The sequence below is a fragment of the Suricata suricatta genome, chromosome 1, assembly GCF_006229205.1.
Source record: "Suricata suricatta isolate VVHF042 chromosome 1, meerkat_22Aug2017_6uvM2_HiC, whole genome shotgun sequence".
NCBI lineage: Eukaryota > Metazoa > Chordata > Mammalia > Carnivora > Herpestidae > Suricata > Suricata suricatta.
Genome location: NC_043700.1, coordinates 9,868,133 through 9,930,845, shown reverse-complemented (window position 1 = coordinate 9,930,845; position 62,713 = coordinate 9,868,133). Strand labels below are relative to the sequence as shown.

Below are 62,713 nucleotides of genomic sequence, written 5' to 3'. Positions count from 1 at the left end.
TTTGTGGTTTTCAGGTATCTGGAGATTTCTGTCCCCAGAAAAATTGACAAGACTTTGTAGTTTTCAATTCCATCTTGAAGAAGTGCTTTTTCCAGCTTTGCAAAGTTTGTGTAACTAGGCTGTGTCCTTTTCCAGAGGGTCCGCCTAGAAAAGACCACATGGTTCTTTTTGAAGCATTCATAATGATGACCTTGGGGGTCTTAAAAAAAGATGGATGCCACAAATGGGCCCAAACTATCCAATACAGTGAAGCAAAGACAGAAGCACTTCCTGTTGAATTATTCTGAAATTATGCAATCTTTTTTCCCCACAAAATATTTATACCCAAATATACTAAGAATGTCCTAGTTTTAAAAGGCCACTGACCATCAACATGCCAGACAAGAATAGTATCTATTGTGTTGTGTGGGCTTTTCAGGGATTTCTTTAATCACTATTTTCTCATGACTCTGATTAGAAGATATCACGCCTGTGGGAAGAATACATTTTGGTCTCATCAGTTGAGGCATTGATGCCACTGGATGTTCACATAGAAAGCCATGAATCATAAAGTCATTTGGATTTGACCCTTCGTACACATAATTAGATGTGATATACACCACCACATGTCTTCCATCTGATCTCAAAGTGAGAAGACTTTTCTTCCAGGTAAAGTTCTACTTAGAAGAGAAATGATTCATGGCTTTGAACATATCGATTGCTTTTCTTTTTTAATTTTTTAGAGCGAGTGGGGGAGGGACAGTGAGAGACTCTTAAAGAAGCTGCATGTTCGGTGCAGAGACCACTGGCTCCATCTCACAACTCCGCGATCATGAATCATGAGCTGAGACAAAATCAAGAGTCGAATGCTGATGACTGAGCCACGCAGGCGCCCCTCAACTGCCTTTCTCATTTCTGAAAGAGCATCGCAAAATAGAAATTCCTCTAGGATACTCAAAATGTCCTTAGCTGGAGGCTTATAAGTTGGGTTACTGAGAAGTTCCAATACTTTTGTGCAGCTACATGCTGAGAGGAGCTAGCACAGCTGAGCAATCTACCAAGATCTACTTCAACATCTAAAGCAAGATCATTCAGAAGATGACATCATCTGGTAGAGATGTGGTTCCATGTCCTCCTTCTGCTTGAATAGCAAAGGCATCCCCAAGAAACATCAATTTACCATGTTCTCTCCAATCTCAAGTGACTTCTTTCAATTTAGCATCCAACCACCTACTATGAAGGGTGCTTCACAGGAAAGCTTTTAGCGGAAAGTCTAACCTTTGCAAATAGGGCCATTTTCTTCTGGAAATGTTGCACATCTTCTTATGGCTTCGCCGGCTTCACGTATGGCACTCAAGTAGCACTGTGGCTTGTTGTTTTAAATAAATACAGAAAGGAGTAAAAGTGGTTTCTGGTGCTTATGTCTATAATATTTTCCAAGACATATGCTGTGTTCAGTATACACAACTACTTATGCCATGATCATGCACCTAATCAAAATGTACATTTTTTCAAATTTTATTAAGTGTACATTTATAGATATTATGACAAAAATTATGACTGTTCTGGCAATTATAAACTGTATCAAAGTTTATCCTACAGTTTTGGAGTGAAATGAAATATTGACTCTATTATGTATATACTTTAAAATCAGTTTTCAGAGGAACCAGAGAAGAAACTGGACAGAGAAAACAAATAGCTGCCAGTTCATGGACCCTGGGAACCACATGCCTAGACTCCACAAGAATATTTAAAGTTGGGTTTATTACTCAGTAATAGCTGAGTAATAATTATGTCCACTTGGCCAAGTCACTTAACTTTCCCAAACCAGTTTCCTCAAATATAGAATAATCGTGATTATGGCTATCTCATTTTTATAAAAATGAAAGGACCTAATATCCAAAGTGCTTGGTTAGTATCTGGCATACAGGTACACTTAAAAAAAAAAAAACATTTTTCTCTTTCTTTCCTTATGCACCATCTTACATTTTCCTCTGCATTTCTGTTATTGGAAGGCAAGTCTATAAAATGTGGTATAGCTCAGAGTTTGAGTATTTTACGTGCTGAGATACTTTCTGCAGTCATGTGGTCACAACCCCGTTAATAGCCTTGTGTTTAGTGACAACTTTCATCCATCTGGCAGATTTATCACTGGTCCATGATCTTCCATTCCATGTTTGATCATCAACTTCTGTTTACTCATTCAATCCTCGAAAAGTATTTTTTTTTTTTCCTTTGGCTTTTACTGGTCAGTTCTCAATTCTTCATGCTTTGGGTGAAGCTATGATACATTCCAGACTTCAGACTCAGTATTCAGGGCCCTGGGTTCTAGTCCCTGGCCTCTTTCTATTCACAGCTCGATCTAAGCCTTTCTCAGGAAAAGCATCAAATGATGTTCTAGTAAGTACAAACATTTCTATAGGATCCAATTATTGAGAGCATAGGGCTTCTTTTATCTTGTTCCCAAACTTTTTCAATATTTTACTGTACAATTTAAAAAATTTCAAAACCCTATCACTAAGAGTGTGAATTATCCCATAAGTATTTATTCTGCCTTTTGTTTTATTCCACCAGTTTATTTCTAATGAATGCCAACTTTCATCTACTCATCAGAATTGATCCATGTTTACCACTGTATCTGTCCAAATAGCTGGATTCAAACTGGAAAGAAAAAAGAATTGTATCTGCTAGTCTATGGAAAAGGAGCACCAGTATGTTCTCTCTTGCATCACATCTCTCTTTGCTGCCAAGATTTCAGTGGCTACTGCCCATCTCCTTGGTTCCATCCACTCCTAATTTTGGGCAAACACCCTCCTTCCTGTAACAGGAGACATGTGACTAACTCAACACCTCTTTAGTTGCTATGTACTTTGCTTTATGAAAACTGCACAAATAAGATTAATAACAGGAACTGAAAATAAGGGGGAAGTGAGACCAAAAGCACACACTGGTGGGATGAGTTCTATGTGTTGGTGCTATCAGGGCACCAGCAATGCTGTGAGATGGAAGATGAAGCATTAGGATTGAACAAATCCAAGTTTCTTTCTTTTCTAATATTTATTTACTTATTGAGAGAGAGAGAGAGAGAGAGAGAGAGCGAGCGAGCGAGCGCGCACAAGCAGAGGAGGGGAAGAGAGAGGGAAGGAGATGGACAATGCCAAGCAAGCTCTGTGCTATCAGTGCAGACCCCAACACAGGGCTCGATCTCTCAAACCCTGAGATCATGACCTCAGCCCAAAACAAGAGTCAGACACTCAGCTGAGTGAGCCACCCAGGTGCGCCAAACAAATCCAAATTTCACTGAACAAGCAATTCCCAACCTCTGAGTTCCACACATTCAAGAACAAAGGATCCTATGAAATTCAGATACATAGGGATGCTGTGGTGTTCTACCCTAACACCTTTTCCCTCCACCTTCCAGAAATGAAGCTTGCATTTCTCCAGATGCGGGGACAGTGGGACAGTTGTGCCACACTGTTGTCCCTTCTGGTGACTGTCCACTGCTGAAGAGATTTGCTGGTCTAAGATGACATTCCCTTTTCAGTGGTCATCTGTGTTCCACGGAGGGATGCTGTGGAGTATAAAGATCCAGCTACCATGATTTAACTAGGGACAATTTTGTAAGCCATCCTAGATCTACAACCCCCTAAGGGATCAATGGAGGCTTTTGCTGTGACTGAACTAAAGCCACCCTATCCAATCCTGCTTTCTTCCCCCCCCCCCCCCCCCCCCCCCCCCCCCCCCCCCCCCCGCCGAGGAGTTGATCCTAAGAGCACTCTTCAATAAACTTCCAACACACAAATCTCCATCCCAGAGTCTGTTTTGCAGGGAACCTGACCTGCAACAGTGTGTGCATGACATTTTATAGAAGTCAAATAAAATATTTTGGCATTGTTGTATCATATGAAGGTTTTCTGGTGTTTCCTGGGCTTATATTGGATAAATGAACAGCCAGGTTTACTCTGATGCCAAAAAAATCACAATCAAAGTACATGGTAGAAAATTAAAGTAAGACGTGAATAAAGAGATAATATTTCATTATTCTTCTGTTTACAGGTCCCTAATAGGAGATAGACAATATATCAAAATTAGATAATAAGTTAATGATGTGATTCCACAGAACCAAGCAACATTTCATTCTTGGAAATTGTGTGATACTCTCTGTTTCATGAAAAGACAATTACATTTGAAGAGAGGATAAAATCAAGTGATAAAAGGAAAGTCGTAGACATAAAAGAAACAGACTTTTAGGGCTCTTCAAGGGTACTTTTGAGTCAATAGCACACTGTTGTGATGGGTCCTCTTACCAGAAGCTCAACAAATATTTACTCCACTAGAAGAAAGCAGGGCCTCTTATCTGTGTCATTCTAACCTTGGCTAGAATTCTGGTTTTACTTTTTTTATTTGGATTTTGGGAAAACACTCTTTTGTTTAACAAGATACTATTTTCTGCTGTGCATGATTGCCAGTGGACCCTTGGACAAATACAGACTTATGTCTGGATGCTTATTCCAGCAATCTAAGCTCTGGTGAGCGTGAGCAATCAGAACGTGTGACTGTCACCCTCCTGGCCAAAGGTCCTGCTGCAGAGAGAAGGGTCCTGGCAGTGTGGGTTTCAGTGCTGATTTGCCATGATCTCCTGTAAGATCATAAACTAGGACTAAGAACACCTCCATCCCCATTACACCCAATTAAGGTTCCTATTTGATGAAGTACAATTTGTATAATAAATAGAGAGACTGTAAATTAGAGCAAAATAGGTAATCATTAAAAATCAGATGCAATAAGAAAGTCAAGTATGTGAGGGAAATTATCTTAAGGAAAAATGAACTGATATTTCAAGTTTTTAAAAAGCCAATTACACTGGACACAAAATACCTTGATGAATTTAACATTTCTTCTGGGTTGGATATATTTTTATAAGGAATAAAAATCCCATGCCTGGAAATATGTTCAAGTGATACTTCAATTTTGATTCACGATAGACATCAGTATGCTTTAAGAAGCATATGGAAAAAGTAACTCTACTTCAAAGAGAAGAAATCTAAGTCTAATTTGCACTTGAGAGGAGGCGCATGAAGGACTTCAGTCAATATAGAGGAGCTCATTGTATTTTTGTGTTAAGTATTTGATATACTCTCTTGGCAGTACAGTCACATACTTAATTTGCATGAAGAGTTTTTCTTAAAATGTCAGAAGTGAGATATGACAATAAGTAGTCTCTTTGATTACCATGTTCAAAATTTTGCTTGACCTTAAATGAAGATATGCAATAATAACTCGCTTCAAAAAGGTGAATTTGGTCTTTATAAATTGAAACAAAAACTCCATCCCTACAGTCAAGATCAGAGTGTCTTACCTTGTACATATAGATACAGTGCTAAAATATATATTTTGCCATGTTTGAGCCGTTTTCTGACTGCCATTACTGAGATTCATTATTCAAAGTAGATTATCACCTTTTTAAAAATGGCTTTGCACTTGAATGAATTCATGAGCTATCTTTTCTAAATAAGATAAAATGTAACAGACAATCTTCTGGTAGTAATACAATTTAAATAATAATATTTACTTTAGAGAAGCCATTACATATGAAGCTTTCTTAGAAGTGTAACAAAATGCCATATGCCTATTGACACATATATGCATATGTGTGTTTTGTGTGTGTATATATATTCATATATACATACATATATATATGATACTGTACTATAAATATTGACAGCCCCTATGGTTTTGAGTGGAGGAGGTCATTATATTGAAAGATTTTGCTCATATTTAGATACTTGATAAGAATTCCTGGGGCACCTGGGCTGCTCAGTTGGTTAAGCATCTGATTTCAGCTCAGATCATGATCTCACAGCTGGTGAGTTCGAGCTCCACATTGGGCTCTGTGATGACAGCTCAGAGTCTGAAGCCAGCTACAGGTTCTTTGTCTCTCTCCCTCTCTCTCTGCCTGTCCCCTGCCAACATGCACTCTCTCTCTCTCTCAAAAAAAGAAAAACATAAAAAATTAAAAAACAATTTCTCAGAGCACTGTCATACCACATAATATATGTTGGTAATATGGAAAGTAATCCTCACTATTATAGAATGTCTAGTGACTCAATTTTAATATTCTTATACCCAGAAAATATAAATATAAACCAATCTGGAGATGGGTAAATATATTCAATCTGATTTTCAATTTGTTTGGCAACTGTAAATACATATTTATGTTTCGTTATTCATAGCTGGAGTCCTATCCTTGAATTCAAGCCCTATCACCTCGAGTTTCCTATCTGCCCCATCAGTTTAAGAGAATTGGCAATTTACCTGTTAGTTATTATCTAGTCACATCAAAAAGACCGTTTTCTGGTCACCTGTATTTGGGACACAGTCACTGACTATTCCTGGGAGCAGCTGAAGAAGTGAGGAGAGGGGAAGAAAATGCTGATCATCACTCCCCCGAATTCTGTCTCTATTGACTGAGCTCTGAATTGAATCCATTGCAAGTATTAGCAAGAAGAGCCACAGAGCCCTAGGAAAGAACTACGTACAAGTGTCATTCTTTGTTTCCAGTTGTTATTGGGATCAGCCTTCGCAGCTGAATCATAAAGTCTATCTCCCTTGCCATTCATTCTGCCTCAAGTAAAAAATGATGTGTTTCCTTGAGTCTCTCTAGTTTTCTTAATGGTAGGTTAATTAAGTTCAGTGATTCTTTAGCTCATTAAAAATGACTTTAAGTCCCACTGGGAATGCAGTAACTCTTTAAAAACAGTGAAGAAAGTAAAAATACTATTTTAATTAATAGGAAGGCAGATGTTATTTAATCTATGGGTATGTGCTCTCTTCTTTCCACCTCAACAATATCATTACCCGAATTAACCGCTGTGTAGCATCCTCCTTCTCCTGAGGTAATTTGTTATCTGTTTCCTCCTTGTGAAATTACTACTCTTTTGAGGTAATTTCTTATCTACTTCCTTCTCATGAAATTACTACTCACTTCTTTTTTCCCCAAATACCACTTTCTTTGCTTAATTTTTCATCCATGCAGTACTGTCACCTCAAATTTTGCTATCTCTGTACATCTCTATTTAAAGCATGAGCAGAGGAAGTGTAGGGTAAAAAGAAGAATATGGATAAGATTAGAATTAGAGGTGTACAGTGTCACAAGCAAAAAGGGAAAGATAAGTTAAGAAGCATGGAAAGGCACAGAGCTGTTGAACAAGACCAGAGTTAGTGCCGGGGAGCAGTAAGCCTCTGATTTCCCACTTTAGCGATAAATAGAATAGTGACACTTCTATCAGTTTTAAGTCACAGATTCCATAAAAGACTCCTATGAAGAAAGGTCCTCTTCAATTAAAACAAAAGTTTATAAAACAATCACATAGTAAAAGCACACTGTAAAAGTAGTCGTTAAACGGGAGCTGCTATACTGCGCCCATTTCATTAACTTGCTATTTAATTTTGTGCTTCAACCGTATAATGAGGAGCTTCAAACAGACTAGCCTTTATTTGTTTTAAAGTTTATGTATTTTGAGAGAGCGAACGAGCAGGGGAGGGGCAAAGAGAGAGGGAGGGAGAGAATCCAAAGCAGTCTCTACGTAGTCAGTCCAAGAGCCTGATGCAGGTCTTGATCTCACAAACCGTGAGAGAGTAACCTCAACAGAAATGAAAAGCCAGATGCTTAACTAACTGAGCAACCCAAGTGCCCCTAGACTAGCTTTTAAAGGTCTTCCATTCATAATTCAATTTTGATGACATGAAGTGAGCCCTACTATATGAACTTTGGTGATAGTCTCTCTGGATAAACATCTCCGTTTTAAAATGTTACCGGCCATGTAACCGGGGGAACTACTTCACCTTTCTGTGTCTCAGTTTCCTCATCAGTAAAATGCTCATGATAAAAGGACCCAACTTACAGACTTATTGTGAAAGTTAAGTGAATACAGAAAAAGATCTGGAATATTCCGACACAGATGTATAAATATTTGCTGTTAATCATAGCCATGTGATTTTAAAATTCATTATCAATTGAAAAGCAGCATAAACTCCAGGATCAAGGATATGGCAGCACAAGGGGTTTGTTACTAGGACTGTAAATCCCACCCCACTGTAGATCATTGTGAAAACCTCCTATCTAAACTGGATGATAGAACTTCAGAGTTGGAAGGAATCTAGCGAATCTAGTATGAATTGGGTCAGTCAGATTGCCTACAATAATCCCGACATACAGGTGCACGTTTGAGAAAGGAACAGTGAGAATTAAAATTTCCTAAGGACTTGAATGAAATACGTTTGCAAATAGTTCCTGAACTAACTAAACCATGAAAGGGGAAATCATGCACTAGTTCTGCTTTTCCTCCAGTCATTCTTCTTAAGCCTACAGCACTGGCTTTCTTGTCTCTGGTGTAGAAGAAAATATGAGACAGGAGGTAAAGCTTCCGGTCACTCTCAATCACAGCCTCAGAAATTTACAACCTCACACGATGTAGTGAAATATGAATCACTACTCCAATTAAAAGTCTCCTATCCCTCCAAGCTCACTAACAAATCAGTGCTCAGAAATCTGCAACAGAACAAGTTATAATTTCCTCCTCCTTTGTTGTTCCACCTCAGTCCACATCCTCCATCCAAGGTCCGGGCAGCATAATTTGGGGCAAGATTATCAACATGTATGCTTGAACATTGCCTACCAGGCCTGTTTGGTTGAAATCCAAATACTGACCCCTCCTTCCCTGAGATGCTCTCTTGATTCTTCAGAGGTGCCTCCTTGTGTAATAAAGAATTCGGCTCGCACCTGTCCCAGGTTCCTGGGAGGTAACCTCACAATCTCTGGAATTCTCCCCACTGTCTTTCCCTGTGATTAGAAGTTTTCCAGTGACTCATGGCCCCACAGATCACAATTGAGAGTTTATGCTAATGAGGTGACCCATAGGTGAGCCCCCGGATAGTTTATGCAAAGAAAATGATTTAGGCTAAAGGCTAGCCATGCAAAGAAAGACCAACTACGTGATAAGAGGGTGGGGGCTATGCGCCAGGTAAGACCAGCTCAACCTCTGGGGAGGGAAGGAGGGCTGGGAGACTTAGTTTAACCACAAAGCCTATAACTCAGTCAGTCATAATTCTACAAGGCAGCCTCAATAAAACTTTGACACTTAAGTCTGAGTGAGCTTCCTTGTTTGGCCATAGTCTTCTTGAGTATTATTCTACTTCAAGGCATTCCCAAGCATGACAGAAGCTTTACGTTTGGAACCCTCCCAGACCTCACCTTACGAGTCTCTCTGACTGATTTCCATTTGTATCCTTTTGCTATATTAAAACTGTCATCATAGGGTGCTTTCCTGAGTCCTTTAAGCCACTCCAACAAAGTATTAATCCTGAGGGTGGTCACGCAGCCCCAGATTTGTAGCCTGTTAGAAGCAACAGTGGTCCTGGACCTCTGAATTTGTAGCTGGTGTCTGAAGCGTGGTGAGTCTCATAAAGGGGTGTGGCCCGGACTTGTGAAATTTGGCAAACTCCTCTGTAGCCACCCCCTATTGTCATCGTTCCTGGTATAAATCATGGGTGCCTAGGGACCCTGCAGAGTCACCGTCCTTTGGGAGTCAGTGTTTGACTTTCCCACCTGTCTTTTTACAACATTAATTCTGGACTCCCCAAGATACCATTTCCAGCCTCCAAGCCCTTGAAATGAGGCCGCCACTACTTGAGTCCACTTCCTTCCTCTATGCGCGCCAGGTAAGCTCCAGTCAGAATTTCACTTTAACCTTTTTCATGGGAGACACATCCACTCTCTGCATCTTCTGAACTTAGGGGTCTTATGTCAAGTTCCACCAGTTTCATGAAATGCTAGTCTGACAAAGAGCATTCCTTTCCACCAGGTGTGACAGCAAGCGATATGCCCAGAACTCTGATAATTATTTCTACGAAAATAATTATACATCCATATTTTTTCTAATTTTGCAATATATTGGCCAATGGGTTTGATGGGCTTGGGTCTCGAGAGTGCCTTAAGCAGCAATCTAGCACAGTTCTTGAGGAAATGAGAATACCTAGCCCCTGGCATTCTTAGATTCTGGATCAGCAAATAGGGAGACAAAACTGTTTCATTTCATTTCCGGATGCACATGTGTACAGGTCCAACTGTGAGAAATAAAAGAGGACCTGAAATTTGTTGCATGTCTGTAGATGTTTTACAAAGTATTGTAGCACACTCTAATTTTGTGTGATGTTCAGAGTTGTTACCTAAGTACAAAAACATCTTGTGGTCTCATAACCTCGTGAAGTTCCGGCTTAGACCGGTCCATATTGTCAGGACCTCGCAGATTCTTTAGTATACAATTAAGTTGAAAATTTCTAGCAGTGTTTGAAATTCTAAGTGTTCTAAAATTACTGGACTATGAAGACTTTTTAAAACTGTTTTCAGATGGGACAGTTCCATGTATACCTGACTGAAAAACACAGATTAACATCTCTTTATTTTCATCTTTTTTTTTTTTTTTTTACAAGATTTTTTGATCATGCCAGTTTTGTTTATTTGAGTTTCTCAATGCTTCAACTGACTGAAAATATCAATTCTGCCCATTCTTACCTATTTTGTTTGGTCCATTTCCCATTTGAAATATTTTGAGTGACACTTTTTTTTTCTTAAATAAATAACAGGTATTATAATATTTAGGTGGGCTATGGCCAGTACAGGTTACTGTGATATTATCAAGTCTTTAGTTCTATATAGTTTTATTACATGTATAATTTATTTTAATAACAAATTATTTAATTATAATTTTAAAACTACTATTTTTTAAGTGGGGGTAATCCCTTTACCTGACTACACTCATTCCTCTTACAGCCTCTGTTGACATATAGTACTTCTGTCAAGAGCATGGATTTGGCAACTGTTTTATACGCATGAAAAAGGCAGAGTCACACTCATTTTTAGATGAAAAAAAGTCAAGGAAAAAAAAGTAAAGGACAAAATTTTAGGTGTCCAAGCCCAATTAACACATCCTGCCTGGGCGAGTCGTATGGTATTTCATCAGTCTAGCTTTTCATGTTAAGCACATTTACATCTCTTGAGATCTAAAAGAACTGTATTTTTTTACATCACAATTTTAAAGGTGATAGTAATTGCCAAATTCACATTTTCTGGATCAAGGAACAAATGAGAAACTCTTTTACCTCAAAATACATTGACCACTTACTAAATGCAAATGACAAATGGTCCTTTTGAAAATCAAAATAAGCAGTTGTCCACATCTCTAATTCAAGTTTATGCTCTAAATAACTAAGTAGAGGGAGAATGTAAACCTAAGTCTTCACAGGCTGCTTAACGTATCATTTTCCTGTTCAAATATAGATGCAGATGAACAGCATTACTTTTAAGGCCCTGGGGCTTCAAACTATCTACTATGTCAATCAGTGGTGTGCCTAATTCTCAGTATTTGCACATACAGTGGTTGTACAAGTTCAATTATTTGTAGCAGGTAAAACAACACTTAATATGCTTGGTAACATCAGGATTAATAATAGATAGGTTCTTTTAATCTGTTTGGAGGGTATGCTCTGCTTTATAATAACACCTTTACTACATTCTGCAAGTTATTTCTGTTTGGGGTATACGCAAAGGATGGAAGACAACATATATTTAATTTTTATGTGCATGTGGAATCTAAAAAGGGCAATGTTAATCCTTGTTAACAAAAGTCTCAGAATTGTAATGAGTCGTGTGTGTTAGCAAATGAAAAAGAAAATGGAACCATATTTATGGTTTTGTTCCTGTCTTTCTGACTTAGTATTTTATAAATTTTGACCAACAGGACTAATTTTTTATCATTATCATCATCAAATAGAGTGAGGTATGTGTTTGTAAAGTAGCATGGTCCTTTTTGATTTCTATATTAAAGATAATTTTCAAAAAATGAAGTATTGGAGGTTAAAGGTAAACTTTCACTGCAATCTACTTAGAATAGTTTCCCCTCTGGATAGAAACCTTGTCAATATTTATTTACTTTATTTAGTTCCTTAGTGGCTCCATCATTTTCCATAAGGTGGGGCTGATTCTATTTTATAAAAATATCTTCAGTGGAACAAGTAAAATCTTTAGAACCATATGATTCATCAGAAATTAAAATCTCTACCCTGAGGTTTTAGCCTTCCAACATGGCAGGATAGATCCATTACAGGTGAGTTTTCCCACTAACTCCATCTAAAAACTATAAAATGAAAATAAGCAATTATCTAAGAAGACTGAAAATAAATAGAAGTGGGTAGATAGTGGAAAGGAGACAAAAATCAGAAGTGACCCCCAGAAGGCTTTAGTTTTAGTAATGAAATAAGTCCAAATGACATTGTAAATATCTGGGTGGATAGAATAGACTTTTTTTTTTTTTTAAGTTTTTTTATTTATTTTGAGAGCAACAGAGAGAGGAAGAGAGAGCCTGAATGGGGAAGGGACAGAGGGAGACAGAGGAGGTGGTGGATAGAGACCAAGACAGAGACACAGAGAGAGAGAGAGAGAGAGAGAGAGAGAGAGAGAGAGAGAGAGAGAGAGAATATCCTGAGCAGGTTCCTTACTGTCAGCTCAGTGCTCAACTTGGGGTTTGATCTCAGGAACTCATGACTTAAGCCAAGATCATGAGTTGGTCACTTAACTCAGTGAACCTCTCAGGCACCCCAATAAACTATTTTTGAAGGCAAAAAATATGACAATATACAGTGGCATTTTCAATATATGCAGGTGACAGCATGATCACTACAAAAGATAATCTATATTTAAATAGGGAAATCTTCACGTTAAGAATACTGTGCAAAGTTGTGTGTGTACTATCAAAAGTAACCACTAAGAAAATACACAGCGATATAACAAAAAACTATAGTTTTATCATTTACTTAAAATGAACTCAACATTTCAACACTACAAAAGAAGGTATAAAAAGGTAATCATAAAAATGAAAAACAGAAAAACAAAAAGTTACACTTCTAAATCTGACCATTTAAACATTTACACATATAATACATGAATTAAAAGAGATTACTTTTGACCTTCACTCCTGGCAAGACAGAGTAGACAGAATTTTCCCTATTTCACTCATTAAGTACTAATAATAACCACAGGTGTATAAAACAATCCCAACAGGACTCAGAGGTGGCAAGCAGGGATATTTGGGACTCAAAAAGCGCCACAGTGGTGAATTCCCTGGACTTTCCTTTATTTTCACAGATCTTAAATTTGGAAGGGAGAAGCCAGAAAACCAGAGAATGGACAAATTTTTAAAAAGAGGAGAAAAAGAAAAAGACAAAGGACTCAACTAAAGCCTGCTTCCCTCTAGACAAAGAGTCAAGAAAGGGGCTTCCTAGGTACATACATCCAAGAGCTCCCTACTCCGGACAAACAAGGGAGAGGAAAACTAGTGGCTACAGCACTGACTGAAGAGCCTCAACTTCCGGCCTCCCCAGGCTGGAATGAGGCAGACCCACGGACTAGACTAGCGTGATACTCTTCCTATTTCTCAGTACTTTGTAATAAGCCACCTAAAATTTAATATATCAAAGTAACTAATATCCTATATTTTATCTTATAATTTTGTCCATCGGGAATTCTGGTTGGGCTCAGCTGACTCTCCATCATGTGATCTTGACCAGGATCACCTGGCATTTGGCCGATGCCTTGTTTGCAGGATCTGAGACAGCATCTCTCATACGTTGACCCCTTTGGGTGTAGCTGGAAGGCTAGATTCATCTGGGCCTAGGCATGTAAACCCTTTAGCAAGGCTGTTCAGACAATGTAACATCGGGGGGTGGGGGGCACCCCGAGAGAATAGCAAAGATTTGCTCTGACTTGTTCTCAGAGGACAGACTCTGAGCCTGCTTACATGCAGGGAACAGAATGGATGAAAACAGGCCTTCCACAGTGTGTGATGTGTCAAAGTAGTGACAGGCCAGTCTGGGTTTGGAGAGAAATGGAATAGATCCTACCTACTGAAACCAGTGTCAAGAAAACTACAGCCTCTTAATCCATCATCAGATTGCTGCTAAAAAGTTGGTATTTGCCTCTAAAGTCAGAAAATAATCCAGAAAAGGTGGGAAATATTGAATGAAAATGAATATGTAGACAAGGAAATATAGTATTTTGTTATCATATTAAAAATTACTCACCACTCCATCCTAACAGCAAGTAAAAAGCTAAACAAATAGAAAAATTAATCACTCTTCTTAGATCCACCAGACAAATAAGGTCATAGGGAAAAACCACTGCCACTCCAGAAACTGATAGGCATAAACAGAGAATCACAACTTATTGGAGAAGAAATTCATGAACAGAAACCCACCTGGAAAGCAGGGCTGAGGTAGGTGAACTTGAACCACAGTTGACAAACTACTGGCGGCTCAGGGAGGACAAATCCAAGAGATAAACACTTCAGGGGCACCATCATCAGTAACCCACATGTAAAGTGTACTTCCAGGAGCTCTAGCAGATCTTTAGGGAGAATATTTAATAAAACTCCCCTCATGATTCTGGAAGGGAGACCGGTAGAGGAACCATTTTGAAATACTCCGGAAAACTCTCCTTCTTAACAAGATCTTCCCACAGGAGAAACTACGTTAGCAGAGCCTAATATGCTTGGGGGAAGGAATTTGCGCACCTGCAGCCCATGCTAGCCATGCTTTGTAACTTAAGGTGTGGTGAAAGGACCAACCAGCATTTGTGATGGTCACAGTCCAAGGACACAGGCTCACCAGAAGACTGGGACCTAATCACAGGACTACGGAGGATTTCCCCTCCCCCTCCATCACCACCACATCACTAAATGCTGATTTACTGCAGTACCTTATACTCAGTACATCATGTCCACCTCTCCACAAAACAGTGACAAGGCATCCTGACAGGCAAGAAGCACAGTTTGAAGAGACTAAACCTCAGAATCAAGTAAGGCAGAAATATTAGTATTATCAGACAAGACATTAAAAAAATAAACAATAGCAACAACAAACTAATGCTGAAGATCAAAAACACTGTAACAGAAATGAAGGATGCCTTTAATGGGTTCATGAATAGACTGGAAACAGCTGAAGAAAGAACCACTGGGTTTAGGAATAGGACAATAGAAACTTCCAAACTTGTGAAACCAACAAATACAGAACAATCTGAAAACATAATAAGCCAAAACCATGGAGCAACTACAAAACTGTAAAGTGTGTAATGGGGACCAGAAGAGGAAAGGAACAGAAGCAGTATCTGCAGTACAAATCCCTACAAATTTTCTCAAATAAAAGCCAGAGTCTAAACCAGAGATCCAGGAAACTCAGAGAACACCAAAGAGGAAAAAATGCAACAAACAAACAAAACCCCAAAACCTACACTTAGGCATATCAAACCTAAACTCAAAAAAAAAAAAAAAAAATTAAAGAAATCTTGAAAGAAGCCAGAAGGTAGAAAAAGAAAAAAAAAACTTATAAAGGAGCTAAGGATTACGTCCACCTTCCCAGGAACCATGCAGCAAGAAGAGAGAGGAGTGAAAAAGTAAAAGCTTTGAAAGGAAAAACCCTGCCAACCTAGAAATCTGTACCCTGTGAAATTACCCTCAAAAATGAAGGAGAAATAAAGGCTTTATCAGACAAACAAAAGTGGAGGGATTAGTTGCCCGTTGACCCACCTTGCAATGTTACAAGAAGCCCCGTCAGACGGTAGGTAAATGATAGAGGTAGGAAACTGGGCTCTCTGTAAAGGAAGGAAGATCATAGGAGGATGGCTAAGTGAAGATAACATAAATTTAACAACTAAAAGAAAGAAAAAGCCCTTATAAGGTTTTCAGCAGGGTTGTGACAAGATTATATTCTTTTGAATGGCTTACCTGGGGATTCTGGAGCTGAGATTTTGAGAGGTATGATTTAGGAGACTCTTAAGCAGCTATTTTAGTTGGCCCGGTGAAACAAACGATGGCTGAATTGAAGACCAGAGAGAGAGCGGAAAAGAGAGAAGGAGGTTGGGGCATTGCTACTTTTTAAAAAGCTTCTCAGCTGATCCTAATATGCATCAAAGATTGAAATTCACCGTGCGTGAAATTGATAGCGGCAGGTGAGGACTCCTGGAGAAGCTCAGGGAAGTCCGGGCAAAGCCGAAATATCAAAGCACCTGCCACTGAAACCAGGGAAGGTCACGGACAGAGGCACACGTGTGACGGCTTTTGTGGACCACTTTCACTGAAAGCTGCAATTCTCATGCCAGCTGACGTTTAGAGCAAGGAAGATGCTGATGAGAGCCTCCTAGGAGTTTGGGGTGGGGCGCCTTCCGTCCCTGGAAGCCATCAGCTTCATAACTGCTGGGCTTCCAGTGATAACCTGGAGACACACAGTTGTCAGTACAAGGTTCCTGAGATTTCACTGAAGCTCCTTTGTATAAAACAAGGAAGCAAACTTCACTTGATCTCTGAAAATCTATCAAATATTTCTCATCTCTCCTTCACTACCAAGCTGTTTTTTTCCCAGTTATTTTATTTATTTTTAGAGATAGAGTGTGTGTGAGCAGGGGAGGGGCAGAGAGAGAGAGAGAGAGAGAGAGAGAGAGAGAGAGAGAGAGAGAGAGCGCATCCCAAGTATTCTCTGCACCGTCAGTGGAGAACCTGATGGGAGGCTTGATCCCATAAACCTGAGATCATGACCTAAGGGGAAAACAAGATTCAGTTACTCAACTGACTGAGCCACTCAGGAGACCCCCCACCCCCACCCCAAATGTCTTAGAGGGAGCATGGACACTGACTATTTCCATTATTTCATCAACATGCACTTTTCAGTCTGCAGATAAAGACCCAGCACCCAACTGACAGTAATGCTCTATCCTTTGAGCAAGTGAACCTCGTACATTTGAACTACAAACAGAGGTGAGTCCCTGTCCTTTACCTCTTGTCCTGGCCCCTTCCTGAGAGTGCCACATGTGTTCAACTGTGCACCAAACTTCTCCTGCTGTGAATTCTGTTGGCATTTAAAATTCCATAATGTTCTTTTGAATTAATCAGGTGCACTGTGGTTATCTCAAATCTGCTTTCTTCCTGTGTCCTCTCATCTGTGTGAATGGGACCGATTCACTGGAGCTAAATACGTGGCGTTACTTCTCACTTCTCCCTCCATCCCCAGTTTTTACCTCCTACATGTCAATACAGGATTTCTGAATTAATGAACAAAAAATATATGACTGGCAAATAATTAACATCAAAAATTAAGAGGTAATGGGAAGTGAACACTGGATTTTTAAAACTTTTATACTCTCTATTATTATTAAATTAACATAGAAAAGCAATTCTCTATTATTTTACAAAAAAAAAAAAAACAATTCATGGGGTGCCTGGGTGGCTCAGTCGGTTAAGCGTCCGGCTTCGGCTCAGGTCATGATCTCACGGTTCGTGGGTTCGAGCCCCATGTCGGATTCTGTGCTGACAGCTAACTCAAAGCCTGGATCTTGCTTCAGATTCTGTGTCTCCCTCCCTCTCTGAGCCTCCCCTGCCTGCACTGTTTCTCTCTGTCTCTCAAAAATAAATTAAAAACATAAAATAAATTTTAAAATATTTCATGATATATGTTAATTTGGAGGTACTCAAATTGAGGCTAATTCTGTAAAATAATTTAAAAATGTTATGAGGGGTGCCAGGGTGGCTCATTTGGTAGAGCATGTGACTCTCGATCTCCAGGTTGTGAGTTCAAGCCTCACATTGAGAGTAGACATTATTTTAAAAGATGTGGGGGCGCCTGGGTGGCTGAGTCCGTTGAGTGTCTAACTCTTGATTTCGGCTCAGGTCACAATCTCATGGTTGTGAGATTTAGAACTGCATTGGGCAAGGATCCAACTTGGGATTCTCTCTCTCCGTCTCCCTCGGCCCCTCCCCTACTCTCTCTCTCTCTCTCTCTCTCTCTCTCAAAAAAAAAAAAAAAGTTATGACTTTTGTGACATCCTGGATGTTCCAAATCCTGTCAAAGAGTACTGTATAAGATGCTGTGGGAATGACCAAATTTGTCCTTTACTTGGTTTTGGCACTGGGTTCAGATAAGTGAGTTTGTATGTTTCTTTTTAAAATAGTTTACTTTTTTTTTCTTCACAGTGAAATGAAAACAATTCTACTCCTGTCTTCTTAACCTGTCTTATAGGACAAAACTTGCTGCCAGTCTTTGCTGATGAGTCCATAAGTTTTAAGGGGTGGAGGTGGGGGACAAAACTGAAAATAAACTTTGCTAAAACACAAGTCCGTGTTTTTTTCAAGCGGCCTATATCCTTATCCGGAGTCATGTCATGAATGTGGCATCGGGAGAACTGAATCCTGTGGGGACTCTGAGTGATGTGTTCCGAGATTAAGGATAGCAGCTTCTAGGAGCATTAATGGGACTATGGCCGCCCGTTTGTGGGGTGGCTTGCTGAACACCGACTGCTCTGCGCCTGCAGCTCTGCCCTTTCCATACAAAGTAGAGGCAAATGAAGAGCTGCTGCTCCATCAAGCTTAATATCCAAGTGAGGCAATCACAGGTCTGTTTCAGACTCAACGCCCAAGGTGATCCCCGGGAATTGTTGCTGAGCCACTGTGATATGTTGTCCATCATTTTTATTAATAAGGGAGAAGTCGTGTCTGGGACATCAGTCGTTCTAAGTTGTAAGTTGCTTTAAAACAGTATGTTGTGTAATAATCATAAAAGCTCAGTTACGTGTTTGTCCAAATGGCTTTCTGAAATGCGGCTGTTCCTCTCATTATCTACCAACCGTTTCAAGAATTTTGATGTGTCTTCTCATTTTTCTTTCAAAATGGTGAACTTAAATCAGAAAGAGTAACAATACTTTGTCTTTCTTGAATCTGTCAAAGCATTCGTGGTGATAACTGAATTTTCACTAAGGCTTTTGTTTGAGCTAAAATTATTTTATGGACACAGTTGAGAAAAACATAAATTTGTTCTTTTCTCCTAAATAATATAAGGTCCTTAATATATGGCTCTAAAATATGCAAATATAGTGTCTTTTCATATAGAATCCTCTTTGATTTATTCATTGAGGTCATGTGCCAGGCAGTTTTAGGTCCTAGGCATACAAAATCACTGCACCCATTGAACTTACATCCTCCGATGGGGAAAGTGAAAAAATAAACAGACAATCTATATCAGGTAGGGATAATTACTATAGAAAAAAAATTGTATGGTGAGAGAAAAGGGTAATGATTATGTAGCCCTCTCTGAGGGGATGATCTATGCAAAAGGGCAGAAGAAAGTGAAAAAAAATCCATGGAAAGATCTCATTTATGAGCTCTGCAGAGAACAAACAGCCATTACAAAGGCTAGAGAGAGATGTGAGTCATGACTTCCAGGAAGGCCACTGAGACTAGGGAAAAAGGAGATTGATGGCCATTGGTAGGAAATGAGCTTGGACAGGTGCTCAGGTGTATCGGTTAGGATCTGCTTCATAACAAGTCACTCTAAAATTTTAGTAGGCTAAAATGAGCATCGTTTATCAGTTCACAGGAGTCTATGAGCCTAGGTCAGTCAGTCTCTGTTGAGCCTGATTATGCCTCTGCTGTCACCTGCTAAGTCATGTCTTCATTAGTCAAAATAGGAACCTTGCACCAGGATGGCCCCTCTACTCCATGTGTGGTGGGCCAACTCAGGCTTGTGCTCCTAACAGAGGTAGGGATCCATGGGCAAGCAAAACTTGCAAGACCTGTTGTGTTCTAGGCATGAAATCATCATGCCCTCACTTCTGCTGCCTCTTACTGGGTAAAGTAAATCACAAGGCGAACCTAGGGGTGCCTGGGTGGCTCGGTCAGTTGAGCATCTGACTCTTGATCTTTGGCTCAGATTATGATCTCAGGGTTGTGAGACTGAGTCCCTCATTGGGCTCTGCACTGAGAATGGAGTCTGCTTAAGATGATCTCTCTCCCTCTGCCCCTCTGGCCCCTTCCTCCCCCCCCTCAAAGAAGGCAAACGTAGGTTTATGGAATTAGGAAATAGATGATTAGATGATCACAGTTTGGGAGTATTTTCAAAATTTACCACAAAAGGAGAAATAAGGTATTAGTGTTATTTTCATAACCAATCATCCACGGCAGGAACCAATTCATTAAGATCTCATAGACCTGAGATTGAAATGGTTTGTTTCATATATATGAGAAATTACTAGGGTTCTGAATAAGCAAAGGAATGATTTTATTTATGGTTCAGTCCCATTCTCTATTTTTGTTGAGTGGAGGAGAGTGGAGAAATAATTTTACCTGAGGTGGGGAGTGCAGAAAAAGATAAGACATGAGGCTTTTTTGGGTAGTCTAGTTGAAAAATGAGAGTAGCATAGACTCTGCTGTAGCAGATAGTGAAACTGTTTCAATTTGGGTTGTATATTGAAATCAGGTCTGCCATGATTTGTTGAATGATTATGAGGAAATTAGGAGTGAAAATTGTATCCTAGGTTTTTGAATTGAGAATTCTTAAAAGCAATCTTTTTTTTTCATTTTGCGTAGTTTATTTTTATTTGTTTTAAACTAATTTTACTAAACCTTGGCAGGCAATATTATATTAGTTTTAGGTATACGACATATTGATTTGGCATTTATATACATTACAAAATGTTATCAACTATCCCCTATGGTGTGTATTATTTCCCCATGATTTATTTTATTTTACTTTTTAAAATATTTTTTAATGTTTATTCTTTAGAGAGAGAGAAACAGAGTGAGAGTGGGAAAGTGGCAGAGAGAGAGAGACACAGAATCTGAAGCAGGCTCCAGGCTCTGAGCTGTCAGCACAGAGCCAGAGATGAGGCTCCAACACACAAACCTACAAGGTCATGACCTGCGCCAGTCAGATGCTCAGTTGGCTGAGCCACCCAGGTGCCCCTCCAAGATTTGTTTAATAATTGTAAGTCTGTCTTAGATCCTCGTTCACCTAGCTCACCCATCCCCCACCTCCTGTCCTCTGGGGACCATTAGTCTGTTTTCTGTACCTATGAGTCTGGTTTCGTTTTGCTCATTTTGATTTCAGGTTCCACATATAAGTGAAATTATATCATATTTGTCTTTCTCTGATTTATTTCACTTAGTATTATACCCTCTAGATCCAACTATGTTGTCAAAAATGGCAAGGCTTAATTTTGTTTTATGGCCAAGTTGTATTCCATTATATATAGTCTATCTATTATCTATCATATCTATAGATACAGATATATGTATCTATATATGTATTTACATTTTTCTTCATCTATTCATCCATTAACAGACTCTTAGTTTGCTTCCAATCTTGGATACTGCAGACAATGCTGCAATGAACATGGGGTTCCATATAACTTTTGGCATTAGTGTTTTCATTTTTATTTGGCTACATTCTCTGAAGTACAATCACAGGACCCTATGGAAGTTCTAGTTTTAATTTTGGGGGGACCTCCAAGCTGTTTTCCATAGTGACTGCACCAATTTATATTCCCATCAGCAGTGAATGAGGGTTCCCTTTTTTCCACATCCTTACTAGCATGTATTATTTCCTGTGTTTGTTTGTTTGTTTTTGTAATGGCATCTCTGACAAGTAGGAGTTGATAATCTCATTGTGGTTTTGATTTCCATTACCCTGATTAGTGATATTTGGCATCTTTCCATGTGTTGGTTGGCCATCTGTATGCCTTCATTGGAAAAATGTCTATTCGGATCTTCTGCCCATTCATTTTTTTGTTGTTGCTACTGGGTTATATGAACTTTTTATATATATTTTGGATACTACCTCCCGATCAGATATATGACTTGCAAGTATTTTCTCCCATTGAGTAGCTCATCTTTTTGTTTGGTTGATAGATTCCTTTACTGTGCAATAGCTTTTGTAGTATGTACTCTCTTTTTGTTTTTTGTTGCTCATTCTGATTAGTGAGCTGATTCTAATTGAGTTGTTTATGCTTTCTGAAGGATGAACACCTCCATTTTTAGAAAAGTTTCTTCTATAACAATACACACACACACACATACACACACATACACATGTACCCATATATTATAGCTGTATAATTTTGGAGTAGTAACTCAATTTAGTGAACTAAACATATTGAGGATGATACTTAGTATCTTTTACATTGATTTTGAGATAAAGAAATAAAATATTTTAAAAAATTGTCCTGGAAGAGCTCTAGAGCTTTTTTTTTTTTTTTTTAATCTCAAGATCCTGTATTTTCTGACATATGTTTGGGAACACCAAAGGTCTTTTGTTCATGTGGATTATATCTATCAACATTTATCTTAATAGATATTGATACTGAGGATCTTTAAACTGTTTAATTCAAAGTAAGAAACATATTAACATAAATAGCACTCACTGATGGAAACAGCTGCAATTTCTCTATTTCTAAAGATGTAGTAAGAAATATGGTGGTATAGTACATCTTTGCAAATCTCTGCAATGTCTGCATTAATAGGAGATAGCTAGATTCTTGAGTGTCATTCCAGAATCTGTTGCAAAAGTTGTTTGCTTTAAGTATATGAAGCTAGAAAATGATGATCTTGTTGTTCTCATGGACCCCAGAGGTCTTCGTCCCCCAACTTGAGAACTGCAATCCTACAACCACTCTTCGGGAGAATTAGGCCAATATTCAAGTTTTGTGAGGACACAGTCCTTTCACGAGAGGTCTAAACACAGGACTCCTCCCAGTGTAGTCGTCAGGGCCCCCCGCCTAGACGTTGCCGTGGAAGAGGGGCATGGGAAGCCTGGCCTGGGCAACTTCTTGTGACATGCATCGTGGATCCTGCATGAATTCATCCTTATTTTGTCAAAAACATTTGGATTATTACAAACTTTTGAAATCTGCTTTAGCTGGCTGGGGGTGAAAATATCACAGCCTGGGTGGTTTAAACAACCGAAATGTACTTCATCACAGTTTTAGAGGCCGAAGGGTCAGGATCAAGGTGTCGGCAGCGGTGGGACGTCCCGAGCCCTCTCCTAGGCCTGCAGACGCGGCCATCTCGCGGTGTCTTCCCACGGTCTTCCTCTGCCTTCTCACATCCCGGGCACCTCTTCATGGGTTCAAGTCCCATCATGTTATCAGGACACCTGTCACACTTCATTAGGGCTACCCTGATGACCCGATTTTAACCTAATTACCTCTGGAGGTTAGGACTTGAACATATGAATCTCGGGGGTTGTGGGGGGCACAGTGTAGCCCTGGCTTCACTTCAGCTTGACTCTCCAGATGGGCTCACACTGCCTCCATCCCATTTCAGAGTGCTTTCCTTGGTTGAAAAATAAAAGGGATGGAGGGCCAAGAGAAATTATTCTATATTCTCTTCCAGAAGAAATTGCAGTCTTCAAAACAGACAGTGCCAGGACGGCATTACTTTTGACTAATGGAAGCGTAGCTTTTGATTAGAACATGAAATAACATCAGCAAATGTTCAGTAAGCAAAAACTTCTACTTGCATAAAGTTCAGTGATTGATCCTGACAGAAATACCTACATGCATGTCACACTCCTAAACAACTACATTGGTAAAAAATTAAATTCATTTATCTTTTCATTAAAAATTTATTGGAATACAGCTGGAAGTCTGTCTGAATTCTAAGTGCTGAGTGTAGGCTTGAGTAAAATCAATGAGGTCCCCATCAAGTAATACCAGTACAGAAGATAGTCCGTAAAAAAGTGTAAACATGTCCTCAGAGCTATGTAGATAGCGATGACCCATGCACTGAGGGTTTTTTATCCCCACATTTCAGTTAACATTAGATTTGTCATACTTAGGCTTACTGGATTTTTATATATTTATGTCTGTTAGAAAGTTCAAGAAAATACAGCTTTATTATAAAATAATAAAGGTGCAAAATTTTTCACACTTTTAGGGGAATGTTGAAAGCAGCATAAAATATTTTCTTTGAAAAGATCATGAAGGAGGCCAAAAAGAATGACAGGTTACCAACTGGGAAACTCTGTGTTTTTCACAGAAAACTCTCTTTTGTAGAGAAATTGCCATGTTTGCACTGATACAACTGCATAGACACAAAGACAAAATTGGGATGGACAATTAGATTGGTCAGTTTAAGTTAAAAAATGTACATAATGGTGACAGTGTCAATAATGGGCTCTTTGAGGGAGAAAAAAAAAACATTTGTACATTTAAATGTATGAAATACATTAATGAAATGAAAGTATGATATGGTCTTTTATGATGGTAGATATCTATACTTATTTTTTGTGTGTATTAGAAAGAAAGATGCCAAATACAAAGAAGGAAGAACACTAACAAATTTATACACAACACAGATTAGAAGCACACGTATGCATATGTATTTTATTGATTCTAAAAAAGAAATTTTCATAATATTTCCAAATTTCCATTACACATATTTAAAATTAATCTGTCATCTCTTTTCATATGTTAATATTGCAGTAGATGTTACAAAGATTTCTGCTGAAACCTTCTATGAGAATCACATTAATTGGAGAAATACAAGTGGAAAGAAATGCTGTTAGGTCAAAGTGTATCTTTTCAATGTCATAATGTTTGAAGACAGAGGAGAAAAGGTTATGGATCTCATTTAATTTGGGATCAATATGCTCAGGTGAGAAATCTTGGGGAACATTGACTGTAGGCCACTTACCTTGAAGGGCACTAAATTAGTTTGCCTTTCTTTACCACCAGTTAAGGGAAATAATAATGTTTAACAAAAATGCTTCTCAGAACTGTTTAAATCTAAATCTTAAAATCAAGACAGACTCAGTGTCATCATATAAAAATTTGATTTATATTTTATGACAGTAATCTGCTTTTCATAATGAAATTTTTGAGAGATATTAAAAATTATCTTATTAGTATAGTAAATACTTAATTTTAAAATGTCAACTATATAAGACAACACTTCACATCCAACTCCTATTGATGAGCCAGACTATCAGCAACAAATTATTTAAATACTTTATGTTCAGTGTGTTTTCTATTTTTATTCAGGAAAACTGGAGGCCATCTTTTCTTCCTCACTTATGACATAGGACTGTTTCGCAGATTGTTTTGGCTTCATTAAAAGGTACACCCACTGGACTAAAGTGAACTCTTTTTAAAGGCCATCTCCATGGGGCACCTGGGTGCTGAGTGTCCAACTTGATTTCAGTTCAGTTCATGATCTCATGGTCAGGAGACCGATACCCAAGTTGGGCACCATGCTGAGTGTGCCACAGGCTTGCGATTCTCTCCCTCCCTCCTTCTTTCTGCCCCTTCTCTGCTCTCTCTCTCTCTCTCTCTCTCTCTCTCAAAATAAACAAATATTTTTTAAAAAGCCACTTTCTCGGGCACCTGGGTGGCTCAGTTGGTTAAGTGTTCAACTTTGGCTCAGGTCATGATCTCGTGGTTCGTGATTTCAAGCCCCATGTTGGGCACTGTGCTAACAGCTCAGGGTCTGGAGCCTGCTTTGGATTTTGTGACTCCCCCTCTCTTTCTGCCCCTGTCCCACTCATCTCTGTCTCTGTCTCTCAAAAAATAAACATTTAAAAAGTCATCTTCAAATGTGCCTGTGTATTTGAGAATCTATTCTAGCTGATACAATGATGATTAGGTTGACGTTAACATTTATCAAGAGAGATACTAGCAGCTGTGATGATAATGTGGGGGGGAGGCTGGGGGCGGCAGCAGGCTGTCATAAAAGCAAATTGGCCATCTTTTTTGGGCATTCCTCCACCGTAAACATAAGCACAGCTTCACTTTTCAGCATGTTATGATTTCATGTCAAAGACAGACCCAAAATCAAAGTTTCTTTTGCACAGAGAGGAGGTACTTAAGCAAGGACAAGTGCATTCGAAGATGGAGATGGGGTAAGAGTGATATGGAAATCACATGATCTAAGTGTCATGATCTAAAAAAAAGTCTATGGTGTTGGGTTTGGAATTTGCATTGATCATTGAATTAATTTATGAAAGCCTTTTCTTTAAAAGCACAGCCAGAAAAGACATACTTTATTCAAGGGTCCTGGGGAAGAAAGTGGCCGCTCAGCCTCTGGGTGTTCTGTTTTTCTGTCTAGAGTCGGTGTGAGGACATCTCCACTTTCCCTTTCTCTTCCCAGGTAAACCTTAACATTAGGGCAATAATGATGTCGGCAGCTACTCTGGGGCTGGAAGAGGAAATGAACTAAATGGTCCAGCTTTTTAAGAGAGTAATTTAATTAGTTATCATAATTACTAGACCATATTCTACCATTTATTTAAACCAAGTTCATGTGCATGTGCGTCCTTTTCAGAAACTATATAAAGAGGACTAGAGTGAGTACCTTAACCTAGGAAAAGAAAGAAAAATGGAAAAGAAAATACTCCATTAAATTTCAAGGTATAGATTCCTGTTGTTATTAATATTACCATAACTTGCAAGTATTCCTATTATCATCCTGTCACCACTTTTATCTTTTGTATCATTTTTCCTGGGGGACAGAGTCATCAAGACCTAAAAAATCATGCTGTTGGCAGAAATAACCAAGAGTCCAGGAAGGTATAGATTTTAGATGACAGTGTCCAAAATACTTGAGGTCAATAAATAAGTATACTAGGGGTCATAGTGCACCTTGTAGAATTGAAACATCTAACTTCGCTCTAATATCGGATTTGTGGGATCCAAAACAACATTTGCCAAGAGTTTAATTCATGGGATGACGTACGAATCTTCAAGGAGTGCCTGGGTGACTTAGTCATTGAGCATCCGACTGTTGAGTTTGCCTGAGGTCATGATCACAGGGTCATGGGATCAAGCCCCATGTAGTGCTTCATGGTGAGCATGGAGCCTGCTTAAGATTCCCTCTGCCCTTCTTGAGCCCTCCCTCTCTCTCAAAAGAAAATTTATAAGAAGAATCTTTGATACAAGAAAGAGGTATGGGGGCATAGGCTTATGTTTGCCAATCTGCCCTTTGTTGAGGCTGACACTGAAGGGAAAACAAAAATCACACACTATGGGTTAAAGAATGTCCATAGGAAGAGGACTGACATACAAACTGAGAACATTGTCATTATTTTTTCTTTTTTTATTTGAGAGAGAGACAGAGTGCCAGTAGAGAAGGGAAGAGGGGAAGGAAGAGAATCTCAAGCAGGCTCTCTGCTCAGCACGAATCCTAACACAGGGTTCAAGCCCATGACCCTGGGATTATGACCTGAGCTGAAATCAAGAGTCAGACACTCAACTGACTGTGCCACCCAGGTGCCCAGAAACATTAGAATTATTAAAGCAAACCCAACATGCAATCTGGTAGTTTTGAAAACTCCTAACACACCTTGTCCCCATAGAAATAAGGAAATGTGTTGTGGGCAGTTTCTGTTACCTCCCTCCACATGCTAACTTCAGCTAGAGCATATTTACTTTGTAGTATTTTTGAAATATTCATAAATTGGTCCTTTATGAGGCTTCCTTCTGTTACTCCCAACAGAACAGTGGAAGAAATTTCAAATCCCTGGCTAAGGCTACATTTGTAAAGGGTGCAACATCTGTTTCTTGTTTCTTTTCATTTATAAGAATCTTGACTGAAACAGGAAATACCTGTCCAGTGTAGAGAAATATAATGATCTCTAGGTGAGATACTGTTAGTGCAGTTTCATGAAGATAACAGCTGTTTGCTTGTTTGTTTGTTTTTAATAATTATTGGATGCTGTCTCTGGAGTCAGAACTATTTTATCACATAGTCAACCTGAGGAATTTACACACACACTTATATGTATATCATATGCACGTATATGCAATTAAATTCTCACATACCTTTATTAAGCTCATGTGAAAAGTTTTGTGCAAATATGAAAAAAAGCTGCTACGACTGTTTGTGTACAGTGTTGTTGTTTTTTTTTTAAACACAGTCTCCCTTTCTCCAGGATAAATATCCATGAGTGACAACGCTGGGTCAAAATCTAGAAAGAGTCCCAATGTCCTTCATCAGGGGAATGGATAAACAAAATATGGTATCTTTATGCAAGGAGATGCTACTTAACAATCAAAAGAATTCCCTGTTGATGCAAGCTACAACTTGCATGAATATCAAAAACACTGAGTGACTAAGCCAGTTTCAAAAAAAAAAGTTACACAGTCTAAGATTTCATTTACAGGATATGCTTGAAAAGACAACCTATCCTCAAACATACCAGCTAGGTGATTGCCAGAAGGAAGGGGCTTGAGGAGGTTGTTACTGCAAAGGCATAGAAAGAGGAAGATTTTTGTGGGGCGCCTGGGGGGCTCAGTCCATTAAGTGTCTTCAGCTCAGGTCACGATCTCACCGTTCATGGGATGGAGCCCCACGTCGGGCTCTGTGCTGACAGCTCAGAGCCTGGAGCCTCCTTTGGATTCTGTGTCCCCTCTCTCTCTGCCCCTCCCCTGCTCACATTCTGTCTTTCTCTCTCTCAAGAATAAATAAACTTAAAAAAAAAATGAGGGAGGTTTTGGGATTACTTCACTGTCTCCTGACAGTGTGGTCGTTACACGGATCAAGGCACGCCTTAACATTGATAAAATCGGTAACAAAAATCCCATAACAATATATGATTTTTTTAATTAAAGAGAATTAAAACCTGGTGTACACTTGTAGACGTGCTAATTAAGATGAGTCAGGATGCTCTTCCCTTTGCTTTGTTCATGTTTGACAGATCTGTTCTGCACTGCGCCGTCTTTATTCAGTGCCCGTGAACGCTGAAGTTCTATTTGCTTAGTAAAACCTACTTAATGTCTACAAGAAATTCTTAGCATCATTGTGTGATTAAAAGGCCTTAAAACAAAATTCCTAGTCTTAACAGCACAATACAGTTACTCCAGTGATGGCTTTAGGTATTTATTTCTCTATTTAGACTGGGGGGAAAAAGAGATACTTTGTTTTTTTTCTCTTCATGTGACTAGAGGGGCTTTAGGTTTATTTTTTTAAATTGTTGTTTGATTTTTCCATAGATCAACCATTCTCTCACATGGAATCCTTCTGCCCTTATTGCATTAATATGTGAGTATGCTTATGTCTTTCCTGTCCTTAGGAAGTTAACGTTTCCTCCACTCTTTTTTCCCCTTGTTTTGTTCCTTTCCCTGCAGCCTGTGACATTGAATGTGACGTTATTTTTCACCCCCTGTTCACTTAGCACTCTGTTACAATCTAGCCTCCCCTAAAATTTAGCAAAGATCGTTGTTTTTTGGTTAAGAATTAAAAGACGCGTTTTCCTCTCATCTAATTTAACCTCTTTGAAGCATTCTGTGATATGAAGGATCCTTTCTTGTGTCCCTCTGCTCTGCTGGTTTTCCTAGGTGTCCAGTGACCTCAGAGTCAGACTGCAGGAGTGAGAGAAGTGAAAGCAATTTAACCTAGTCTTTAAGAAGCCACAAGTATGTAGGAATCAATAGGAGCACTGAACACTTTGATCCGAAATAAGAAGGGAGGAGCCAGTGTATTGGGTGTGTCAGCTGTGGAGAAAAGGCACAGACCACCATCACCCCTTATCATTCAGCCTTCATCACGCGGTAAGGAATGTGGTCAAGGCATTCTTCATGGAGATGCACGTGCTCAAAAGGTGGACGCGGCCAGCACCTCCTCTGGGACCACGGTCTGACTTCACTGCTGCCGCACCAAAGAGGCTTTGGCCAAACACACTCTCCAAACAAGCAGCCCGCTAGCTGAGAGAGTTCAGATTGTTCCTCCCTTTTCCAGGAGGAGTCATTGGGAACACTACTCTGTTTTCCATTCATAAGCAAGATTGGTATTGGCTCCGTTTATTTTACTTTCCTTTGCCCCGTGATAACCAGGGGGTGGATAGGCCACTCTGGAAAATGGGAGCACCCGCAGAGCAGCACTGGGTCTCGGCAAGGATGGCTGCCAGGGCACTCACCAAGTCAGGGCTTGCTAGAAGCCAGGGCAGACATCGTCAGTCTTTGTGTCCTTCCCGGCTTGCGCTTTTTCCAGGCTTTGTCAGGTCTCATGGCTTCCCATATTCTAGTGCATTATTCAAAAAGGGCAATGAGCTAAGATCCATAGGAATGAGCCACAACCCAGGCGTGCTGGAATGGGTCTTAGGTAGGAACATTTAGGGAGAAGGCAGACAAGAGTCAGGCTCAAATGTCTGTGAGTAGGTCACTCTTACCCCAAGCCAGCGCTCGGCTCTGCTCGCTGACTCCAATGTCCTCGGGCTAGAGAGAGATGGCTAAAAGTCAAACTCAGACTGAGGCTTGATGTTTGGAAGAATCTGGTCAGAGAAAAGTTGGGAATGATATCAAGGAGAATTTACGTCCATTTTTCAATGAAAATTGAAAGTCTAAATGGAGGATAATAGGGAGAGAGAGAAACAGCTCATACAAAGTATGCAAAATGCAGGTGAGAAGTCAACGGGGGAGGGGGGAGGCATAATTCAAGAAACAGAAGCGGTTTTCCCAGTTGTGATTTATTTCACAGACAAAATGGACTTGATATGTATGCAGTAAATCATTTTGTTCAAACTGATAAAACCACATAATATGTTGGAATAAGATTGCAGAGGTATGAAAACCAAATGAGAACCAACTAATGCCATTATAGTACAAACGGACAATTTAGAAAAGAGGGGCAATATATAATGTGTTTAATATAAAACTAATGGGATGGAAGAAATGACTGATATATGATCATATTAAAATCAAGGAATAAAAGACGATTTGATTATAGCCATTACAGGTAACATAGTATAAATGGAGGATGGTAAAGACACTCCAACTTTTCCTGAAGGGGAGAATCCCCCCAAAATTGGTCTCAAAAATCTAGAGCAAGAATGAAGTCTATCCATGAAATAAGTGGCAACTGGGAATGATTGCTACAGATCGCTGACCTTGAGGCGTGTTACTTTAAGGATACTGACACATAGCGAGAAAGACAAACTAATTTAAACATCTCAAATGAAACAACTGGCCTATATGTATAATTTAGGAATCCAAATAGACACAATGAAACTAAATAAAAGACACAGCAAGGAGATAATGAACATGGAATTCAGGCAGAAGTAAGGGGCTAGAATGGTGAGTGGGATGATTAGATACATATTATTTTCAAGACTCGAGCTTTGTTTTGAGTGATGGATTTATAGGCACTTGATACATAATTATGGTTTTTGCTATCATTGTTATACTTTTTAATTGAGGTATAACATAACACCAGGAACTACACTAAAATCTGAAACTTGAAAACATTTTAAATTCCCACAAGGAGCCACCTCTCTGATCAGATAAAGAACACGGGCAGCCTCAGAGAAGGTTCCTTTGTTGCTGAAAAGATTTTCCTTTGCTGTGTTAGGCAGAAAGAGTGGCTGGAGCCAAATCCATTAAACCAGGTCAAACAGCTGTTGCTGTAGTTTAGACGGAATCCACGTCGGACTTGTTCCTGTTTTGAGGGTGCACCCCTGTTGGTATTTTCATTGGCGTGTCCTTGCTCCTTGTGTGAAGTGGAGTTTCGAGTCTGGCTCTTCGGGCTTCTCCCCCACGATGCTTCAAGTCTGGCACGTGTCTTGCACGAGAGACCAGGGGGGCATTTGATGCAGGTGCCTCCTTCCAAGGCGGCTTTTCTCCCGAGCATCAGGAGCTGGTTTTATCTACCTGTCTGGCCGACGGGGGTCTGGCTTTTCCTGGCAGATCTCTGTCCCCTGGGGTTTGAAAATTCTAATTCACAGAGATTATGAGCTTACTTACTGCTTTTATACAGCCTTATGTCACAGCAGGTTCAAAATCTGGCAGCTGGCATTTATTTGCTGGAACTTCCACATTCGAAAGGCACTTTGCATCCTGTATCTCCCATGTGCCCAGTGCTCATCGAAAGCTTCCTTAATTTCTTTCTTCTGTGGATTCTATCTGCCCAGGCTAGTGCTTCTCAGCTGAGGAGGACTTGGAACCCCACCTCCGTTCCGGGTCCCCACATTTGTCAGTATCTGTTGTGTTTTTAGGGCCATCCTCCTTTGGTTAGCCTTCTAATCAAACACTTGGATAAACATGATTATGCTTATTCTATCTGTAACCTGTTAGCTTCTGATCATTAACTGGGAACATTTTAATTAGAAAACTTTAAGTTACTTAACTTATTCAGTAACAAGGTAGGGAAGGTGTTTCACTGCTAAGCAGCAGGCACATATTAATGAAGATCTTTAATGGTATGATTAAAGCAAATGATAGCTCAGGTCTTAAAGCATCATTTCTACATCTGTATCTCACAGTGACAGGACATCCTCTGGATTAGCTTTTTAATTTACTTAGATTTGAGTTGTAGAAGAGTTGATAAGAAAAGGTTATAGGATTCCAGGGTTAGATTTCGAAACAAATAAAATTTCTGGCTCGAGAAATTTATCTTTAATTAGATTATTGCATCCCTATGGTTGGGATATGGCCACTTTGATGAATGATTTGGGGAAACTTTGTTCTTGATGTGAGCCAAATCTGACTGCCTGCTACATGTATGAACAAGCTCACACTTACATTTTATTGCATGATGAAAACTATTAACATACTTCCTGGCAGTGACTAAAATATTGGACAAATTATTTGTTTTTGAAAAGAATTTGATTCAGATAGGGTGAACATCCAAATTTAAGCCAGTGATTAATTGAAGCTTTATTTTCATGTGATGTGATTAAATATTGTTTGAAGATTTCCATGTATTAAAATAATAAGAAAATAGTGGAATATTGTAGCCTTACATAGTGTTTCAAAACTGAAAGTTTAATTATACTCTGGTAGTTCATGGAGATGTGGGGATGAGGGCATTCAATTTGCACTTTACAATCATCAATAGTCAAAAGGTGGTAAGGTTAGTGATGGATTCGATATTTTGTAATAAAAGTCTGTATTAGCTAAAACGCTTTGATATTACATTTTTCTTAAATTACAGGGAATAAAGTTGAGCGATGTGTTTATTTGTTTGTTTTTGTTTTTTGTTTTGTTCAACTTCCCAGGGAAACCATTTTTTCCCTTTCGCCTGTTTGTTCTTAACTTAGACGCCTCGCCTCACCTCTGTCTTCGTTCTCCCTTCCAGTATGGGGCTGCGTGAGGGAACACTAGCACAAATCATCCTGAAGGAAAAATAGGACAACACCTGAAGACACAAATCTATTTTAAAATACTGGTTGAGTGGAACCCGTCAATATAAATTTCAATACTTAATTTCTATGCCTTACTGTTTTCAAAGATCTATAAAAACCAAGTTCAACTATGCTACAAACATTGTGATCCTGAAAACCAGTGTAGTTTTTCCTTATATTATCCTCAGGCATTTCTGTAGGTTTAAGATTTTGCTGAACCCCAAGTTGTGTGCTTTAAGACTCTAATTGCACCCTGCCCCGGGGGAGCTTTCTAAAGCTTTCAAATTTCACTGCTGAGTCATTACTAGTGAGAGGAGGAAGGAAATTATTTCTGATTCAACTCCTCTCAGGAAGTGAGTCCCATTGTATTCCTGTCATGGGAATGGGGTGAGGGTTAAAACCACCCATGCAACTTAGGTTACTAGAGTTCTTGAGACATGCAAATATCTTAGTGGCTGGTCAGAAATTGACTAGCCACTGTAAAACAAGATATGAAAACACATGATTAGACTTAGAGAATCATCGCATTTCTTCTGTGGGCTTGACTGCCCTGAGATGAAGATGCCATTTAGGCTTGGTCGTGTGCTGTAAAACTAGCAATGTCCCTCCTTGGCATTTCTATCCCCAAAGATGTTAATTGTTCTTCCATCCCTTTGTTTAAGTTTTATGGGGTTGCGATTCTGTGTGTCATCTGTCTTCCTGAGGGTCTGTCAGTGATCTATGAGGCAACTGATTGTTCCTGTCAGCCTACTTTAAAGATCCAAGGAGAACGACCACCTCTCAAACTGTGCCCAACCAACACTGACTTCTGATGTGTTCATTTTCACACCCCTCTTTGGCTACACTCTATTACTTTCATCTTATGTGCTATTTCATAATGTGACCTTAGTAATAAAAAAAAAACCCTACTTGAATTTTAAGTGGTAGTTGAGAGAAAGCAATGAAAATGGAGGGGGGGGGAAGGAAAATAGATTTTCATTTTTAAGGCATTGCTTGTTATATGCAAGAGTGTTAATCACAGCCGGAATGAGACTTTCAAATCTCAGCAACATAATACATCAGTGCCCCTGAGTCTCTGGTGAGGGAAATGTGTTTTTTATTTTATAGAAAACATAACTTCTTTGATAATCTTGTTTTTCTTTGTTGTATAAAATATGATTTTCTATATTTTTATGTAGTTTCTGGTTCACTTATCTTACTGTCGTGTTACGGTGTTTTACATGAAATGAGCATATGACATTAAGAATATTGTCACTCTTAATAAGGGAGGATATGAAAACATATGTTTAAAATGTTCCAGTTGACTTCCTCAATTTTTGAAGGACTCACTACTGACTGGGGTGTGCTGCAAAATTAGAAAATTCTATTAATGATACCCATTGTTTTGTGATAAATATATGCCCAGACAACATTTGCTTCCAAAATTTCATGAAGCTAAGATGCTTACTGGTAATTTGTTAAAGGAATAATTCGTATTTTAGTCTTTGTATTTTCTGCTCCAGCATTCTGCAGATCATAGTTGTTTTTAGGCTTCATTGCTTCAGGAAGTGTTTTGGCAGGGCAGCGTGCAGTTGCAGTACAAAGTCAAGGTTCGACCTCTATTTTGTGAAAGCCAGAGCCCATTGAGGAAATGAAGCTAGCTGGATCTGAGAAGGAAGGCAGAAGGGGAAAGTCTTTGAGGTCAAGGAAATAGAAAGAAAGCGATTTCAATTTTAATAGGCTAGGGAAAGGGGAATATTCCGGAACTGGGCTTGCTTCTGCACAGAGGTGGGAGAAAGGAAGATGGAGATGAGGAGAACTCACAAGCAAAAGGCAAAGGAATACCCAGTCTCACCCATTCTTTGGCTTTGACCAAGACCTCTCCCACTGAAATAGAGCTATGCAAGGCCCTTCACACCCTTGTGGCATGTGGAAGGCAGAATATAGCTGTCTGAGTCCATCTGGGCTGCTCTAACAAAATACCATAGAGAATGGGTCACTTACAAACAACAAACATTTATTTCTTGCAGTTCTGGCAGCTGAGAAGTCTAACATATAACCATTGGATTTGGCATCTGGTCGAAGGACCAAGGGATCTCTCTGGAACCTCTTTTATAAAGACAATAATCCTACATATTGTGGATCTACCTTTATGACCTAATCACCTCCCAAAGCCCCATCTCTTACTACTATCACCTGGGGGATTGGGGTTCATGACCCATTAGGGTTTAGACCAGAGCAATGACCTTTGATTTGGAATCAAGTGGATATACAAAAGCTAATCAAATATGATATTTCTCATATCTACACTTGGAGATATGAGTTCATTAACTGCTATAATAATATAGCTAGATAAAGAGATAAGAGAAAAATAGTTTATGTTCAGAGATACCTCTATACCACTTTTCATCTCAATAATATATCAAGCTAACTAATCAAAGTGCCTTAGAAGTTGCAAAAGTACAATGCATTAGAATCCTACAATTCTTCTTACTTTTGTAATTGGTTAACTAATACTTAAATGTGTTCTTGGTAAGTTTTAACAGTGAAAATGTAAAGGGCTTGTAATCAATCTTCCAGATGGAAATTGTTGCTAATGTACATATAAAGTCATTGAGATAAGACTCAAGAGAAGGTTGGTCTCTCCTACAGCCAGTGTGTCTCCCTGATACTGACCCCATTAGCTACAGTGGACACCCCTAGTATCATAACATTCCCCATAAAACATTTCCTTTCCTGACTTTAGACTCAGCCCAAGGGTGTGAGGGTTTTATAATTTATATTATCAGGGCAATGAACATATTTTTAAGTGTTTATTTATTTATTTATTTGAGAGAGAGAGAGAGAGAGAGGAGAGAGAGTACGCACAAGCTGGGGAGGGGCAGAGAAAGATGGAGAGAAAATCCAAAGCAGTTCAGGGCTCAACAGGGAGCTTGAGACCATGAATTGTGAGATCATGACCTGAGCCAAAATCGAGTTGGACGCTTAACTGACTGTGCCACCCAGGCGCCCCAATAAAACATAGTTTTTGACTTGTTTCTGTTTGTTTGCAGTCTACCAGGGAGTGTGCAAGTGGTACACACACATTATAATGACTTACTGTCATGGGTATACTAAATTCTGTTTCTGTTTCCTGGTTTTCCTATTATTTCTCCTCCACTAACTCTTCTGGAAGTTTCAGGACATATTTTGCTATGTCTGTAGCTGACGTTCTGCATTGCTGTCCTGTCCTTCCATTCTGTTGGGAATATTTTAACCTGCATTTGTATCAAAAACACTTAACCTCACTATGTTTTATTCAATCTTCAAGAACTGAGCCTAAAACCAAATGCATTGGGTCTGATGCAAGTTTAGGGCAGAGCCTGCCCTAAGACTGAGGGCTGCCTTGGAAAAAATGACTCTGAACTTGAACACCTGGTGTCTGACACACATTGTGATTGTCAGCTTGAATACAAGCTGGACCCTCTGAGAGGGGTCAGTTTTATCTCAGAAATTGAACTTTAGGATCAGACAAGAAACTTCTTACAAACAGGAAATGCTAAGCTGCAGTCGCTAAAGTTAGTAATAAGAGTGTAGCTTGTATATATTTAGAAATAAACCAGAAGTATAATGACTCACATTACTGTCGATCTTTATCTTGTCTTCTCTGTGATTTCTGCCACCACCAAATTACTGAGAAGGTATCTACTGGCATGTGATCCAGTATCATAACACAAACATATTTAAAATATTATCAATGGTAGTGGCTATAAAGGGCTCCACAGTTTTCTGGTTTAGATTGCCTTGGGGCACTATTATGATATTATTGGGACCAAGGATCAAAATTCAGTGTCAAAATTTCATACTGTACTCTTATTCTAGGGCTTTCCAAGATATGATGCATAGATGCACACAGGGAAATAAAGCTTTTGTCAAAGAATTGTTTGTTACAATTAAGAAAAAGCCATTTATCCCAATTTACAAAAAGCTTCTTATTATGTCTGATATCTCCATTTGGGGCACCTAGTGAAAATGCAAGCAGAGTGCAAGAGGAGGAAGGAGGGAGGGAAAAAGGTGTGGATGGAGTACGCTGGTCAGGGGATCCTTTCACCTACTATGTGCAGGAGGCAAAAGAAAGAAACCCAGCTGGGCTGCAGGCAGAGTCCAGACCCTGCCCGGGTCAGAAGAGGACGGTGAAGAACAAGGAGATCCCTTGTGGCCATGTGTCACATCAAACAGTGTCCTGACTCAGAACCTTCAGATGATGAACTGCAGTGCTGTGCTCTCCTTACCTTATAATTAAGAATTATGTAACAAGGGGAACAAAGTTTTCCCTCTGAAATGGAAACTGGCACAGGGCACCTGGGTGGCTCAGTTGGATAAGCATCTGACTTCGGCTCAGGTCAGGACCTTGCTGTTCCAGCGTTTGAGCCTGCATCAGGCTCTGTGCTTACCGTTCAGAGCCGGGAGCCTCCTTCAGATTCTCTGTCTCCCTCTCTCTCTCTGCCCCTCCTCCACTGTCACTCTTTTTCTCTTTCAAAACTAACATTAAAAAGTTCTTAATTGGAAACTGTCACAATATCACTGTAAGTGAAGTGTTTTGTTTATTTTAATTTAAAGGCAATGAATAAGAGTTTAAATATCTAGCTACACAGATTGGGAAAGTCCTATACCATACAAGAGTTACTGAACAGAGGCCATATTGTATGCATTTGACCTTGTTTGTTCAAATTCTGCAGCGAGGGGTGGGGTGAGCATGGGTGAGCCCAGGAAGGGTGAGGGAAGGCAGGAACTTAGCAAGCACTATTTATGCAAAGTCAAAGCCAAGTCAACACAGCACCCGAGCACCTGAGGCAGACATAGTTCTCCTGTGAGTGCACTGACCCTCAATACCATTCTATGAGTACCACACTCTGGATTCTTTCCCTGCAGTTGTTTACAATGAAGGAACATCCCTTTTACCTTCCCACATTTTTAAACAGACCACATTGTATGTTGTGCTTCGCTAATAACATGAGAAAAAGAATCAAAGCATGCTGTCCACTCAGCAGTGATCATTGTCATTTTAAGAAAATATATATTTTTTCATCATTAGACAGGCATCTTCTACTTGCAAATATATATATATACACCCCAGAGCCCTCAAGACAGGAGAGCCAGCTTTGAACAGCATAGCTGTCACAAGTGAAATATCTTGCCTTATTCATTTTCTATCAGTGCTGTAACAAGGTACACAAACTTAGTAGCATCAACAATGTAAAAGTACCATCTTACTGTTTTGGAGGTCAGAAGGCTGAAATGGAACTTGCTGAGCTAAGTGCAATGTGCTGGCCGCATTCCTTGGGTGGCTCTTGAGAAGAATCATTGCTTGGCCTTCTCTAGCTTCTAGAAGAAGCTTGCATCCTTCTTCTGCCACCTGCAAAGCCAGCAGTAGGAAGTCATGTTCCTCCCACACTGTGATCAGCTCTTGCACTCCTCATGTTCCCTCTGTTTTCTACCCAGAGCAACCTCAGTGATTACATTGGACCCACCTGGGTAATCCAGGTGTAATGACCATCAAATTCCGGTTTGTTAAGCAGAGTGTATGGTACCAGATGGCAAGCTGACTTTCAATAGCAAATCAAACAGAGAAGTTTACTGCTTACAGGTCCTGGAGGGGCCACACAGAGCTGTCAAGCTGTCATGCAGACAGAGAGCAGCAGGACCTAGGGGACATGGCTTCATTAGAGCCCATGGGTGGAGGGCTGCCATGTGCCCAGGTGAGGCTGGATTAGTCAATCCAAACCCCCACGAGCAGAGCAGATTTGGTCGGTCTGGGGGGCTCTCGTGTAAGAAGAGGACAAGGGGAAGCCTCAACTATGCAGGGGGAGGTTGGTGATTATCAAGGCTGCTGGAGAAGACCTGTCAGTTCCTGACTTGTCTGGGCCACACTGGGGGCTGATATCTAAGGCAAATACGTGCATGAGCAGCTTCATGTCAGGGTAAGGCCTCCGCAGGCCACTTGATCAAATAAAACAACAGATGCTGAGGCAGCCATTCCAGAGAGTAGATCAGCTAAACCTGAGGTCAGGGCACTCACCCATCTCAGAGTCGGCTGGTTAGCATTCTTAATTGCATCTGCCACCTCAGTTCCCCTGTGCTATGTATGGTGACATGGTCACAGGTCAGAGGGATTAAGATGGGGACCACATTTGGGGGCCTCCTCCACACAAACTATATGAGGGAACACGTAATCATATAAAAATCAAATATGGAAGCAATGATTCATTCCTCAAGATCATTGATCACAATGAGCAATTTACATATAAGATTAAAGTGTTGATATGAGGTCAGAAAAGGTGTAAAGGAGGAAATGGAGAGAGAAGAGAAGGGAAGAGAAGAGAAGAGGAAGGTAGCTCAAAAAAATGAAATGAGAAGGAAAAGCAATCCCTAAGCAAGTCATGCATATAAAACCATCAGGGGATAGAGGTTATGTCACAGAGATGGTTGGCCTCACCTACTAGTGTGTGGAGAAGGCGGAGATGCTGGAGCCGCCCCAGACTCACTGAGTAAGAATCTACATGTCACTGGGGCTCCTGGGGGGCTCAGTCAGCTAGGTGTCGGACTCGATTTTGGCTCAGGCCATGATCCCATGGTTCATGAGTTCGAGCTCCACGTTGGGCCCTGCACTGTCAGTGCAAAGTCTGCTTAGGATTCTCTCTCTCTGCCCCTCCCTTGCATTCAAGTTTGAGGTCTCTCTCTTTCTCTAAACTAAGTAAATGAGTAAATAAATGGACTAACTAAAAAGAAAAAGAGTCTGCAAGTTATCATATGGAGGTGCTGTGCAGACATTCCCAGTTGAGAAACCCTCACTCTACAGTGCATTATTCAGAAGCATGGGCTCTAGGTTAAAAGCTATCTAATTTCAATTCCCATCATTGCGACCATGAGGAGTTTCTGAGCTTCTCCAAACCTCAGTCATCTAATATGTAAAATAGGCTGATCACCTACATAAGGACAGTTGAAAGGCCTGAATCGAATAGCTCCTGCAAACTGGTTGCAACACCCAATAACTGGTAGTGACGTATAGTACCATTTTAGACAAAGCATAATGTGGCTGAAAGTAGATGAATCCAGGAATTTAGAATCTTGCCTTCCTGGTTAGATGCTTACTGGCTGTGGAATTTTCATCAATGGCTACCATTCAGAACCAATGTTTTCTCAAGGGTTCAAATGGAATAATGCTTATGTGAGAGTCTTTTAAAAAGCAATATTCTTTGAGTGGCTCAGTCGGTTGAGCGTCCGGCTTTGGCTCAGGTCATGATCTCAGGGTTTCTGGGTTCAAGCCCCGCGTCAGGCTCTGTGCTGACAGCTCAGAGCCTGGAGCCTGTTTCAGATTCTGTGTCTCCCTCTCTCTCTGCCCTTCCCCTGCTCATGCTGTCTCTCTCTCTCTCTCTCTCTCTCAAAAATAAATAAAACATTATTTTTTTTTAAAAAAGCAACATTCTCAAGTACTCTTAAAAAGATATTTTAAAATATACTCTAAAATGATAAAAACGGTAAATAATAATATAAATGCGAGCTGTTATTATTGTCATCTATCCTAATAGTGGCTACTATATTCTAATCTGCTTCGTATCAGATGGAGATTGACTTCATTGCAGCCCGGTCAGATGACATCTTAATACACATTTAAATTAGGAGAAGCACAAGCACTTGGTTGGAACCACGCCTGCCTTCTCACAGAGGGATCTGCACATGGCCAGGGCCTACAGAAAGCCAATTTGGGGCACTTACACAGTACAGAGTCCAGACATCTGGCTCATAATTTTCAGAATCCTCAATGGATAGAATGTTTCAGAGCAGATAACAATATAAACAATTTATGTTTTTTCCTACGTGAGAGGAAATGACCTTCATAACTTAGTTGTAGCTCCATTCTTGTTCCTCATGAGTCATTCAATAAATGATAGAAATAAATTATATTGTTCAACTGCCCTTTGTTATATATTCCCATTGTAAATGGATATTTTTCATTGTCCTGACATATTTGCAACAATAATGTGTTTTCAGGCCATAAATATTGATAGAGCAAAGATGTGTGTGTTTGCACTTTGAATATTTGATAAGTTCCACAAACACCTATAGAATGAACATTAGCGGTTCTAGGAAGCTTTACGTACCTCCCAAAGGACAGTGCCTGCTGCAGGGGTTTAAAAAATATCCTTCATTAAATGAGTTGTTTCCACTCCGCAATTATTTAATTTTAACTGATTTTAACTAAACTTGAACTTTTTTGTGAATGCGAATCATTTCAGGGAACCTTACAGATATGCTACATTATATGATCCTCTGAATAAATAAAATGTTTGAAAATTTAACGAGGAATTCTATAAAGGCAATTTTATTTAGAATGATCTTTTCATTAACTGACATTTTTCTTTAATCAAATGTGATGGAAAGGTAGAATGTACTCTGACTGCAGCAGATTTGGTCATGTGATTTGTGCACAAAACAGGCAGGCTGGATGGAGGAGCGGGCCTGGGCTGAAAACTGGAGAAGGCATCTTTCACGTCATGAATGTGGTTATGTATTTTTAAATAAATGCACCCTGTCTGCAATTAAAATAAATAACAAAATTCTGCAAATCTTCTGTCTGTTAATTTAAGTGTCCTAAGAGATGAGGTTATTGAAAGACTGATGCACATCTTTCCTTGGTTAAATTTTAAATCTTTTAGGGATTTGGGAAATTCACCTTTTTAACCAATTTCACCTCTTTCTTACATTTCCCTCCTTCCCTTCTTTTACCCCAGAGCTTAAACAAGCACACAAATAATGTATTTGCATTTTCTGCTGCTTCTTAACTCAAAGCTCCTCCCTAATTTTCCTGAGATTTTCCATCAGTATCTTATTTATAGGAATATACTTGAAGGAAGGCCAGTTGAAATATTTCTCTGGGTAATCTAAAAATCCGTCACCTAAATTTAAAAGAATTTCAAGACATGCAAACTTAGAATATTTTAAATTGTTGCCCAATGGGAATTACTTGCAATGCCTTTCCATTTTATCCTGTATTGAAAAATATGTGAACACATCTCTGAGAAGTTTGCCGCTTTAATTATTACAAGAATTTTGTTCATTGTATACAATGTCCTGCTGGTTTTTAACTGCTTAAAAACTTTCATTAGTTTTAATATTTTGGTTGGTATAGTTTTACCTTTAGAAAGCTATAACAAATATTTCTGTCTGTGTGCTGATTGCTAATAAAAAATCTAATTTTGGAATTTATTTAAGTTTCAGATCATGATTGCAAACTCTCTATATTCGAAACATGTTCCTTCTCCATCTTGCTATTCTATCCACAAATTTCCTTCCTTATTACTGTTATGTTTCTCTTAAAATGTTCTGAGCATATTTTTAAGTTGCCCTCTACTTTGTTCTGCAAAAGCAAAAATAAATCTATGTGGCAATCATCCCAAGTCCTTTCCGATCAAAAAGAGGAAGGGATTCATTTTCTAATTTCTTCCCATTTGCTCAACTTTTTGGAAGCATTCACCATCCCAGGAGTTGTGGAGGACACACAACTATGAGACGCGCAATTGGGAATGAGGTAATATGACCAGTAAGGGTAATTTGAAAACCATTTGTGGAATGTGGGAAAAATAGAATTTTGTTACCTCTTCTCAATAGAGCTTTGCTCCATAGATTTTATGTGCTGTCCTTCGAAAACTGTGATGTGTGAACTCCAACCCGTCGTGATTCTTCACCTGTTTGATCAAGAGAAAGTGTGCTATTAACAGCTCTATTTGGGGAAGCTAGCCCTGAGGTGTACTTCTAAGATAAATATCATTGCTTATCATGACACAGGGTACACATGATGAAACTTTTATAGGGCCAATTCTACAATCAAGTGGTCCTCTCCTTTACCCACTGCGGAGGGTTTAAGAGCATGGTTAAACTGCTAGACATCTGGGGGTTCACTATAATGTTGTGAAAGGTAATATCAGAGCCTTGAAAGAAAACCCAGGAAGCAATTCTCCAAATAATAGTGCTTGTGATAAAAAGGTAGAAGAAATTTTAATTCCTGTGGTGTGCCTTTTTTTCCTCTCAGGGTCAGAAATGGTGTCCTATAGCTCAGAATAGGTGCCTCTAAGGTAAAATTTCACCCCACGTTGGCTGAAGTGAGGCACTAGTAGCTGTCTCAGTGAAGGCATTGAAGGAATGGGGTTGGCAAAACGGAACTCTGTGTCAAGCCAGAAAAACATGTTGGGTGTGAGGCTATGAAGAGCCCAACAATGGGGACTTTCTCTTCTTATCTCCCCAACTTGGCTTTGGGTTGCAGTATGAAGGAACAGAAGAAACAAACAAAACCCAACAATTAGATGTCTTAATAGCTTGAAGGACATCTAGATCTGGATTCTTGAAAGTTTGAATTAACATTAACAAATGAGGTGACTGACAGGAACAGAGTTGGCCCAGGTATTAACTTAGAACAAACAAACAAAAAGCCTTTGACTAGTTAGTTGCTAAGTCATAGTAACTGGTCTCCTGAATATCCCTTGAATCATCCTTTCCACTCTATTCCCACCGGCATGGTCTGCAGTAACCTACCCGGCAGCTTTTACCTGATAGTTGAATGGGCAACTAAGTGGGCTCTTTGCTTTGGATTATCTTTGTTGCTTGAATTTATTCTCCCTACTCTTTAGATTGAAAAGGATCTAAAACAAATTTCTTGTAATTTCAACATTAGCCATGAGGCATCCTTTGATGTCTTCCCAAGGTTTGTTACAGAGTTGCCAAGAAGGTCCTTTGCCCAGACCCTCTCTACCTACACAAGCTTTTTGGAAGGCTACTGAAGCTCAGAGCTAATAAACATGTATTGCAATCCCACTGTTAGGGTTTGAAGTCCTTCTACTCATGAAGCTGCATGTCCTTGTCCCTTTGTTTTATAGTAGGTAACACAGGGAAAATAAGAGTACTTGTTTAAGAGTATTACTACAGGGATTACAGAGAACTAAGATAACAGGTGTAAACACTAAGAACAGTGTTTGGTACACAGAAAGCAGCCTACCCCCTTTTTTTCCCTATTCCATATATCTGATCTCCCAAAGCTTACGTCCTACTACATTATCACCCCTTCTCTGAATGTGGCTCACTATTTCCCTGGGGCTGATCTTGCACTTGCTCCTCCTCACGTTCCAACACCAACCTTCTACTCCAACCCAGGCCCCCTGTTAGAGTCTCCTCTGACCCCAAGTGTTCCCAACGTACACATATGTAACATGCAGACTGGAGCATTTTCTACTCATCTTGCAAGACTTACCTCAAGCATCCTGGAACACCTCAACTTACCATAGAACCTCTTTGGCTTACATTATACATGTGGTCCAGGAGAGAAACTGGCTCCAGAGTAAACTGCATCCAGGAATTGTGAAGGCCTTCTCTCTCATCTTCCTCCTTGTTCTCTTCCATTACAAACACATTTTGTGGAGTTTTTTTTGTGTGTGTTTTTGTTTTTGTTTTTTACTGTAGGCAGCTCATGACTAATATTCTTCAAATTTGGGGATCTGAGAGGACAAAGAACATCAAAAACAAAAATGACAATGGCATTACTGTAAGAGTTCACTACAATTGTCATTTTGATCCAGCCTTGAGCAATGAGGAGAACAGTCCATATGTAGTTAATCAGAGTTCACTTAAAGTTGTCAACACTTACATTGAGGTATTGAGGCTTATAGGCAGGGGTGTGGCGAAGTGCACACAATTCATTGAGATCTGTTTCATTCACATAGAGGTGTGCTCCAGCCAGGACTGACCCTGCATATCTGTGGTCATTGGCCAATGGAAAGAGGTCCTACTCCAAAGTTTTCTATGTGGAAGTGAGCGCTGTAGAGATTTTCTGTATGATTATGTAGCAAAGCAAGTTTCATATTCCCAGACATTAGACCTTGTCTGGAGAAGCATCTATTGGTCAGAGTCTTTGCTTTTGTAAGCTAACTTTGACCTGCTGTCTCTGTTAAGCTTTGAAAAGAGGAAGAAATGAGTCATAATAACAATCTTGATCGTTCTCTCTTCAATTTTTCACCAAGCTCGAGAGGGGTTTGAGTTCTTCTCACTCAGACTCTTCTCAAACTCATATATTTACACATATTCAGAGATGCATAAACTTACCTAAAATTGATCTTAAAATTAAAAATTGTTGCTTGAACTCTTAAGTAAGGTTACGACAAAACTATTTCATTTGGCTGCCTTCACAACTGATCAATCACTGATTGAAAATGGGCTCTTGGATCTCCACTCTGCTCCACTTGTACATTTTCTGTCATTTTTGTATTTACCCTTTTATTGCATTTGTATATTTTAAATTTCACAATGCTTCCATCACTTAACTTTATTTAGTAATGGCAATTTCACACCTACTTCCAAACAACTCACATCAACTCAAATGACCTTTTCTTGAGACACTGTATATCAGATTCAGCATGCTCCACTGACAATATGGTCTCCATATCATACTCTACAATATATCAGGTTGGAGCTCTGGTTCTCAAAAACTAAAAGGTTCTATTTCCCTTGCAGCCATTTGCATCTAATTAATACAGTCTTTGTAGAATCCATTGCTATGGTGATAGAAGTTCTGTGCTGAAAGAGAAACTTTTAAAATGCCAGCTCAGTATGTCATATATTTACAACTCTTTGATAATGTCGCCATCTTAACGTTCTAACCTTTTTATCATCCCTAGATAGAGACAAGTATATCTTTCACTTTGAACTGAGCTACAGTTGCCCTAAACAACAGATTGTATAATGAACTGCATTGATTACTTTTGATGTGACTTATAATTGTACACCTCAGTTTTAGCAACGGCACTGTCTTGTCAAGTTTGTACCTTTGACAAACTGACCCAGTTTTCAGAATGCTTTCCAATCTATAGTGGAGTTAATGACCTAAATCCCTGTCTTGATGGGTTCAGTGCATTTGACATCTTTCTCATAGGAGCAGGGAGCTGTGAGAGCTGGACATTATTCATAACCACCAACCCTCACTAGGAACTTAATTGAAGCCTGGCTTGCAAATGAGAGCCAGAAATCAACAGGAGAATTCAGTGCACTTTGAGGCTGTATTCATGAAAGTTTAACTGTAAAGTTTATTCCAAACTGTAACTTAGCACACACCAGTTTATCTGAGAAACAAATGATTTACAAATTTAAATGCATTCAAACACTTTAACTATGTTTAAATTTTAGAAGATCTGGGCTTGTGCACCAGGCTGGCAATTTTATCACTATAATGTCATAAGGATCTTTAGCATACAGAATTACAATGAATGTGGTGATTCAGGGATTAAAACCTCCTTAAATACTCATTCACATGACGGACTGGAGCAATTAGTGTAGAGTAACAATGGTGCACGGATAACAAGAGTGTCTCATACATCTCCACTGAGAGTCGTCTTCCATTATAATCATCCTAATGAAAAAATCACAGTGGTTGAATGGAAATGTTATTGGTATAGCATTAAAAAAATAAAAAGAAATGAACACTAAAAAACATCATTAAAGTCACATTAAGGAATGGATTGAAATTGACCAGAAAGGGAATAATCATGGAACTGTCATTACTACCCCTTTCTTGGAGCTTCGAGTCCAGGTGTTACACAAATCTCATGTCAGTGGGTGCCTATGTTAGAATATCTTTGCAGAACACTGTATGAAGAGAACAAATGACAGGCCTAATGACTCTTGTTGCTCTGGTTGTGGTTTGTCAGCTCGGGTTTAGTTGCTATCATGGCATCTAGCCTTCATGCAGAGCGTCTATCCATGAATGGAAAGGTACATGAAGGAATTGCATAAAAAACAAAGCATGCTGATTGTTGGGTCTATCAACTTAAAAAATTTTCATTTTGAAGCCAGCTGTGTTTAACAAATTCAAATAGATGCTTTCCGTGTTTTTTTTTTCCTTCCCAATCCTTTCATTTTTTTTCTCTTTTTATAAAAACAACAAATAAAATACGTCCATGTTGAAACCAAAGATAGAAAGTCAGAAGGGGAGATTTTACTGAGATGAATGTCTAGTGAAACAGTGTTAATACAAGGGTTGGTTCATTGTAACATCCACCCGCCATGATGGCAGATAGGAGAACAATGTGTGTGCAGACTTGGGCCGAGAGGGTTCATCGCAGGGAAGGCTGATGCTGTTGCAAAGAGAGAACACATTGACAGCCAGGCTCATTGAACACACTTTTCCCCTGATCCTTGAATAACGGGCCTGGTATTGAGCTACCTTGCTTGGCAGGTAACAAGTCGAACACTAGCTCATCTGCAAGTGAAATAGTCTCCCTAAATTAGCCAATTTGATGATGTTCCTTCCAAGTTTATTACTAGAGTGTATTGAAAACCTGCTATCGATTGTTAGAATGTGAAGGTGATATTTCTGTTGGGATTGTAAGTTCGGGCTGAGGGAAAAGTGGGACTAAGTTATGCCAAGTTAATAAGCCATAGGATATTTAACATAAATCCAATGGCCGATCTTTTCATGTATCATGATTGTGGAATGGAGTCTTAGAAATATTCAGCAATTCCACCAGAAATGGTTTGAGGGCAGGCACAGGGCCCTCGCTGTATCACTTTGATATGCACGTTCTCTCCTTCATCAGGTTCTGGACCACCCTCAGGACATTACTGTGTTCCTCAAACTTCTCATAAAAAGAAAGCAACGATTTTACGGGAAAGTTTCTTTTTCTTACAACCTCTTTGACTTCTTTGTTCATTAGTGCACGATTTGTTTACTTTTGTGCAGAACTCCAATTCCACCTTCATTTGACACACCTGAGTGGTGTATAACCTTGGAATGAGAAAACGATGTCAGCATATATCAGACAAACGAGAATTCATGTTATAGAAAATTGGAAAACGCATGCATATAAAATCAAGGACCTTAATGTGAATCCAATGAGAGGTCCAGAAATCACAATACTCGCCTGCCCTTCAAAAGGATACGATTCCTCCTTGAGGCCCTGCTCTCTGGCTGCCTATTTATAACCATACAGCTGAACTTACCACACCGTTATTTGGTGGATCTTTGCTGATGATCGCTAATTTGATCTCGAACAGGAAGCATCCAGAGAGTTCAGTTTTCTTTAAAATGTGCGACATCAATCTTGTTATTTTGTCAGCATGTTGGTTTTCCAAGACGGTTATATCAAAGCCCCACATAAGGAGTGGCTTAAAACAACACAAATGTTATTATCTTACAGTTCTGGAGGCTCGATATTCAAAATCAAGGGGTTGGCAGAATGGACTCCCTCTAAAGCCTCTAGGGGAGGATCCTTCTTGCTTTTCCAGCTTCTGGTGGCCCCAGGTTTTCTTTGGTTTTGGGGGCGTGACTTCCATCCTTCCCTCTGCCTTCACAGGACCGTCTTCCTGCTGCTGCTCGCTGCTTCATGTGTCTGTGCCCAGATCACTCTATTCTTCTAAGGACAAGGTCACATTACAATAGAGCTCACCCTAATGACACATCTTAACTTGACGACATCTCTAAAAACTCTTCTTCCAAATAAGGTCATGATCACAGTTTCTGGGGTCAGGATTTCCACATATGTTTTTAGGGGAGACACTCAATCCATAATAGTATTGATTTTAGGTAGTGTCATGTTCTGACTCTTACTTACCGAAGTCATCTGTTAATTTAGGTAACTGCCTGAAAAACTGTGGGAAAAGGCATCGTAAACAGATTAAGGAAATCATTTGATTCATGAATTAAGAGCAACTACCATTCTGTATTAAAAATTTAATAGTGAGATAATATGAATTGTGTATAAGACAAAAAACACAGATTTGAGTCATTTGTTATTGTATTAGAATTTCCTGATTCACTTAAAGTCATATTCTTCATTTTTAAATTGCTTATTTAAAATTGTTTTATGTCTAATGTTTTATGTCTAATTGCTTATTTAAAAATGTTTACATTGTTTTATGTCTAATAAAATAATTTTGGTAATCATTGATTTTAATGTTTCTTAAGTTTAAGTGACTTTGAGTCTCTTAGCGTCAGCTCCAAAATATTATTCCAACTGCATTTTTTCAAGTAAATGGGAAAGAGGTGCAGGAATGATCTTTCAATATGAAATACAAACTCACTTTTCTAGCTGGAACTGATCTCTTGATGTCATGTTATATAGACATTTTATGAATATAACCAAAAGGATGTAGTATTATATATTTTTATTCAAAGAACTAGAACTATTTTAATTTGGAATTTTACTTAGAGGAATTCCTCTCCATATCTATAAAGAGAGTGGAATTATAGCTTTAGTATTTGCACATAGGCATGTCTAAGACGGTAAGAGAACTCCCTTGAGAATACTCATAGACAGGGGTGCCTGGGTGGCTCAGTCAGTTAAGCATCCGACTTCGGATCAGGCCCTGATCTCACAGTTCGTGGGTTCGAGCCCTGTGTGGGGCTCTGTGCTGACAGCTCAGAGCATGGAGCCTGCTTCGGATTCTTGTCTCTCTCTCTCTCTGACTTTCCCCTGCTCATACTATCTCTCTCTCTCTCTCTCTCTCTCTCTCTCTCTCTCTCTCTCTCTCTCAAAAGTAAATAAAATTATTAAAAAATTTAAAAAAAGAATGCTCATAGACAACAGGATAAAGTTAGTATCTATCGTCAAGTCTTGGCCATGCTCTGTTTGCTATGTTATACCTAAGAGGGAGGACTGACAATGTCTCTCATAAACAGCATTCCCTGAAGAAGACTAATTTGTTAGTAGGATAGCTGTTGTATTTTTTTAAAATGTTCTTTATTTATTTCTGAGAGACAGCGAGTGGGGGAGGGGGGCAGAGAGAGAGAGGGAGACACAGAATCCGAAGCAGATTCCAGGCTCTGAGCTGTCAGCACAGATTCCAACACGGGGCTCAAACCCATGAGCCATGAGATCATGACCTGAGCCAAAATTGGACGCCTAACGAGCTGAGTCACCCCGGTGCCCCAGGATAGCTGTTGTATTAAAGCAATATTGGATAAGGTTTAAGAACATGGATTTCACAGTCAAACTACCTCTCTGAATGTCACCTCCACCACACATTTGGCCCACGCACTTATATTTTTAGGTCTTAGTTCTATAAATTGATAATAACAATACTAATTTGTTACTACCACCTAAAATATTCAAGTCACTTCTCTAATTGCTCTCTTCTCTTTATTTTCCTATTTCCCACACAACCTCTTCCAGATAATTAAGCAAAGAATACAGTGGATATATTCTGGAATGATGTCCTTTGACAACTTTGCTGACCGACCTGGTTCTACACAGAGATAAGGATGGTTTTGGTTTCTCACCCACATTTTTCTCTAATCTACTCAGTGTGTTCCACCCAGTGTGTTCCACCTAGTGTGTTCCACCCAGTGTGTTCCACCCAGTGTGTTCCACCCAGTGTGTTCCATCTAGTGTGTTCCACCTAGTGTGTTCCACCCAGTGTGTTCCACCCAGTGTGTTCCACCTAGTGTGTTCCACCCAGTGTGTTCCACCCAGTGTGTTCCATCTAGTGTGTTTTAAGCCACATTTCCTTGCATTAAAATTCATAAAGTTAGTGGCACCTGGGTGACTCAGCTCGTTAAGTGTCTGACTCTTGATTTTCGCTCAGGTCTTGATCTCATGGTCTGTGGGTTCCAGCCCTATATCAGACTCCATGCTGGCAGTGCAGAGCCTGCTTGGGACTCTCCCTCTCTGCCCCTCCTCAATACATGCTGCCACACACACTCTCTCTATCTCAAAATAAAATAACTTTTAAAAAAAATCCCAAAGATCTAAACAGACCTAGAGATGACTGTTCAGAAGGGCTTTATGCCTCGGATCCCCAAACAGATAATCTTTAAATGCTTGCCAACTGGCCAATGGATAAATAAACTGTGGTATATTCATAAAATGGAATATTCATCAGCAATGAAAAAAGAACCTAATAAACACACTACCCAATACCATGGATGTATGTCAAGAGCATGATGCTAAGTATGTGAAATCAGACACAAAAGAGTACATGCTGTGTGATTCTATTTATTTGTCATTTCATAAGAGGAAGAATGATAGGGATGGAACAATTTAGAGATTGCCCAGGGCTGAGGATGAGTGGTGAGGGGACTAGACTGTGCAGGGACAGGAGGGCATTTTGGGGGGTGATGGAACAGATCCATATTTTGATTATTATAGTGGCCTTGAGATTGTATATATCCAACATAGTTCAACAAGACTGGAAAAGAATGACTTTTAGCCTGAAAAATTATACCTTACAGTGAACTTTTAAAAAGGGGAAAGACCTTTTATTGAGCATCATGTATGGCTTAGATACTAAGCTGACCAATTACACAGAGGCTCAATTTATCCCTGATTTCATGGATAACACATGACAGTGAATTCATAGATAAAAATTTAACACTGACAGTCATCACAGACTCCATGTAACTTTGAGCTTTACGGGTTTTATGGTTTAAAACATAAGTGTTTTACAAAATATATATGCTAAGTTTAAAGAAATGCTATCAAGAGTTTTTAAGAGTCACTGAAAATCTAACTTCCGCTCACAGGTTGAATTTTCATTGACTCATTTTTTCTTATTTGCTACTACTAAATATTTCATTTTAAAGTTTAAGGTTTTTATAAACTTAGAAGTCATTGTATGTACTTTGGAAGACAGATTGTGTGTGTCTCTTTTACAAAATAAATGTGTACTGTTTATTTTACATAGATACACACTTTTATTCTAAAACTTCCAAATCTCTTTTTAGCTTAAGTTTCTAGAACGTAAATCACTATGAAACAGTATTTATTTAGCACTCAAGAACAATGAGCACTGTGCCTGGAGTCAACATCATCCCCAACCCCCTTCTTTGGCCCCGTCAGGGGGTTAGGAAGGTTTTCTGTGATAATTTGAAGGACATGTCCCTGGTGGTTATGATTGCTACAATTTACCAACTACCAAGTGAGAGCTTCGTACCACATCTTGCCCAGAGAGGAAAGCAAAATGAGATTTGACACAATCCAAAAGGCAGAAGAAATCTTTGCACAATCTTTAAACTACTAACACTCAACATTTCTATCACTTATTCATATTTTGCATATATATGTGTGTGTGTTTGTATACATATATATATACATATATATTTATATATATGAGATCTCTCTCTCTCTCTCTCTCTGGGTGTTACTTATAGAATATTTTGGTTTTCTGTGTCTCACTGTAGTTTCTAAGTCAAGTACTTAGTATTCATTTTTAATGTTTATTCATTTGTGAGAGACACAGACCTGGAAACAGGCTCCTGGCTCTGAGCTATCAGCACAGAGCCCAAGGTGGGGCTCGAAAACACGGACCACGAGATCATGACCTGAGCCAGAGTTGGACGCTTAACTGACCAGGCCACTTAGGCGCCCCAAGGACTTAATATTCTGTAAAACAATCATGTGCATTAAGTTTCTTATAAGGAAAACAAATGTAGTGAAACTGCTCTAATAAAGGATAGCAGGTGCAGTCAGGGGCTTGAGGTGTTTTATTCTTGTCAGATTCCTTTCACTGCTAACATGTGGGTTCTTGAATAAACTCTTTGAGTTAACTGCATCCCTGTTCCCTCATCTGAAAAGTAAAAGGATTAAGTCAAATGACCTCTACCAGCTCTTCTGTCTCTAAAATGCGTACATACTTGGTGTGGGAAAATAAATGTTTTGTATTTGAGCTGTTGGGTAAATGGCCGGTTAATGCTATCGAGATTTTTAAAAATGATGGTCATCTGTTGGCAGAGCTATAGATACAAGTATAGATATAGAGTACATTATTCTTAGGGGATTTGCAGAAGAAATGGCAATTCTGAATGCTATTGATGGACTGTAAGAATGTATCACCCCCCCCAAACCTCCTTTATAGTTTTTGGATATTTAGCAAGCACGTTAAAATGTTTATTTTCTGTTTCAGACTCTCATCACTTTTGTCATTTAAATATTTAGCATTTTCCCTTTTGATTACGCTTGCCATAGTTTTCTTTACTTCTACTTCTTTGTTCTTTATTTCTACTTCTTTGTTCTTCTCCAGTCTTTCATCCTTTCTTTCTTTATTTCATCCATTCCCCAGAGTCTGTTGCTATCTATGATTTGTATTTTTAAACACTGAGATAACCTTAGGGTATAAAGTCTTTCATTTCTATATTTTGCATATTTCGTAGACTATAGAAAGAATCTTGGGCCTTTAGCACTGGAGGGAAACTTGAGCACTCAACTCATCTGTTTTCACTGTCAACATTTGGCCACTTCTCACTGCCTTGTACATTTTGTAAAAATGTTTCTGTGGAGCACAGCCTCAAGCCTGGGCTGATGCCCTGCTCAGGGAAATCGTGCTATGAAATCACTTGCCAATCTAACACTCTGTTCTGCACTCAGTAACTCTTAAAATATATAAAGATTCCATGATATGACTTGCAAGTTACTCAAGGTTTGATTTTCTAAAGACTTGTGTTGTTTTGCAATTACCTTTCCTATATGTTGCTTCCTCAATATTTAACAAGGGAATTAATATTTCTTCAGCAAGAAATGAACCTGAAGGCTATGGCTCAGCCTTAAGACCAGGTGTGGAACCTAAGAAATGAGGACACATTGTTTTATGGGGCACCTGGGTGGCTCAGTGGGTTGAGCATCCGACTTCAGCTCAGGTCATGATCTCAGGGTTTGTGAGTTTGAGCTCCTGCATAGGGTCTGAGGCTGCCAGGGAAGAGCCCACTTTGGATACTCTGCCCCCATCTCTCTCTGCCCCTCCCCTGCTTATGCTCTCTTCAAAATAAATAAACAAAAAAAAATAAGGACCTCTAAATCACATTCATCCTCTTTGACAACCCAAGTCTGTGAAAAGATGTAAACACTTCATAGGCTGACATTATCTTAGAAGAATTGTGCAGGGCACCTGGGTGGCTTGGTTGGCTAAGCACCGACACTTGGTCAGCTCAGAGCGTGATCTCACAATTTGTGAGGACAGCCTCATGTGGGGCTCCGCGTGAGGAGCCTGCTTGAAATTCTCTCTCTCTGCCTCCCCCCTCTCAAAATAAATAAGTAAACTTATATATAATAAAAAAGAAGGGCAGCACACTTCAGAGTTACAAACCACTTTCTTTTTAAAATTTTTACTTATTTATTTCAAGTTCTATTGGGGCACCTGGGTGGCTCAGTCAGTTAAGTGTCCGACTTCAGCTCAGGTCCTGATCTCACAGTTCGTGAGTTTAAGCCCCACGTCAGGCTCTGTGCTGACAGCTCAGAGCCTGGAGGCTGTCTTTGGATTCTGTGTCTCCCTCTCTCTCTCTGCCCTTCTCCTGCTCACACCATCTCTCTCTTTCTCTCTCTCTCAAAAATAACATAAACAAAAAAAAATTTAAGTTATATTTATTTTTTTTAATTTATATCCAAGTTAGTCAGCATATAGTGCAATAGTGGCTTCAGGAGTAGAAAACAATGATTTGTCCCTACATATATCACCCAGTGCTGATGCCCATGACCCGTTTAGCCCATCCCCCTCTCCCTCCAACATCCCTGTTTGATCTCTGTAATTAAGAGTCTCTTATGGTTTGTCCCCTTCCCTGTTTTTATATTACTTTTGGTCCCTTCCCACATGTTCATCTGTTCCGTACCTTAAATTCCACACATGAGTTAAATCACATGTTATTTGTGTTTCTCTGACTCATTTCGCTTAGCATAATATCCTCCAGTTCCATCCACGTAGAAAGCACTTTTATACATTCACAAATAAATAGAACAAGGCAAAAGAAAAATACCGAAACATATATATTGTCCACACAACCCCAACGTGCCATTTTTGCTTACTACTGCACACCAGAGTGATGGCAAAACTTGGATTCCACACATCAGTCTTTTGCTGCTCTGTCAGAAGGTTTTCATGCAGTCAGAGGTGGTCCTCCTCCACAGGAGGGAAAGGAAGTGAAATGTTGGGAAGTGAAAGCACTGGTGTACAAATCATGACAACATCATGCTTTGATTTTTCCATCGAACTGCCACGGGAGAAACGGGAGACACAGTATTTTGGTCCTTCGCCGCCTCCCCTTCCCCCTGGCGGGTTTCTGACTATTCACTTAGCATAGACATGTAAGAATTCTTTTTCTGAAATCTGAGTATGCCATCAACTCATGAAATAAGCAAACTTAGGCAAGTTTAATTTTAGAGAGTCTCATTAGGGATTATTTACCTGGTGACTTTGCTACATTAAAATTTGCCAAGCATACTGTGACTAAGATGTAAACCCGGCTCTGAGCAGTACCCGTGCTCCATTGATCTTTCCAAAGTGATATTAATTCAGATGTTAGACACTCCATGAAGCTCTTTTTTCAAAATTAAGTTTAAAGAAGAATTTGACCTGTACTTTGTTTAGATTTCTAGGATGTAGAACATGACCATGAAGCTTCCATTTTCAATGTTTTGGGTTTTTGGGGTTTTTTTTGTTCTTTCTGCACTCACTATTGAAATAGATTTGCACAGATTTATTAAAATGACAATGTTCTATTATTTATTCAGCTTAAAGCAAAAAGATAATTGTGAGAAAAAAATTAAAAAAAAATGTTTGGGGCACCTGAAAGGCTCAGTGGGTTAAGTGACCGATTTCAGCTCAGGTCATGATCTCACAGTCCATGGATTCGAGCCCCTCATAGGGCCCTGTGCTGACAGCTCAGAGCCTGGAGCCTGCCTCAGATTCTGTGTCTCCTTCTCTCTCTGTCCCTCCCCCACTCACGCTCTGTTCCTCTCTGTCTCGATAATAAATAAACACAAAAAATAAATAAAAATAAAAAATAAACGTTCAGTGTCAGAAGGATATAGAAAATCATGCTCAGGGAAACAACGTTGAAGGAAATACGGCAACATTTCAGGGTTTCTCCAGGAGTATCCCAGCTTCCCAGCCTCTAACTGTCAAAACTCGGCTAGAGATGAAGCCGTTAGCTTAGAGGCGGCTGCCTGCCTTGCTGAATAATGTCCTTGATGGGTAGTGCACATCTAGGCTGAGAGCTACAAATGTGAAGGCCAGCGGCAATGCCTCAGCCTTATTACCACTTCAATAGCCTACTCAGCAGGAATTAACAAGTAGTTTGAACTGAGTCTTTTCCCCCTTGGCCACTCTAGCTAGTCTTCTCTTTTTGAATCCTTGACTTTCTCACTATAAATTTCATTACATGAAAGGGATGTGCCAAGTGATATCCTTGATGGTCTAACTACTCTATCTCATGATAAATCAATAGCGTGTGCAGTTTTGGGGCAATCTCTAATTTAATATATACAAACACACATTTACGTTATGCCACGGTGCGTGATAGCTCAGCACAAGCCTCTTTTGGAACCAAATCCCATATTTCTCCTACTGACACAAAAGACCTTAAAACGCACACATGTGCACACGCAGCCTCACTGGCTTTCTTAAGATCTACCTTCTACTAGCGCAAGACAACGTCCATTTCTGATACAGTCCGCCATTCCTTTTTGTGATTTATCCACAAAAGATGCCCATAATAATTTTGAGTAAGATTTTCCCAATTACTTAAATATATTATTATAACTATATTTGAAAGCATTTTTCAAATGTTTGTTATGGAAAGATTGGTAGTTAATTACCTATATCGGGTATTAAGTAAATGAACAGAATGTTTTATAATAGTAATAATAATCATAGAACTTGCGATTGCTTACCCAGTGAAATAGCAGTTAAGCCCTCAGGTTCTGGATTTTTAATACTTGGTTTCACATCTTTGTTTAGCTCTCTGCTGGTTATACAATCCTGGGCGTTATTAAATTTTGCTGTACTCAACTTCTTTATCTGTGAAGTGGGAATACTAAATGACCAAAGTCCTGTGTTATACAGCTTGTCATGTGGGATGGGAGGAAGATGGGAAGGGGTCAGAGAGAGCCTTTATGTAACTGCATGGCCAGAACTACTTGCTTTCAAACTATTCCTCACTTCAGTACTTTTATGCTTTATGTTTTGCTTCTAAAGAATTACCTTTCCCCATTCTTTTGGTAGCCTGGAAAATACTCTTAATGACTCAAACCAAAAATACCTGATTCAGAGATGCCTTTGGGGACCCTCATTCAGATAAACTTGGCATCCCTCCTTTATTGCCTATCATTCTCCATATGCAGTCCTGTCATAGAAGGCAGTGTATTCGCTTTCACTGATGTATTTACTCTCCTTTCTTCCCTGACTAGTTTTATGGTAAGCTCCTTGATTGATCACTTTCTCTATCCAAAAAGCTAAGTTAGTTAGAATGAAATATAATGCAGGCTGAAGGACTGGGTACTAACTCCATCTTTATTAACTCTATGACTTTAGCCAGATCACTTGACTTCCTTCAGCTTCCTGTATAAAAAGAGGCCAAATGCGTTGCAGTTTTCTCCCACACACAAAAACAGATACTCCCCAAGTTTTCATATGCAAAATTGAAGAGCGAAGTGGATCTTATTTGCTTTTCTTTTAGTATCTAAATATCTTTTTAAAAGAATCATTAGATACTCAAGAAACTAAATTGATGTTGCAAATAATATAAACATAAAATCCATTTGTTTGCTAGATTAATCAAATAGGGATTGATAGCCACTAATAAAACATCCACGAAATGAACCAATATTGAGAGCACAAAAAACAGTATGTGGGCATTATAGCTAGTGCCTACTGATGGACATTATTATGTGTGTATATCTATATGTGTGTGTTACAGTCACAGACACACACAGACATACAGGTTCTATTAAATTCATATCTGTAGCTACAACAAAGCAGATCCTTAGTATGGAGAACGTAAGGATTTCTTTCTGCACCCCAAATCCTCTCTGGGGTTGCTGGAGCAGCTGCAGAGGGACCAGCAGTAGGAGACCATCAGTGAGGACCACTTTGGAGTCAGAAGTCCTAAAGCAAAATGTGCTCTGATTAAGCAGCAGTAACACTTCTCTAAATGTGTGGCGTGTCTTCCGTTGTCAGAGTCTTCACGGATATTGCTGTGGCTTTGACCATTTTCACATGTCATGCAAAATGCTTGTCACAAGCAGCCAGAAGTTTACAAGAAAAGAGGAAGGAGGGAAAATGAGAATGGGGGAGGAAAGTGACATAGACAGCAATAGCGGTTACAAGCTATTCCAGAGCTAGTGAGCAGAACCCCTTGGGAAGCAGACAGGAGAGCCAGCTACTAAGAGAAAGGACAGAGGAGAGCAGCGGCTGGTAAAACACCGCCCAGAGTATTCCGTATGTCATGGGACTCGAGTAAACTCTGTTCCCATAAGGTGATAGCTAAAAATCTGACTGATTGATAGACAGGTAGATAGGCACATGGATCCTTTATACTGATTGCAGATTAGCAATCAGTTTTGAGGAACACTGTATGCTTTGGAGAATATGTCCATACATATTATCTCATTTTTCTATTAATAGTGGTAAGGGTATAAACTTTGGCTCAGTAAACCCATTTTATGGATGGAAAACTGATGTTCAGTTATTTGAAATGGCTTGCATATTAAGTGGCCAGCACGTATTTTGTTGACCTCTTCTATTTCCTAAAATATTCTTTGCCGAGAAAACTTTGAAAAGTTATATTTAACACTTCCATGCAATATTAGTAGCTCTCAAAATTTATTGGATTGCAGTAATTAGCAAATTCTAATAGTTCAGCCAGAAACAGTTCCTAATCTGTGCTGTGAAACCTAGTGAGCAATGGTGATACAATTTGCTGGATATGGAATAACGCAGCACATCCTCATGTACACACATCTTTTCAGGGTTGCACACAATATATTTGGTTCAAATGTGGTTTAACCTAAACAATTTGACAAATAGAGCAAGAACCAGAATGAGCCAAGGAGTACCAGCAGGTACATTTTTGGATCAAAGGCTGCTGAAGCTTTCTGTGGTACTTCTCAGTTTTTACCACTGCTGATGTGCAAAAATCACAAGGGGAAATGTTCCCATTTAATCTCAATGGCAGAATTTTAAGAAGTAAACTATTTTTGATGCAAGCACCAATTGTATGTTAAACATGTATTGCTTCATTAAAATTGACAAAGCTTATTTAATCCAACTGGTTTGCAGTAAAAAGAGAAATTTAAGTGAATGTATAGAAAGAGTAAAGTGGAATTCAATATTTAGGTGCTTGGAGTTCAAAGACTGCCTTAAATGTGAAATTATTGTTATTTCAAGTTCAGTAACAACTCAGGTCATTAATAACAAACCCTGTGTCACTACCCATTTCTTTTCCTATTGTATCCAATCATTAGCAGAAGGTATTTGGAAATACATACTTAGACCTTAAATATATGTTTAAAATGTTTTGAGGGGCACCTGGGAGGCTCAGTCGGTTAAGCGTCTGGCTTCGGCTCAGGTCATGATTTCACAGTTCGTGGGTTCGAGCCCTGCGTAGGGCTCTGTGCTGACAGCTAGCTCAGAGCCTGGAGCCTGCTTCAGATTCTGTGTCTTCCTCTCTCTCTCTCTGATCCTCCCCTGCTTGTGCTATCTCTCTCTGTCTCTCAAAAATAAATTTTAAAAATTAAAAAATAAATAAATAAATAAAATGGTTTGAATTATTTTCCTTGGTTTTTATTTTGTTTGGAAACGCAGGAGTTTTAGACGTGTTAAGGTCTGGTGCTTATACTGCAGAATTCTAAGGCACTAGGCTTACATTTTCTTTCTATACTGAGGATTTGGTATGGTTTCCTTCTTTCCTTCTTCCCTGCCTACCTTCCTTCCTCTTCTCTCACATCCTCCTTCTCCTTTTTTTTTTCTTTTATAATTTTGCCACTAAGATCACTCAGTTGGAATAAGCACTATTAGGTTTGGATAACATTATTGTATTTTTCTAGATGCCGACCTTAAGTGAGTTACTTAATCCATCTGGGTCTCAATTTCCTTAACTAGACACTGGAGCTAACACTCCCCTTATGTTTATTTTGAGAATCCTATGAGATAATATGTGTATAAACATTCTGCAAATTCCAGAGCAATGAATTATTTTTAAATAATATCAGAGAAGAATATCTTATTTCAAAGTGCTCTCTGCTAGGGTTGGGAGAGAAAGATGTGGATAGTATACTTTAAAAAAAGACCCTCTGGTAGTTCAAACTTCAAGGCATGGATCTGCCCCTGATCTATCACTACCTCCAATTAGAAACTGGTAGGTAAAGAAACCCTAGGTTAGACTCTAGTATTTACAGCATCTCTTAAAATGTATGACAGTTTGAATTTAAGAAATGGGAATTTTAAATGACTGTTTCTATTCAGCAAACAAGAGATTTCTTACAATTTAAGTCCACTCCATACATTTAACATAACCCCTTTGTCTTCTCTAGTCTTTCTTTGTATTTCTGCTTTTCTTTATTTAAAAAAAAATTCTTAGAATAGTACCCATATTCCTTGACCACTGTATCACTTTCTTTTTCTTTCTAGCCAGAGATTCCTTGGCACATATCCAAATGTTCCTCAATCCATGTCTTATAGTGTAATTTTAAGAAAGGCTGCAGTGTCAGGAGATCAATTAAAATCCCTGAGTATAAAGATGAAACTGATAGCAGCATTGACTTGGTTTTCATGTAAAAATGATACATTAGACTGGGAGCACCCAGTTAACCTCTGTGACAATCCAATGCCACATGTCTCTGATTTCCATCTTGCTACAGAAATATACGTGTCTACACATGTGGTACCTACTATTTTTCTACCCCAGATGACTGGCCCATAGTGTGTAGAACTTCCGTCACTATACATGAGCATTGTCATTAAAACAACAACAACAACAACAACAACAACAACAACACATATTATGTTTTTTTAAGTCTCTGTTTTCTTTTTTCCCTGTTTTTTATTTATTTTTGAGAGATAGCACAAGCAGGAGAGGTTCAGAGAGAGGGGGAGACACAGAATCTGAAGCAGGCTTCAGGCTCTGAGATGTCCGCAGAGAGCCCGACCTGGGGCTCGAACCCACAAACAGTGAGATCATGACCTGAGCCGAAGTCGGACACTTAACCAACTGAGCCACCCAGGTGCCTCTAAGTCTCTATTTTCAACCCAAATACCTGGTCTTTAGACTTTAAGCATTCTTATGAATTATTCTTTGATCCCTCTCAATACCCAGTTTAATTTACTAGGAAATCTCCACTTTTATATTCAGTATCTTCGGGGATGAAGAGTGTTAACCAGTTGGTACGGAATACTATTTGATATGCATCTGACATTTATCGGTTTTCATGGCTCCGACAAACTGTTACTGCTTCGTGGGTTCTGTTCGCTCGCCAGCTGCTCCTCCTGGTTGAAATACTCAGCAGTTGAGGAGGGGGTGCTCCGTCCAACCTCTGGTGGATTGCAGCTGTGATCTGTGAGCTCATTGTTCTCCTCTGTGAGGCTGGTTATGGCCCTCACGCTATGCCTATTAATTAGAACATATGAGCACTTACTGCCATTTTATGAGAAATGTAACAATAGATATTGAATATTAAATGTGGAGCTGCAAAGATATGCTATGGCGGTAACGCGCTAAAAGGACAGACGTGTGGAGCACGTTCTGAGCTCTGACTTAAAGGAAACGGAGAAAAGCTTTTGGAAAGCATTCATGGGCAACATACATGCAGAAAGAATGGGGCAGTTCTGAGAGGAGAGAGGAACAAAATTAATCTCTATAATGGAATCAAGAGTTGAGAACAGTAAACATTATTATTAGATAGGGGACTCAGGTTTGTAATCCTAATGGATCAAGCATATAATGTGAATGTATAATGTGACTGGCAAGGTTGTCAAGGGCTTGACAAGAAGTCTTTCTGTACATTTTGCAGCAGTAAAACACAGCTCTGACTCTGAAGTTCATATGATTTTAGTGGGCAGCAACTAAAAAGTATAATGTACACTTTATCCAGTGACTGCAGTAGGGCTGCCTCATGAACACACAGTTTATATATGGCAATTTATCCAAACCTGGCAGAATTCTATTGGGTAGAAGAAATTGAGTTTTAATAAACATAGTGTTCTTTAAACCCAGACGTTTAATCTGAGTCTTAACAGTGGCCCAGCAGTCCATGAAATATTTATATTGTTTTTCTAAGTATATACATTATTTACTGAACAGTCTATAAACTATTTACGTTGTTTTTCTAAATACAGTATACATTATTTACATTTCACTGCACTTTTTCCTGATTCAGGTAGAATGGAATGCTTGGAAATCACTGTGTCTAAAGAGGTTCAACTGGAAATTAGAATCTGGGTGTGTCAAAACACTCGGTATCATGCTTTGCCTTGATTTCTGGTTACCCACCAAGCATGAGGTTTTCTGCTTGTTTGAAGGTCCTGGACAATATGATATTTGAATTATACCAGTAGGTGAGAATCATGCTATAAGCCTACCTCAACTGGGACCAGATGGTTACAGGTCAGGATAGAACAAATAGTGTCACTTCGCAGTTTTAGTAAAGTGCTTGTTTTCTTTTACCTAGACCATTAATTATATGTACACCTTTCCTTAAGAGCCCTTCCAAGTATGTAATCTTAACCACTTATATTATTTTCAAGTTAAATAACATGTATCTACTCAGCTTTTTGTTCCTTAACATTCCCAAGGACTCTTAGGTACCCACCATATTGTACCATGAAAGTTGTGATTTAATAACCTGCTTACATATGGACCTACAGTCATGAATATACAAGTAGTCAATGCAATTAAAATATATTTATATGTATTTTTAGGGGTTCCTGAGTGGACCAGTTGGTTGAAAGTCTGAATCTTGATTTTGGCTCAGGTCATGATCCCAGGGTTGTGGGATGGAGC

At 39.3% G+C, this 62,713-nt stretch overlaps 1 long non-coding RNA gene across 2 annotated transcripts; it reads left to right on the top strand.

Annotated features, from left to right (window-relative positions):
* Positions 1–8,915: 8,915 nt before the first annotated feature.
* LOC115302559 lies at positions 8,916–18,133 on the top strand. Of its 2 annotated transcripts, XR_003913649.1 has the most exons (5): positions 8,916–9,002; positions 9,623–9,699; positions 13,181–13,317; positions 16,752–16,838; positions 18,051–18,133. It is a non-coding gene; the product is annotated as an uncharacterized LOC115302559 (long non-coding RNA). The 2 variants fall into 2 exon arrangements; XR_003913807.1 differs by lacking the exon at positions 9,623–9,699.
* The last annotated feature ends 44,580 nt before the right edge of the window (positions 18,134–62,713 follow it).